The following is a 72,089-nucleotide window of genomic DNA, read 5'->3' as shown; positions in this document are numbered from 1 at the left end:
TGCAATAAATTCAATGTATATATACTTTGTGCATTGCTAAAGCTACATGAAGGTATGATTGTTACGAAGCTAAAACAATCTTCCAAAATGTCCCTCACTCTTATAAAATTATTACTTTCACCAAATTTAAATTTGTTACAGTTTTTTTGCAATAGACAGTGCATTTATTTGTTAATTAATCTTATTCCTTATTCTGCATTATTGTACACTTGCATCTTTTTGGTATTTTAGCGTTACAGTGTAGTCACCACGAGGTTCACTACGGCACAAACTATCAGTCAATAAATTGAAATTATTTCACTGCATTACCATTACATCAGTTGCAACATTTACCGTGCCATAATATCTACTGGGAATAAATTACAGGTTGAATAGTTTGATTTGACCTGCAGAATTACCTTAAAATAAACTTTTGCAGTGCTTATTCAAGCTTAAAAGTTTCCATGTCAACTTTAAGCTCACTTGGATAACTGAAATTTACTATAAAACTATATCATGAGCTCACAATACATTAACAAATACAGCATCTACAACAGTGCTCCTTATGGTTGAATATTATTCCATTGCTGTGTGACATACGCTATGATGCTTGGAGTTTCCCCGGACGCTTTCTTAACTCTTACACAAACTAATCAATACAACCAATGCTAAGCTCAAACACAATCGTGTCAGTTTTCTTTCAAGTTCACACTCAGCCTCCCGCTTCCTCTCTAGCTACAATGTTACGGTGAGCTGAAAAGCATGTGTCTTTCTATGCTTCATCAAATTTTCAAACTTTGAACAATATTAGTGAAATCACCAACTGCCAGTTGTCTACTAGCCTTAACATGCAAATATGAACCAGTACTGATGGCTTGGGGTAACATACGTTTGCACAAGCAAGTCGTAATGAGTAGGTATAATAGATCTTCACCAGTCTGTAATTTTTTTGTTTGCAAAATATGAAACAGAAAAGGCTTTGGGATGAATACCCCTGCACAACATAAGCATCATTAAATGCACAGTTTCCCTTTGATTCAACAGTGAGTATCCCATTGCCTCCTCTCTAAAGTGTTCAGATTAGCCATTTTAAGTCAAACTTTGTTGACACAGTTCTTCTCGCAAAGTCAGCATGTGATGCTCAAAGAAAACCAGTGTACTTGTTCAGTTATTTTTTGGAACTCTTGTTAACGGAGAGTTTCAGTAATTATTTCAATTTGTATATTAACATTTCAGTAAAGTGTCAGCATTGTAGATTACACTTTGAGTGTTCGCATCCAATCTCTTTATAGCTTGACCTCATATATTAAGTGTCTCCGTAATATACAGCACAAGAAAAATCTCACGAACAACTTGCAATCTTGATCAATTCAGTCACCTTACAAAGCTGCTTTCTTACAGACTCTTACTAACCATTAGCATGGAAGTGTTGACCGCTGTGTGTAACTACAAAGATGATAATTGGTTGAAGCGGCATTACTATTCCATGAGTACTTGTATAGCCTGTAAATAGCCTGTTTGGTATGCGATTGTTATCCAATAACGGCAGTTTATTTGCAACTTGAGGTTAAATTTGATTACCTACTTCAGACAAGCGCACAACAGCACAAATGGACTGTTAACTTTGGAAACATGCCAGTCACTGCTTAATCATTCCTTAGAATATGCAAATATCGCTAAACTACATGTATTAGCCAATCAGATTAGTCATATAACGCATTCCGCGGTAACACATGATTTTACTGGTTATAAATCAATGATGTATGATTGTTTGTATCATATCTATTCACAGCACTTTAGCACTTGTGCAAACACCACTCATAATTAGTGGTGTCAACTACTATACAAAAGGGAATGGGCGGTAAACTAAACACCCTTAAAATTACAGAACAAAAACTGCCTATATAGAAGTACTGCCTTATACATTTATCAGTGATGAATCACAGAAGAATTTAGAGGGTGAGGATAAGCAAACCTAACCATCGGCCATGCGGCCACTAAAACAGGCCAAAATTTTTACCATAGTACAAAGGTTTCAGGCTCACTGAATACTGAATATTTCCTATCGAGAAAGTGAATCTGGTCAAATCAAAGGCAGAAAACAATTAAACATTGGCATGCAACTCGATGGAACAAATGGTAACCTTAGCCTCTCCAACCATGGAAAGTCTCAGTCGCCTTGACTGACTGCAAAAGTATAAGGACTTGCAATGGAGGAATCACATGAAAATATGCAGGATAAAGTTACATTGATAGATTGTGATAAAGTTATACATATAAGCTGATATCTTAAGACAGCATTAATTTTAGTCTAAATTAGAATAATTTAGAAATAGTTGCTTAACATTTATAAAACCAAATTAGAAAAAGTATATGGCTAAGTTTTATCGCTTGCCTTCGACAGCGTATCTGCAAAAATAAAATGTTCTTCACAAAATTGTGGAAGCATCAATTTTTTTTAATATCAAAATTGAATGCAGAATGAAAAAATACAAACTATCATATATTGCTATAGACTTCTGGCATTTACATTGATTCGTATGTCAACTTATATTGATAGTCCTTAGATAACACTGACATAGTTAAATCGAATGTGTTTCAATCTTTTTGTAGTACGCTTGTCCTACTCATTACACTTATGGCATCACTTGACAATTTCACACTTGGCCAATTGGATGGTATCTGGAAATGCAGTGGCAAACAGTCAGAGTACACTTACCTTGATTGTCAGACAGACAAAAGTCTTACCGACGGCTGCTATTACCTGATTTACTTTTCACAGTACAGACCTGGTAATAAGGTCTGTATGGTCTGTGGTGGAGTAGAAGTTGGGTCAAGAGATGAGGAGAGATGTAATACTGACTGTCCAGGTATTTAGCTTGTACATTATTTGAACACCATCAACATGTTTCCTACGTCTCAGACAAGTTTAGGTAATGAGAATTGTTATACTTCTGCCACTACTTTTTAACTGACAGAATATATAAATTACCGAAATTGCATAAATTGAAGGAACACACTTTTTGTAGCAGTAATATTTTTGGCAGCCATGAACACTTTCTCTCAGGTAAATTGCAAACACGCTGATTCAAAGCCCTTTAATCATAGTGCAAAGCAACAATTGGTTTTTAGCACACTTTCAACTGCCACTCATAATAGATTGATGAGTAGAACTTGAAATAGCTGGTAGCAGATTTACTGAGTTTTCTGCACACATAACCCTTACAGAAACATGGATAATAAACCCATAAATAACAATAAAATGTCTTACGTGGCTTAAAGTGGTTTAGTGTCGCTTCACATGATTGGCTGACTTACTTAGTATTTGAACCACCATAGAATATCAAGGAGATACACATTTGTTCATGCATATCTTTTTGTAATATTCTTATGGTCACCTGCTTTGCTTTTGCCCTATGCTGTCATTCCCACAGGTAGAGTTCTGTACTGATAAAATTAATAGTCTCAACGTTATTGATGACAAGATCTGATTTTGTATTCCACATGAAGATTTAGTAGTACATTCTCTGTTTAATAATACTTTTCATTATACATTCATTTTTTAAAGAACTTTGTAGATTCTTCAGCTAATAACAAAAAAATGAAGAGGTTTTGGGCATTCTTGTTTAATAATGGAATATTGGCTACCTTTGTTGAGTGTTAACTTATTTGTGAAAAAGTTCTTAAGGATATTGATTATTGTCACTCAGGCGTTTCCCTTTTTTACTAATTTCTTCATTAATCAAATTTTATTGCCATTTGAATATGCTTTAGAAATGTGCCAAGAAACTGCTATTAAGTACAACAAGATTTACTAATACGAAGGTAGCCTAGTGTGCATGGAGAGATTGTAAGGTGTAATAACTATTTTCCCAATTGTTACACAATGCCAGAAAGCAGTTTATTGGTACAGGTATTAGAGTGTACCAATATAATATTTTCCGCAATCTCTAACTTTGGTTTAGGACAGACAGAAACTAATCTTACTATAGAAAAGACTAGCCAAATACCTGGCTTTCTGAGATCAAACCTGCAATGAGGACTCTTCATTTTAAGATCTTAGTAGATATAGCTGGACATTCAGGCATCCGAACATTTGAAAAACTTTGAGATTTGTATATAAAAACAACACATCTCTAAATACAGATTGGTGATAAGTTTGTTAACAATTGAGCAGGTCACATAGTCAGGATTTAATCATAAAATTTGTTTCAATGGCAAGTTACTAACATAACAACAACAAAAAAGCAAACAATCCAGACATAACGTTACTTATGATAGTTTTATCCCAGCTGCACTTGTTGCTGGCTTTTTTTGGACATATCGGATAATTTATGCAAAAGCAATTAAAAAGTTCTGGACAGAAAATTTTCGAATTGTTGGAAACTGAAACCCTAATCAGTGCAGAAGTTTTTTGCAGGTTTCAAGGTAGAAATGGTTATCTATGACCTATGAAGTTCAACTTGAATTATTATGTTTTAAAAAAGGAGCTAACATGACTTGGGAGATATTTTTATGGGAATATTAATACTTGATGATTCACTCATGGTGTACATATTATAAGACCTTGACCTTTTTTCTGTTGCACATGAAGCAATGATGAGCTATTGAGGTTAAATTTGTTTACCTACTTCTGAAAAGCACACAACAGCTCACATGCACTGTTAATTTTGGAAACATGCCAGTCACTGCTTAATCATTCACTTGGAATATGCAAACATCTCTAAATATTAGCCAATCAGATTCGTCATATAACAAGTTGTATCGTAACACATGATTTTACGGTTATAAAGCAATATTGTATGATTGTTTGCATCATATCTATTTACAGCACAATAACGCATGTGCAAATACCACTCATAATTAGTGAAAGATGAAAATTCTAAGTTGTCTTCCATTAAAACATGGTAAGACAAGTGCTTATTTAATTTACTACTCACGGCGAGTACATGTACCAAATGCTTTGACCTGAAAGTCATTTTCAATTATTTCATATTTATTTACGGTAAAATACATGTGAATATAATATAACCTATTAAAAGTTATGAAATTCATGTGTTTTGATTTACTGCGTTACTGTTTCTTTAATAAAAATAACTGAAATCTGAAACACGTGATGAATTATTGGGAAATGCAGTATCCTCTCATAGTAAAAAATATAACCACTTCTGATAGTGAATTGATCTTTTTGCTCCTTTTACAAAATAAAGTTGCTAAGCGTATGACTTGCTAAAAAATGCTATAAAAAACATAAGATATACGAACAAGGTCTGGAAGATAGAGTAATATAAACCATAAAAAATATGAAAGTTTTGCGTTTTGCAATACTACACCCTTATTAACAGAAATCATAGAAATCTAAAGCAGTTTGATGAAGAAATTAATGAATGTAGTCATGTCGGTAATAAGTTCGTCCTTTTGGTGATTTGACAAAAAACTATGGTGCGCTGCAAGCTAAAAAAAGTACTGTGAAAGTACAAAAATATATCAACTAGTCTGAAACTGGAAAGCAACTATGCAAGTTTTAAGTCGAGTTTTGGCTACTTCCTGTTTACACTTTATCACAGGGGTTCCCAACCAGGGAGGAATATCCCCCTAAGAGGAAATTTTGAATATACAAGGGGGAACAGAGAGATGTTTTATTTGATACATTTTTAATGAATGTCTCTCAGCATCGTGTGAGTTTGGATTTCATCATTCAACATTTGGGTTTTATCTATAAAACTAGTTGCTAACAATGATCTAGTAGTCAGAACCCAGATATATGTGAACACATCCATCTAGATTTTGCTTGGATATTAAGTTAACCTAATCGTAAACTAATCTAGCGCCATATGCCGAAGGTCAAGTATTGTTTTGCGTTGTATGTATACTGTAGAAAACATTATATAACGTTGTTATATATTAGGATAGGTGCAATAAAATAGGATTATAGTTTGTATTAGTAGTTTTTAGTTATGTGAGTTAATTAAGGGGAATCAAATTTATGAAAAGAAATAAGAGGGGAACTGGATGGAAAAAGTTGAGAACCCCTGTTTTATCAATTGTAAATTTATTGAGAACATATGTTTCAGGTTGTATAAGTGAGAACTGGAAAAAATATACTTTTGAAGGCTTCTTGTCAATCATATCTGTAATATTTTTTCTGGTGGGAATGCGCCTGCCCTTCAATGCAGTCCAGCAACCACGCTTGCCAAGTAAGTGAACATAAATAAATTTGCGTTGAGCTAAGTTAACACAAGTTGTCTCATCATTATTTATTTAAAGAGTCAAAAGCTGTGTGATGCTGACACAATAACCAACGTTTTATGTCAAGAATGATTATAACCAAAACAATAAACTCTCACATGTTTATATGTTAGAATTTCCTATACAAGAAGAAGGATACCAGGAGTCGAGATTTGATGACTCAGAAGAACACCTAGCAGGTACCGCTTAGACTAGATCAAATCTTGCTTACCCACATATCAGACTAATTATAGATTGCCATAAAGTAATAATCTATCAGGTTTACCAGTCAATCAAATCTTGAAACAAGCTCCAAAGTTAACATCATGGACTTGCGACTAGTTGGATAAAATATCTTCTTGGTAATTTCTGTTTCAATAAAAGGTAGCCAATTGCCAACTTAAAAAGAAAAATTTTCTTGAAATGAAGTTTATTTTTCAATAACCAAATGACTCCTATGCCTTATACGCATCTTACAAAGTACTAAGTAGCTTGAGTTTTGATGATTATGTAGTAGTTGAAAATTAATCGGTGATTGTGAAATAAATACTGTAGTTGAGATGCTTTTAGACTTTGATGAAATTAAAATTACTAAAAGATCCAATGTTCAATTGGCTTCTAGAACACTTTAAAATTTTTAATGCAGGCTTGTAGCTGACACAGCTTCACGTAAATACAGGCAGTGTTTGATATTATTTGCAGAGCCTTATGAATGTATTCAAAATTATCTGAAATAATATTTTGTGGAAAATCTTATTAATTAAACAGAAACATTTTAAGGGAAGCATTAGCTAAAGTATATATAAACAGTTTGCTAACAGCTGAATGTGTCAAGATAACTTTTTTGTGTCTAATAACATAAAGCTTTTAATTCCCACACATTTAATGTTCAGTATTTGATGTTATCAACTGAACGCTTTGGCATTTGAATATAATTTAATTTCTCTTGCGCTGCATTTTGTATAAAATATAAATAAATAGAAAAAATCCTCTGTGATAACAAAAATACAGTCACATGCAGTTGAATAAAATAACATTGTCAGCAACTGATCAATTTTAACAGTTATAATAATTGAGAATTTCTTTCATTTCATTGTAAAACAGAAAGGCAACACCTTGTATCATACAATATATTATTTTGTAATTGGCATAACTTAGCATTTGAAATCTAGAGTATGTTGAATTTCAATAAAGCTATTCATTTAGATCAGTTATGAACAATGTTTTACCATTTCCTCGAACAAGTTACAAATTATTATTAACCTACTGCAGTCTCTTATAGAGAATACAAAGGAATCTGCTATAAATGCCATATATTGATTTATTTTTATTAATTGCATTATTATGAGTCTATTGCTTGTTAGTGTTCAAGAATTATTTGTAACAGTTTCTGAGTAAAGAGTAAATTAATTGAGTTCTTAATACAAAATACAACAAATTTAAATAATTGAATTAAACACCCTTAATCTAAGGCTGCTAAGCTATCTAAATGGTTTTGGATTCAAAGTATTACAAAAGTTTTGAAATTAATGCAAGTGTTATCTAAACTAATAATTGCTGTATGTTTTAGAACTTCCAGTACAGGAAGTAGGAGAGAGGGAGTAGATCTTAGAGAATTTAGAGTTCGATACATTGAAGGATGACAATTTTTCAAGAAGAGAATGAAAGTATACTTTTTTGCCAATGTTACCTCTGAATGTTTGACAGTGACAGAAGGGGCAGTGCACTCATGATCACCTTCAAAACTCTTACCTTTAGCCACATTTTTGGTTATGGTCGAATAAACCTTTATTTTTTCTTATTCCTCTTTTTTATACCAGTTGCACTATAATCATAATTTTGTATTTCATCAAATTAAAGTTAATTTATAGCAGAGACCGACTATAATTATGTTGATTATTTTTATATGATTGTTTTCAACAGTTTCTTGCATTTATTGCATTTCTTTCTTCCGCATTTTAAAAGCTTAGATTGATATTTTGCGCAAAAAGTTAAACGCCCAGTTTTAAGCTCTCGGTTTGCATTTCCTTTTTGTATCTATCTATATTTATTTCTCAAAGTGAGCCTGTGTGTCTGTGTGCCTGCGTCTACGTCGCCATCTGGGTTTTCGTCTACCTCTGTTTCTGCCTTTGTCTCTGTCTCTGCCTTTGCCTCTGCGTCTGCTTTTGCATCCGCCTCTCCGTCCGCTTCTTAATTTTTGGCGTGATAAACTAGCATAAAAATAATAGTTTAATGTCTTGAGTGCTCAAAGCATGTGTAGTTTTGACTATGAAGTCACCTTGTCAGTAATAAAACTTGTTTCTTTAATTCTAGTTTTGAACTACATTGAAATGTGTTGCTATAACAAAGTTGCAAGCACCTAGTATGAGTAAAATAATTTATTTTGCGAATTAATTTAAAGATAAATATGAAAACTCACAAATAGCTTTTAAGGTATTAGATAAAAATAGGAATGAAAAGGATTATAACTTGGCTTTTTATCTTAATTTTTTACAGTTTCAAAACTTTAATTTTGTTGAGTCACTCATATAAAGTTTCTGAAGCTGATTTTAATTGAAAAAATTACTTTTTTCTTCTCGCTCTTTACCAAAAGTAGGAGAATGCATCAGCTTATTTCATAAGTGATGCACAATGAAGTTTGACTTGAAGTCTGTCAAGTTAGGAACTAAATTGATGCTTAATTTCACAAACTTATAACAAAAATTTGGCAATTTGAGAGAATTCACCTGCTTGAGCTTTTGCTACACACTAAAAACTATAAAGCAATGATGCATTGTCAGCAGATAAACTTTAGAGTATGAAGTTTTATTGAGACAAATTCAAGCAAGTTGGGTGCAAATTTTGGTTTAAACACATTTCAAGTCATGATTGTCGGGTATAAAACAAAACGTTCTCCAGTGAGTAGAGTTGCAAGGTATAAGAACAATAGTAGAAATAAAAATTAAGATCTAAACTTAAACATTGAAACAGAAAATTGCTAATTTTATGTTGTTTGTATGAGACCTTTATAAAATAACTAAAATAGAAAACTCAAACATTGATTAAGTTTAGCAAGTTATATAAAGTTAATGACTCTGCATGCTCACTAGCCCAAAAAAACAAAATGAAAACTTTAATAAGCATAAAAAAATTATCGCTCAACGTGCTAATAGATTGATAAAGAGCTACGTATCTCACCCAACCTTGAACAGTCGTTGGTGTGCCGTCAATCTATGGTAGTACCTAAAGAGACGGCGTGTTCTCGGCAGCTCCAATACCAGCACAGACCACCCAATTAAAAAATCGTCTGCTCCTAAATAACACTATTTTTTGCATGAAAGTAATATAAAACATCTGCTTTCAGGTCAAGGTCGTAATAACTCTTTTAACTTGATCAGAAATACAAATTAACCAAAATTGCGTAATTAAGCAGCTCAAACATGCAATGCATTTTTGGTGCGCCAGTCGCCTGTACACGATTCTCACTATCGGCGACATCCAGCAACCTATGACGGAAACTGTTGAAAAGTTCAACTTGCTGAGTTTAGCCATTTGCCACCACCGGTAAAAAATTGCTGATGACTCTCACCGGCCTGCTGGTTCCCAGCAGGCACTAGTTGCACTACTTTTCTTATTCAAACTTTTATGAAATAAGTAAACATTCAAAAAAATTAGTTTATACATTTTCACCAGTTGATAATGTTTTTTGACACAGAACTGAAATATGTGCCTTTACAGTTGCAACTGACCTGGACAATAAGCGTGACATCTCTCTTCATCTCTTGACCACATTTTTACACAATCACAGACTTTGTTGCATGGTCTGAAGTGGGCAAAGTGGACAAGATAATAGCATCCATCAGTTAAACTTCGATTTGTTTGACAATCAAGGAAGGTATATTCTGTCTGCCTATCAGTGCACTGCGATATTTTCGTTTATTCTGTACTTAAAACAACAGCGAGCAACATCAAACAAGTCATTATCTGGAAATATGACCTACAATGTAACGAGAGATACTCAACCTAGGAAAATTTTGAATAGTTTGCTGTGTCAAAGGATTTAAATTTTAGGTTTCATCAAATAAGCTATAGTATAGTACTATTGGCAGCTCTTTGTATGTAGAAGAAAACAGGTTCCTTGTTGTAGTTCTGCTTTAATGCTTATGCTTAACACATTTATTGTTTGAATATTTTTAACTTTCTCCATTTCTTTTCTTAGACAAAGCAATTAAAAAACTTTAAGCATGCACCTTTAGGAGGACAAACAAATCTGTTTTGATAGTTTGGTCAAAATGCAAACTGAAAGGGCGGAGAGGGTAAAATACATTAGCCTTTTTGACGCCATTAGTGGCTATATTTGAAATTAAACCCTGCCTTAATGTGCATAAATTATACTTGCTAGACCAACGTTGTTGGCCATAGACAGACAACCATCGCTGTTAAAAACCTTTGTATCCTCAGTAATTTGCAAAGATAGCAATAGCTTGAAAGTCACCGTTCAGATGTTTGAAAAATTCAAATTGTCAAAATAGGCCTTTTAACGAGTGAAGTAAATTTAATTTGTTGTACTTCATTTACTTTTGTTAATAATTATTAAAAATACATCTTTCTAGTTTTTTAATTTTTTTTTGTTGAAATTGCTTTCAAAGTTACCTATACTTTAGAGTTATTGCTACCATTTACTTTTGGTATGCCAAGCAACTAAGCTATTCCATTTCCTGACTTTGGAAATTTAGACCGTAATAGTTTTTTGACTTTGGAGTATGTAAACTGAGTACACTTTCAGACTATCCACGAACAATTAATTATTAGACTAACTTAAAAATATAACATAGCATTGTAAGCAGCATAAAAAACACCACATTGGATTAACTGATAATTGATTGGGTAGGTCAAATCATTAAGAAATTACTGAATTGGCGGCGCTGAAAACCAAAGAGCCCAAAGAATCAAATTTTGCAGATCACCATAAGAATTGACAGAAACTAAAAACTTTTTTTCAGTAGAAACACTTCCGAGTTAAATAACAAATTTAATAATACATAAGATCAGGTCAAGCAGCTATTCAAATGCAAAAGATTAATAGCAAAACTCCAATGATATGAGTTAAATGAAGAAAAAACTTTGGACATGGTAAGTTATAAGCAACATAAAGTTCTGTGGTATGATGAGTTACCAAGAATACTGTGATGGCTCTTATCTGAAAGAACCTTGCTCTGGAAGCAAAAAAGGCGGTATTAACTGAAAATATAAAGGCATGTTAATAGAGCATGCAATCAGAATTGAAAAGTTTAGTTCTATATCAACTTAGTAGATGCTCTTAAACAAACCAGTAGACAATAGAGAAGACTATGATGTGCTTTAATAAATACTGATGACTGGTTATGAATACCAATTTACCAACCAAATTTTTGAACAGGAAACGTAGACTTGTGCAGCTTAGTATAATGAAGAATGACAAGCGGCTCTGGAAAACATAAAAGCTATCACAGACTTAAAACTTTTATCTGTGGCTGAGGCTCATAAGATAGCAATTTAGTTGACAAGTCTTGACGTATTCATGAAACTTAGCAATAAATGTATGCCAATACACTGATGTGTCAATATCTGACTTACCTAAAGTGGTACAGGAGAAAGAGGGTATATTATACTGGGCAAAATGGATAACCCACAGATTGATGAAAAGTATTCATTGATTCCGAGTGCTTCTTTTTATATTGAGTAACAACGATGGGAAACCAGTCAATTTTTTGTCCAAGAAAATTTGGGTATAAGCCTGATAAACATTTAACCTTTGCAGAAACTTTATCTAGAACATAATCATGGACTACTGATTTGCAGGAGGTAGCAATACCATTTATTAGCCCTAAAAGGATGACGGGTTAGATGTGGTTATGCATGAAATCCTTAAAAAACCACTCAGTGTAAACCAAACAGCAGCTGTTGAGCATTTGCAACCCATAACATGAAACAAATTCTCCAGTTTTGAAAATTGTGTCAGATATATGAGGGTAAGCTAGTCATACCTGCCGGTTTGCGAGTGAAATTGCCAATTCTTTAAGTTCAGCTCACTAAGCTGCTACATGAACACGTTAATGAGCTAGTGTTTTAGGCTTACAAGAATCATTATATTGAGGACAAAGGTAAGCCATCCTAGTTTGGCCTAACTATTGATCAGGGACCAAAAGGTCTACAATGTATGATACAGTATGTGGATTCACAGACACCATTTTGAAAATTTGATATGTATTTGTTTCATTTGCCTAGAGCCCAGTGTGTGGTGCTCCTAAGTTAATTTATAAAGTGGTCGGCAGTGGTGAAATAACTAAAATAACTAGCGACGAAAATTTAATTGAAGTTCAAAAATCTCGAATCTGTGTTTTTAGATGAGATGTTTTAGTACTGTACAATAAACAAAATCATTTGGTCTTTAGTTGAGACATTACTGTCAATTGAGTGGTACTAAAAACAGCACTAACAACCTTCTGTGTTCTTTTGCAAATGACCAGTAAAAACGCACCGGGGCAAGAACTGAATCATGAATATGCGTATTTGTTGAAGTGGCTTGTAGCCAAGCGACTGAAAAGTTCCCATTCTAGCTGAAGAAGATAAGAATCACTGAAGTGTCAAGTACTCTTAGAAAACAACATTTATTACTATGGAAAAATGTTATAGCCTACATATCTTGACTATCGTCACAGTAATAAAGCTAGACTAACAAAGCTTTGTACTGTTTGTTTAGATCATTTTACTCAGGATTGAGCTGTTAGTTGAAATTGCATGGCATATCGTAAAATCTTTAATGCAAAACGAAGGACTCGGTAGAAAAATTTTCTGTAAGCAGCAATTTCTAAAACTTGACTAATGATCCAGTTTTAAGTTTTAGTTAGAACACAAGATATGAAGATACCACACTTCAGACATATATACTAGAGGTTTTGTATACAGGGTTAGATTGACAAGTAAAATAGTCTAACTTGTACTAATGGCAAATGATCTCTTTTCTTTGAGCCTAATTAAATTTGTGTTACTCCTCATGTTTCACTTGTTCTGACTTTTGCAATCTCAATCACATTGTGTGAATATTAATGCAAAGTCCCCTCTATCTATCAGATTTATCATTTAACTTCTCATTAATAAAACAAGTTAATTTCAACCAAAGTTTTCCATTTGGGGCAATTCAACCATTGTTAGCAATAACAATTATTTTTGATTAAGTAATATTCAATCCAGACATGATAGGCAAGGCTTACGTAATTGGAATAAACGCTTCCAGTATTTCTTAATTATAGATGAGAGTCTGCAACCATACTTACCTAAATATGCATTTTACATCTATTGACTGCCTATCTTGTTCACAATAGTTTGGTTGACAGGATAAAGCAGTAATCTCCTAACTGAGCTGTTGAGTGTCTTGTTTATACATCATACTATTCTCATGATCTTTCAATGCGTTCCATAAGCTTGATTCAGTTAGTTAATTATATGAGCCAGCATTTACCGGAATAGGTTACATAAAGACTTACCTCAGTAATGCGGCTCAACTAATACGGCTGACAGTAAATCTTAACATGCAGGCTCATGCATAAAAGTGTGTGTGCCCCTGCTGATGAATAGATTGGCATATTGCCAACCTATTGGCTGCAAGTAGTTGCAAAGCTGAGTATTTGGGAATCCCATAGTCATAAGTAGTTTCTAACTCAGCTTCATAACTCCAGGTCTAAGATCATCTGACTTTTTGATGTATTAATGTTGAAGTCTCCATGCATCAACCTTCCCTATTACTATGAGCTAGATAAACTCTACAAGTCCATCGATAGACATATCATAATACTCCCTTTACATAACATCTTTAAATCTTATAATATTTTTTCTAAAATTCATTAAATCAAAAAAAGAAAGCAATTTCACAGTCAACAAAACAAATTGTAATTATTTGATCTGAATCAGTCTGAATTGTCAAAAAATTATATCTTATCTGACCTTATAAGCTTTCAGATGTCAACCCAAAATGTTTCAAGTCTCACTAATAAAAAGATAACCTATAAATATCACTATGGTGGAACTATCATGCTTTGAGACACTCTGCAATGAAATCGGGTGTGGTTGGTGAAAATCACTATCTATGTATAACTGTAGGTGGGACTAGACTACATGTTTTGTTATAAACCAAAAAAAGATAAATTAAATCTCTACTTAGTTTCCAAAAGACATGTTTTATGAGTGAAGTTTAACGCTTAAAACAAGTTATTCAACTCTGTAATAAATAATATAAATAAAGATTTGAATATAAATAATATGTCTTTACAAGGCAATATATAATAATAGTTTTCCAAGAAACAATTATAAGTTTAATGTTCATAAATTCAGGCTAGTTGAAGATGGAGTTTTTCTTTACATTTCATAATTGACTCTTTTAGTTATAGCTAACACTATTAACAACAGCTAAATCTACTCCATTTATTATAAATATTTCAAGTTTGTTGATTATTGGTGTGGCAAGTATTTTTTGTGAGTTTCATCTGCCAAACATTCTTTTAAAATGAGACTTCTCAAAATGAAATTTTGTGTAGATATATGTGTGTTTAACATTTAATTATTACTTGTTTATATAGTTGGCTATATTTAGTTTTGATGAAATGTGTTCTCTCTATGCTTTGTTCTCTCACCCTCTTTATATATAATGAGTCATAGACTAACTATGTAAACTTGTGTGAGTTTAAGGATGTGCACATACAGTAAAGCAAAGTTACAAATACTGAATTACTAGGACTAGTATTGTGTAACCACATACCTACTATAAAGTGTCCAAATAATTCCACCAATTTTGCTTGTATTATGTGCTGTAACAGAAACTGCTATTTTATAGTTGACCAAGGACGTAGCATTGAAATGAGGTTACACTGTGCGGAGCCAATTTTAATTTTATTTACTTTATTTTTAATGCATGAAAAGCAAAATTATTTTGCAAAGTGCTATTCAAGTTTATATAAAACTCTAAAAAATAGCTACTGGTAATTGTAACATTTTTAACGATACACATCATTTGCCTTCAGTGTTTTAACTATTTCAACCAAAATATGTTGTACTTTGACTTAGATTTATACTCTCTTTTGCTACTGTATGGCGTATCTCCCATAATTATTTGATGATGTCGGACTGTATACGAACTGGGCTTACAATTATTTCATTATATTGGAATTGATTGCAACTGTAATAGTAGTCAAAAACTTCTATAGAAGCTATTCAGTTATTTTGGAATAAGAAATAATAGTAACGCTACAGGAACTGATAGGTTTTTAGCAAAACAATTTGTATAATCGTATGACTGTCAAAAATAAAAACTACAAATCCTAGTTTTCAGCCTGCTTCACTTAAATAGAAATGTGACATTACATGAACATTGTATAAGGACTTACAGAGAAAAACAAATTATCATATTTTTTCAAGCACTCAAACTCTTAAATATACTTGCTCAAAGCAGGAATTTATTTTTTGATGTGAAAGTAAACTGTGAAGTCTATTAATTTCAAGTAGTGTAAAATGAATAGATTCAAAACTTGTTTGTTGACTATTGACTCATGACCAACAAACAACTCATAGTTTTAAAATCAATTGTCAATGGCATGCCCAACAACCAAATCATATTTTTGTAATCAATCATCGACGGCATGTTATTTTAGCGAGAGCTATTTCAGCTGCATTAATAATGTGTTAGTAAAAGATACATAGTCTCATGAAAATCCTTAAACATGTTAACAGAGCCAAAAACTTCGTAATACTGAACATTTTTTTGCAAAAATTCAATATCAAAACTGAAAGCCCAGCAGTTAAAATAGTTGAAGTAAAAACATATTTTAGTATATTTAGCAGATGTTGCATAGTTGGCAAGTTTTGCTGCTTGTTAGCATTAAACTCTGAGCAGTCCAGAATTTGAAATAGTTGAGTAATAACCCATTTTACTGCATTTCGTAGATGATTACTTATTATTATTATGATTATTAATTTTTTGTGGATGATTACGTAGTCGGCAAGTTTGCTTGTTTGCAATCAGCTTTAAGCGGTCTATAATTGTTCTTTTACAAATGATGCACATCCAAAACCTAGCTTGTAGTCGATTACCTCTATGAACATAGTTGATAAAGAATACATGGTACACTTGAACATTTGATAAATAATAATTTGTAGGTAAGTAGAACAAATTTTAGAACAGTTAAAAATCATAACCTAGTGATAAAACGTAGTCTAAGGAACATGAATGACTTGTATGCATTGTATGACTTAATTGTCAATTGTACAATTACAAATGTCAAAACAAGCAGAGGTTAATCATAACTTGAACAAAACGTCATGTACAACACAATGCTCTACATGCAAAAACAACTCAACTAGACTTGTGTATCTATCATTAACTACTGTAGCAGTGAGCACAGCAACTAATGTGATATCTTTCATTATCAGTCAGATAATCTGTAAGTGGGTATTTAAGAGGTTGATTTTTTGTTAACCAAATAACGTTTTGAGCTTAATTAATTTTAGTGACCTGGCAAAAAATTGCTAAAAATGTGTGTGTTTGTGTATGCATGTGTGCGCATGTATGCATTTACATACCTGTGGATGCATGTAAACCCATGTAAATGAGTGAAAATTGATTTTCAGAGTATAAAAGGAGAGTTTTACATAGTCCTTAGCATTGGTTATTTTACATCGTAAGAAAACTCAAAAATAAGGTGAGGTTAGAAAATAAACCAGTTGATGTTTGTTCAACTGACATAAAAAAGCTGGTTACTTTGATTGGTCAAATGACAAATGGAGAACCATTGTCAATGTGTGCATTTGTGTTCGGTTTGCCGGTTGATATTGCGATGCGGCTTATATCTATTGCCGATGTTGATAAGCTTGTGTTAGCTGAGTTGATAAGTTAAGCATATACAATGCTTGCATTTAGATAAGGCAATCATACTCTGGTTTGTATATGTGCTAAGCATGGTGAAGTTTCTCTAGCGCTTTGCTTGCTCAATACGTAGTCATGCTGCTGGTGAATGTGGTAATAAAATACATATTGGGTTGTTCATATTTGCAGTCAGCAAGTCAAACATCCTTTTGGATGTAATTCTCCAAATTTGGGTAATAAGTGGCCAAACAAAGCGACAAATGACAACGTAATGGTATCTGTTTTGGATACTCGCTCCACAACACAACAGTGGAGGGGCAATTACCTGTGAGGATAGTTTATTTCACTGGCCTTCACTACTTGGTTGACACAAATTGTCAGCGCATAGTAGTCACATTGAAAGTTGTTGATGCCTTAACTGCGAAACATAACTCCGCATCATTTACTGTAATGCTGTCATTTGATAAAATAATTGTACAAACAGAGAATGGCTCTGTGAAATCGCGTTGCTTTGTGTCATAATCAAATGGCATAGGTTTGTGGGCTCTCGGCTATTATGGGTATCAATGTAGGGTCATGTTTGACGCTAAGCATTACATGAAGCAAGATGTAAAGTAGTTGCGTTTTTTATAAATATATTGAGTTGAGCTGGTTGTTCCGTGCTCTTTTTATTTTGCAATACCAACTGAGTTATTGCTCATTCTAATCATGCTTCATTCTACAAAAAACCTAACTTAGTTTAACTTAACTTTTATTTCCTTAGCCTGCTGTGACTTCTCATAAGACTGATAGAAAGCTAGCTAATAAAAATAAGACACACGCACACACACGTGCACGCACGCGCGCACACACACACGCGCACACATTGTATCCATTACTAAGAAATGAAGAGTATTATTTTATCAACAGATCTTGCTAAAATATATCTTACATCCTCTAAGAAGACAGTGATACCTTAAAACTAATCTTATCAGCCATGTATTCCATTATTTTTTTAGTTTGTATCAGCCTTTAACTTTACCACTGCTAGTTCCCAGTAACCAGCTTTCTAAAAGATTATTATGCTTTCTAACCACTGTAATTTTTAATGTGACCAATATTATGCAGTTTTTTCAAAATAATGATTTCTATCCCATCTTACTATTTAGGCACCTAAGAAAAATACTCAGTTGAGTACAAAGATAATTTTTTAAACCTGCAGCTCCTTAACTGTTTGACGTATTTTGCCGTCTTTAAAAAAACATATGGTTAAATTATACAGTTACCTTCTCTTCAGGTAGTACCTTCCGTTGTGTGAGTGTGCAAAATATTTATCGGTTCTTCAACTTGTGCAGTGTGAGTATGAGTAGAGTTCTTCAATTTCTGCACTGTATGAGTAGAGGTACTAAAGAAATGAATGAGAAATATAAACAAGAGTAATAATATTCCTGGCTGCGTGTTTAAAGTAACTTCATAAAATTATACTCTCTAAACCGGTTGTTTCTACCATTTTACAGGCTCATCCCAAACCGTAAATGTTGAGACACACTGTGAAATGTGTAAATGAAGAGAAGCTAACCTGTCATAAGATCAACTTAGACAATCATCACAGGCGAAAGACTAGTTTTGCCATTTGCCGATCACAGAATCGGTAAAGCACTACCTTTGTGGCTGTTTTTCTAGTATGTTCTTAGATTGAAAATGTGTTTGTGAAATGATGTTTCAGTAAATAGACTTTGGTTAAATTGAGCATCATTTAATATTATACTGCAGTGAATATGGAGCTGAAATGATAATTCTACAGATTTTAACTATAAAAACATTGCATTGGTACTTTTGGTAAAAAGTTAGACGGCTATTATATTTTTGTGTTGTATATTAAAAATTGACCAACGGTTTTTGTGTTATTTGCATCACAAAATATGGTTTGCATTTACTGAATAACATTATTTGGCTTTTACAACTAAATTGGTTTTGTTATAACTAAAGTTTAGCATTAGTATATATTTTTTAAACCTTTCATCGCACATACTACTTTTCTAGTGTCTTCGACATTTGCATATTGTGCCTGTCAGGCAATTGTTAGAGTCGTTAGAGTTTCACTGGTTTCTTTTTTAATGTAGTGAATAAAGAACCAAGAAAAAGTCAGGTTTTTGCTCATCATAACGGTTTGTTCATGTTGTACGTTTTGCCGCTGAAATCACCTTTAAAGAACATCTAAAAGTATTATTTGAAGCAATGCTGAACTTGAAGTAAAAATCTGAATAAAATACATTGAGAATTTATTGCAAACTTATACAATCCGAAATATAAACAATCTGGGAAATAAGGTTCAAATATACACCGCTGTCATTAAGCCCAGGAATGCCAGAAAAATCTTCCATTTTAGTCACGGTACCCTGCGGGTCAATCTTCACAAGGCTCTTTCACAAACTAAATAAAGGATTGTCACCTCTTGGTTGATGAACACTTAAGTATATGCGAAAAAATTTAGATGAAATAGATAAGTACAAGTGGAAATGCATGAATAATGTATATTTTTACTTAAACAAACAGATTGAGTAGAGCTCAGAGATAAAAGCTTTGGTGTTAATCTTGACCTACGATTTGTTTCTAGGCTTTTCCTTCGGCCAAAAAACTATTTTGTAAAATTAAAATTTTAATCAAAAGCGATTAGTAAGATGTGGTAGGTAATGATTATACTACTCATGTTTTTAAACTTAAAAATAAACTGACCTACATTACATAAAAGTGGTTTCGTATCAGTCGGTCATTAAATATTGTGAGGGTAAAATTGGCAAAGAGATTAACTTCATATATTAATTTTTTTGCAATGATCATTAATCTGCACACTTTTTCCTTGGTATTTATTGATGTTTGAAAACAAAGAACAGACATTTTTTATTATTAGGATAATTACTGGTGATATTTCACTAATCAGCTTGAAAATGAAATTGCACAAAACTCTAATAAATTGTATAGGAAATGATGGGTAATTTTCTGTCATTTTTGATTAATCAAAAAGTTTGAAGTGGTCTTATTGCCTGGAAAAATTTTAAAGCAAAATTTGGCAGTTACAATTAGATGACCGTCACCAAAATGAACTAACAATCGCTGTAAGTTCTTTATAAATTTTAGCTTCACCTAATAGAGTACTACTCAGCTACCTTGAACATATACAGGGTTTGACCAGGTTATTATATATCAGGATATCAGTAGAATTAGACAATGAATGCAGAAGCTTCAAATATTAAAATTCAGTTCTTTTTTGTTTATTTTTAAACTGAATTTTGATAGTGCTCTTACAGTTCAATCTTCAAGCAATCGCATGTCCTCATGTTAAAGAAACATCAGTGCACTATCATCAGCAAAAAAATATCTCTTAAAATTTTTTGTGCTTGATCTGGATTTGAACTGAGAGATGCCAAAAATATTGGCACCGTGTCTTGTTTAGTTGTAAATTTTTGCTGTGTTTTTTAAAAGCAAATGCAAGCATAGCGCTAATGTAACTACTGCTAAAACAGCCCCGCTTGACAGAGTTTTTTACAAAAAGATCTTTGTGAAGCCAAACTTAGTTGAACTTTTGAGCCAGCAGTTTATATTGGAAGAGTCTTCTCAGGTTTATCATCTGGTCACAGCGGAGTAATTTCTTCGGAACTATCCAAATACATTGTCTCAAAACTATATCGAAGGCCTTGGTGAAATCACTAAAAACATCCTACAAAGGCAGGTTTCGACCTGATATTGGCTATGTACTTGACAAAGGCTGAATACCATATCCGATGTAATACATCCCTTGCAAATCCACAGTGCGTCTCAAGCAGTTCATTTGGCGGCATCACTTTATTGATCCTGATGAGTATTACAGTAGTACGTTCCTACATTAATATCAATATATATATTTTTTAATAAAGTTGTGATGGTACTGTCTTTTCAATTCTGTGACATATCTTCCTTCTCCTATTTTACTCTAATCATTTTTAGTAGGGTCTTTTGTAGTTGTTGACCACCACTTGTCTGTACCTCCTTGAGGATCCAACATATTCTGAAAGCGCTTATTTCTCCTTTAATAGTGTTTAGTAAAATGGCTTTTGATTTTTCAAGTAGTTCTTTCAAGCATTATAAAGCATTTTGGTTAGGCAATCATACGGCGTTTAGAAACTTGTGAGGTGTTCAACAAAATAATTGAAAATCTGATTCTTATCCAATAGAACTGTCTCTCTATAAATTCTTTTTGAATAAACTATTCTTGTTTTGTCAGCTGTATATTTTTTTAAAGGATTAGTGGAATCTTTTTCTACTACCAAAATTGGCAGCAAACAGTAGTTGTCCTGCATTTTTCCCCTCTGATTAAAGTTCTCTGGTGTATTGCTGGACAATCTTCTTAACTGTTGAAAACTTGTGTTGTTCAGTTTTGTGCAAGGCGATCGCTACTGACCTTATGCAAAATTTGTTTTCTCAAACAGAAGAGTTAACTTGCATCGATTCTTCAAAACCGACTTTAGCGTTTTTTCATGGTTTGAATAGTACTTCATGTGCTGCGTTAAATCTCACAGTCTTTAAAATCTCCCATCATTCAGTAATCTCTCTGATTATTTTCTAATAACCTTCTAAAAATTTGTAATCAAGTTGAAGTCATGTATTTAGGTGACTTGCTATAAACGATTTATCTTTGCTAGAAATGGTTTTTATCACACATTTTAGCTGTTGTAAAATCTTCCTTGATTTTGCCAGATTTCATCGAAAGGGAACACAGGCGCTTATCATAGACTCGTATGCATTCCTACTGTATTGGAAAACACAAATACATGGTCTTGTCACTCAGTACAGTTAGGTTATGTTCCATTCTCTGACTGATAAATTCTGATCAAAATAACTAAAATTACCTTCAGCCACACTTCGTTTTTTGCTACTTTTCCTTGCCATTTAATAAACATGTAGTTGCTATCTACCAAACTACTTGAGAAGGCTATACAGATCTCGTGAAGTGTTGCAACATTAATATAATAGGCCGGTCTCTTAAGCTTCTAGCCACAAAATTCCAATTCTTTAAATTCCATTTTGCAATTTTCAACAATGAGTTGCCACTTTTCTGCTTGCTTCGCAGCTGATATTTTACTTGGTATCAAAATAGAAGCATTCCAGCATAAACCTTGTTTGGTCAGGTAACGTTTGAGCCAGCGTGATGAGTATTGACTTGAGCTATTTCCATAAAACTGCATGATAAAAATATGAAGACACACTATTTTTTACAATGTTAAAAAATTTCCCTCAGCAGTACAAAGATTTGATCTAGCTCGCAAAAACAAGTCTAGAAATCTTCCCATATTTGTTTTGTTGCTGTGGCTAGCCTAAGATCTATTCCTGTCTTTTAGCGTAGTTATGGCACACTTCTTGGAAAACCTAGTCTAAATCTTTGTTTGGTTTTTGATTTGCTTTCACATAAAACCTAGATTCACATTTAGCTTAGAGGTGTTGGTACCAGCCTTCTTGTCTGCAATCTGACCCATTAGAAAGATTCTATTGGTTTTCATGGCTATCCAATAGCAGGTACCGGTATATGTAATTTCCCTTTAACCAAAATGTAAGAACCAGACTCCAGAACCTTAAATACTGTGTGAGTAAATCTTTAAAAACCGGTAGCTTTTCTATAATATTTCAATTATCGTTTTTACAATAATTATTACTATTAATAGGCTGGCCGCTTCACGCGAAATCGAAAATTTTTCATCTGAAACATGATGGGCACAATTTCACAGTCACTTAGATGGTAGAGATGGGTGGTAGCAGATCACAGGTCATTGAGTTCAATTTCAATTCAACGCCTTTTTTCCTAGAGCTTTTAAAAAATCGATTAAAACAGACGATATGTCTCGGCACTCATTTTTGTATAGACTAGTAAACTGCAGGCCTGTATTCACTGTTTGCAAGTTGGGGCGGCTAATGTTAGGTGACTAGTTGAGGGGGGCGGTGTAAGCCCACTAACAGGTTTTTTTTATGTAGGGCCTCAGACGGGCCTCTCAAATGAAGTTTTAAAAATTTTTATCGGAAAGTATCAACATTTTTCTATTTTTTTGAGATTTGTTTTGTTTTAGGTGATGTGACTGACGAGACGTTTTTAAATTAAAATAGGCAAAACTTGACCGCAGTTAAAACGCTCAGAAAAAGACATCTTTTTATTTTGAGCGTTTTACCAAAAATCAATTTTGCGGATTTTATTTTAAGTTCATACGGAGGTTTCCACGATTTCGATGGGACATGGCCAAGCGGATGTTTGGTAAAACTTGATATTTTGCAAACCTTTATAAAGGTTGTTAACAAGAATATTTTGCCACTGTTGATGATAATAATGACACCTAAGAACTACTAAAAGTTGATGTTTGTCTCTATGGCTTCGAATAAAGTGATATTCTACAGCGATAAAAACCGTCTCCATAACCGTTGGGCAAATAACTTTTCGAATAAATGATGTTGAGGTCGAGTTATCTGAAGCAATTTATCATAGTGTGAGAATGGACCAAACAAATCCATTCAAGTTAACCTTGTGTTTGAGATGAAATGTTCCATTTTATCCAAGGGCGAGTTATCCGAGTTTGACTGTACTTAGCCGCGGAAAGTTCCTAAAAGTTGGGACGGCTCAGCCGGCCAGCCGCCCCAGGGAGTACGGGCCTGCACTGGCAATAACTTCAACCAGGAATAATTGTTATGTATAATCATTGTGTGGCAACTTCTCTCAAATGTGCAAAAGTAGTCAAGTGGCGCAATGAAAGCATGGCTGGCTTCAAAATGTTTGATTCTTTCCAATTTTCAGTAATAGGAATTTCTGCCTAACACTTTTAGCTTGGCTTCTGAAAAATACAATGATTGACAAATGGCTTTTACTGTAGTAAAAATTACATTTTTAGCATTGGATGAGTTTGAAATCAGCTTTTGACAACAAGAATGCTTTTTATGACTATTGTTTTAGGCACCACCACTTTATTTATAATATCAAACAGTTTCAGGTGAGAATCATCAGCATGGTCTGTCATAGAATGCATGTCCATAACAAAAGGAAGATAATATCAATAATTATTAATAATTGTGTTTTGTTTAGGTCTGCTTATTTGATTAGGGCTTTTATGCTATGTTCGTTAATTATCACTTTATGATGATTATGACATCATAGTTTTAGCTAGTGCTCTAGTTATTATTTTTTAATTTTGATACATTAGCAAAAAACTTACGGTCTATCCTTGTCATTAAGGCAATACCAATTATTTAGGTAATAATGTCTAGAAATTTTATCCAAGAATCACTTTTTAGGCTGTAATCAAGTGCAATTTAGTGAGAAAAGTGACAAGACGTAAGGTACGGCCACACTTAATGAGTTTTTCGTTAATTCTGACCAAACAAACAAAATGAACAAAAAACGCGAAATTATTTGGCCAAAGTTCCCAGAATTGTGAAAGCTGTGCTTGCGCACCAAAATTGTTGATGAATCGCCTTTAACTGGTTAAACAAATTATTAGCAATCGTGGTTTTAACAGCTTTTGCAATTAGTGTAGTCCAGGACATTAATTACGATACACAATAAAAGTACCAACGCAATTCAACACAGTACAAACAATGCATCTACTTAAATTGTGCTATTGTTGGTTTTTTATTGTTTTCACAGCATGGCTACAAATCGTTTCTTTTTTAATAATAATAATCGTTTTTTGGAAAAGTTCTGTTGTAACAAAAGTTGCCATCTTTAGCGAAATCAAGTCAGTTGCATTGTATTTACTATGGCAAATCGCGTTAGTATTTTTCTGGCTTTCACATTATGTGTCTTAAACTACGTATATAAATTACCCAAACTGCTAGAATCGTGCTCGCTAATAATTTGTTTAGCCAATTGAAAGCGTTTCATTGATGAATTTGGTGTGCATGCACAACTTTGACAATTCTGTGAATTTTGGCTAAATAATTATGTGTTTTTCGTTCATTTCGTGATTTTGGTCAGAACCAACGATAAAATCGCCACGTGTGGCCTTACCTTAATTCATGACATGCGCTTTTTTTAAGTTAATTCCGTTAGCTAAAGTAATTCTCTGGGTTCAACTTGTTGCTATTAGATGTACAGTAAATAATGACGCGGGCCACGAAGTGAGCTTTTGGAATAGCTACATTGCTTGTTAGACAACAGATTTCAATACTAAGGTATTACCAATTCCAATACCAATTCAATGAAAAAGGTGGCAAGATTAATTTATAAGCCGAGTTTTGTTTAGAACTCATTGGTTGATTTGGATAATTTTTTGGACTTTGTTTGTTGCAATAAAACTTCAGTAATTGTTCATGTTTGTAGAGACCTATAGGAATGATGAGGTTTTCAAGGAAGGTTCTCGAATGATATTGAACAACAAATAATCAAAATAATTTGTAAAGCCAAGGTGAATGAAATTAAAATATCAGTTTTGATTTCGAACCACTGTTATGGCTGCTACCAGTCAAAACATTCTGTCTGTGGGATACACACTGCAGTAATAATGAGCTTTTAGATAGGTAGATAATTTCTAGTCAATTGTTGTCAATCTGTGTTACTTCTAGTTACCATTTTACAAAGTTATAAAAATGTTTATGTGCAATGCCAAAAGTGCAATATGTGCATATATGTGTCAATTTGTGCAAAGTGCAATGCCATGTTCGGCAATCAGGCATAAGTCTTGGCTGCATTAGCTTAGCCAATCTTGAATAATAAACAAAGTCCATGGATGAAAAGAGTCCTAATCATTGTCATCATAGGTTTAATTCCTAAGTCTGCTAATGAATCTGCAGATTGTGAGTGCCCTTTTTCAAGAATAATTTTAGAGCCTAATCCCATGAACATTTTTAGGCTGTCAAAGATACATGTACTGTATTAACTGCCTAGAATGACAGCATGATAATATGGTCTACACGATAGCAATATGTAGCCCAGCATAAGACATGACATAAGACTGCACAGCACAGAATATAATAGCTAATTTAATAATCTCTTGCTTGAAAATTCTTCAGATTTTAGATGAGAATCTCTTTACACAAAGGACAGCAAGGTAAATAGCTATAATGCTAAAACAATTCCAACAAAGATCACAGAATAACATAATATGGTACTGTAACAGTGGACAACAGCATTGCTCGAGATGATATAGCAGAGCATGGCACAGCACAGTTTAGCATAGCAGAGCATAGCAAAGAGCATAGCAAAGATCATAGCAAAAAGCATGGCAGAGATCATAGCAAAAAGCATAGGAAAAAGAATAACAGAGCATAGCAAAGAGAACAGCATAGATTTTAGCAAAAGTCTCGGCATTGTGCAGTTTAGCATGTATGAACATAAAAGTTCTTTGTATCTTCTTATTCTGATAAAGTTTTCATTGCCATGTAGCAATAATTTTAGTACCAGTGAGCTTTGAGAATTGTCAGCTCTTGTTTCATGCTTTGTATTAACCCTTGAATAATGGGAAACCAATACTGGCAATGAGTATATCCTACCTATCAAGACAGTAGCAATGTTAGAGTCAAATAGTTTTTATAGACATTTCTAAAACCTTCTATTGGTTATAATTACAGCTATAATAGGCTTGTCTCAGCAAGTACATGCAAAAACTTGAAAACCGCATAATGAAAGGAAGCTGACAGCTACAGAAAAATTTAAGACTTGCTGATTGTCAATAAAATTAGCAAATAGAAAAAAACTGGTTGAGAAAACTTTCACTATAATCTCTCATTGGTGAACACTGAATGCTGTATTTCACTAATCAGTGCTCAACAAGTCTCAAACTCAGTACCACTATTGTTTGTAAATGACTCATAGATTTATAACGTTTCTGTTCATAAAAACATGCATTTTTTCATGTGATATCTCATTTACAAACATCTCACTTTGATTGGAAAAATATTAAATGTTTACTTGACACTCAGCTTTGATGTATCTTATGAAAAGTCTGTGGAGAAAACTTTTTTTGAGTTTTTACCAATTTTTTGTGCTCAACCAATCTTTTGGCTCAGTTTGCAGAAACAAAAGCAGCCCGTTTAAAGCTTTGATAGCTTATTAAGGCTGAGTTCTGAAGCTGCAAGTCTAAATTTATATTAGTTAACATTCTACCTCTGAAAAATAAAAAAACATACACTGTGATCCATAACCAACACATTGCATATCTTGTAAACATTTATTAAAGATAAAGCAACATAAGAAATTTACTTAGTTATTTTCAGAATAAAGGCAGAGGAAAGAGAAAAACAAAGTTTACATGTAATAAAATTTAAGATAATCACACAAAGAGAATAAAACAAAACTTTCGATATATTTTTACAAAGGCTTCCAAAAGAATGAAAACAACTAGCATAAAGTATTGAAGACCCACCAAATTTTCGGATCATGATATAACTCATCGGATACTACTATATTGGTGAGATCATCTTTAACAGTTTTTGTGATTGTGTGATAGAATTATTACACCATCAGCGCAAAACACTCAGGGTTCTCCATCTTTTCCTTTTTCAGATTCAGATCATTGTCACCCACTGCTTGAACTGGGTAGTCTACAAAAGAAGTGTGCACTCCCTTTTACCAACTGGTTCCTTGTTACCTAACAATAGCGCCTGTTGGCCTATAGATAAAAGAGGCTACTCATTCCTGACAAGCAAATGGCTTGTCAAGAATAAAAGTTTATGCAGGCAGAAAAGAGAGTATATTGTAATTTGACAACTGTCAGTTTTTCATTATGACTTAGGAATAAATGGAATTTACGATGGCAATTTTCATTAGCAAAATCACTTGTAACTCATTCATACAGCAATTATATTTTCACTGCTTGATTTTTACCAAACAGATCTTAGTATAAAACATATATCAGCTTAGTAAATAAAATAGTCCCCTTTTAGCACTGCCTTTAAGTTTTTTTAGTAATCAAACTGGGCAGAACACTTTTTGTATTTAAACAGCTGACAGACTGTTTTGAAAATGACAGGCACACAACCTCTGACCAAGTTAACAGTTTAAAAGATTTTTCTCATCTTAGCTTAATATTAAAGATTAAACAAACTGTGTGAAAGCAGTATAAATTATCATTTCGTAAATGTTAGACTCTGTTATTTGATGTAATTCCTATTTTCTATGGCAAAACTATAGCTTGTTTTTATTATCATTGCTTTTATATTCAATTACAAATACAAATGAAAAATGACCTTCAAGCATCACAAAGTTTTGTTTGCGATCCAAATTTACATGAACAAAGGAGGCAAGATACTGATCAGTTTTTTAGCTAGTACTTATCAATAGACCACGAGCACAACTTCAATTTTCAACAAAGCCTCTTTGTAACGCTCTACAGCTCATGTGTGCAACTTGAATGGCCATGCATATTTAATGTGATTCAGTGATTAAACACTTCACTAGCACTTGTATTGCAGCTGTACTTGAATCAAACCAGCTGTACTGTAACAACCAATTGAGTCAAGAACAATATTGATGATTCATAAGTTTTACTTCATAGATCAGTTTTACTTCCTGATAGATAGTTTTACTTCCTGAACTACTTCTTGGTTCAGTTTTACTGAACCAAGAGATAGTTCAGTAAAATAACTCCATGATTTCAAAGTATCTTTACAAAAAACAGTGAAAAAAACTATAATTTGTTTAAAATGGTCATAACAATTCTTTTTCAGCAATTATTTTATAACCAAACTGTTACAGCGAAGAGATTCAATAGGTTATTTTAGCAAGTCTATATGACATGATAACAAGAGATCGGTTCATGATATTTGTTAAAAGTCCAACAACAATGCTTAATTAAACGCTGATAGATAGATCTTTAGTGTGGATAGTGTGCTTATCTACGTTGGATTAATGCCAAACATAGACCTATTAACTATACTAGACTGGGCAATCCAATGCATCACGGCTCAGCATTGTGTCCCACTTAAATAGCCATATTCCTCGCGACGTAACGTCAACGCTTTGTTCACTTGCAGCTGGTCAGGCAAGCGAGTCATCATTGTTTACATTGAAAGAATGGCTGAGACAGCTTTTTTGCTACATGTAATTTGACATAACTACTAAAGTACACGAGATATTGGTTTAAAATTTTAGATGCAAAGCTTATACACTATGCTTTTCCTATCTTGCAAATTTGTAAACATAAAGTTGAATATTTCATATGTAAAGTGCCAGTAAAAATGTATATTGATCTATTCAAAAATATTGCAAAATTATCAATGTTGCCCTATGCTATGGGCTAACATGTCAGATAGCTAGGTGCACAAACTGATTTCAAATGCATACCCACTGGTAAATGGTACACTGATCGCAGTCTGCCATGAATATAAATGTTGGGTCTTAGGTGTTATGCAAACAGCATCAGAAAATAGGTCTATGTTAACTTTGTTGCTTTGTTCACTTTGCCTAGTCCAGGCCAGATTTTTATGTAGGAAGCCATGGAGAGTGGAGCAACTACCAGCACTGGAAATGATTCAAAGGTAAATTTTACTTAAATTGTTTTCAAGTGTGGTTGTGAGAGGTACCTAGATATGAAGAGCAAGATATCTTGCGGATTTTTTTCGAGATATGCATACAAATAATAGTTATTCCAAAATGTTTTCCTAAAGTTCATTGCTGGCACTAATATTTGAAAAGTTGCTTCGCACAAAGAGGTGCCAACCGCGAAGTAGACAAAGTGTTGCCCATTTCATGAAGTTTTTCATGACCATGGCAGGTGGACATGGGCTAGTAAATGAGTATGGTGATGGCTGCCATACTAGAACCTACTGCTGTACTACGGGTATTTGACTCTCCGCCAAAATATTTACAACCGACTCAACCAAAGCATAGACGACTGTTATGCCGACCAACACTATCTAAATCATCTCCACCAGACCGCAATGAGCCAGTCCTGGAACCTTCACTTTGCTATGAAGAGCCAACAGCCGCCAAGCAATCTGACGAGATCATTCCCGACCCTCTACATAAGCGTACCTCGTACCTTGGAATAGGGAATTAAATTTTTCAAACATTTCGCGAGGCCAAGTATTTATTTCTGTACAAGCTTAGACAGGATCATATAGAAACACTGTCCTCAAAGATTCGGGCCAAGGGAGGTTTCAACAATAATCAAGATATCCGTAGCTTCAAATCTGTACTGAGAGCTCGACTAGTGAAAACAGACATCACACCTAGCACCAGTGCTAACTGTCTTGATTGTGATAGCTCAGATGGCTCCTGCTCCCTACTTCTCTCATCTAAACGAAGAAAAATTCTTGTAGAAAGTGACGATGACTTCCATGATTATTTGGAATCAAGCGAACGGCTGGAAATCGATCTATCAAAATCTGTCTCGGGCATAGTGGAGTACATCGGTAGGTAAATACAACCAATTCCTCCAAATTTTCTACAAAACAAGAGGTCTGGCACACATGTCAGCCTTGCTGCATGTGCTAAACTGCATGACTGTCCATATTGTGGTACATGATTTAGGTATGTACATGTATTTTGGTATTAGCTACTTTCACTTATTGTTAGTGTATAGGGCCTAGAACAAATATACAGGTAGCAGAGTGGCTTGAAATAATACTGCAGCGGATCAGTGAGATGTAGGTAAATTTATTTTACGGTTGATACATATAATTTTTATAATAATATTAACATATAATATTTATTTAGCAGGTTATGTGGTACGGAGCTTAAAACTCAACTGCAATGACTGCACCAGCTTTATAGCCTCCTGTCCAGGTTTACGCACCAGGGATGATGCGACACTAATTAGTGTAAAAGATAGAGGTGGTCTGTTTACACCTCATCCTGTCATCACAAAGATATGTCTAGGCTCAGAACAGATTATACAGCGGTGTGGTGACTTACAAGGAATCACTGCAGACATACACAAGCTGGTGGTCACTAAGACTCTTTTATTGGTTTTACAAAGCAATTTGCATCAGGAATTTCCATGCTCAAGTCACAGCGCAGCCAGCGTTAGTTAAAACTATCACATCCAGATATGTCAGCATTAGAATTCACCACGAGGCTACAAAGGTAGCAGCTAACAAAAGTAATCTTAGATCAAAGCTCAGCCGACTGGTCGTCTTTAGTCATACGTAGCCTGTCACAATAATTATGTCTAGAAAAGTGTACCATTTGTTGTTTGTTTTCTACGATTTTTCTGATGCTGTTTGCATAACACCTAAGACTCAACATTTATGTTCATGGCAGACTGCTATCAGTGTACCGTTTACCAGTGTGTATGCATTTGAAATCAGTTTGTACACCTAACTATCTGACATGTTAGCCCATAGCATAGGGCAACATTGATAATTTTGCAATATTTTTTGAATAGATATAGGCCCTATACATTTTTACTGGCACTTTACATATGAAATATTCAACTTTATGTTTACAAATTTGCAGGGTAGAAAGAGCATAGTGTATAAGCTTTGCATCTAAAATTTTAAACCAATATCTCGTGTACTTTAGTAGTTATGTCAAATTACATGTAGCAACAAAGCTGTCTCAGCCATTCTTTCAATGTAAACAATGACGACTCCCTTGCCTGACCAGCTGCAAGTGAACAAAGCATTGACGTTACGTTGCGAGGAATGTGGCTATTTATGTAGGACACCGTAGCTTGGCATTGCCCAGTCTAGTATAGTTAATAGGTCTATGATGCCAAATAATAAAAAAGGAAGCCCAAAACAATCTCTACAATCTTGGTTGTTTCTTTCCCTTTAAAATACATTAGTTTTTTGTTTGTGTCAACTTTAGAAGAAATGCAATTTTTATATATTCCATCATAATTTTAGTGCAAACAACTCGAAGCCATGTGATCTTCAGGTGGCTAGAAAATAATAGGCTAATAGAAAAATTTATGACTATTAAAGTTTTTTTTAGCTAATAACTGGTGAACAAATATGGATTGGCACTAAAGAGAAATTAAACTAAAAACAAATAAATTTCCAAAAAATGCAAGCTAAATCAATGCAGCTTAAACATAGTGCCCATATAGCTTTAGAATTGATTTTAAGTTTCATCCTTTTTGCTAAAAGTTGTGAAAAGAGTATCTCGCTATCGGACAAATAGTTTGACTAAAAATTACAACTTTTTAATGCTGTAGCCAAAGAGATAAAACTTTTTAATGATTACTGAGGCATCGACAGTAAGTTTGTAGGCAGCTGAACAGTTGAATTGAGTTCTATCCACTAGCTAACAAATTTATGTCCATTGATATATGCATCAATAGGAAAAACTGAGCGGAAAATAAAACTGAGAATTGAGCAAGTAAAGTGAGCTGTAATATAATCAGTAATGAAATACGCCACCTCTAACTTTCTCATAATAGCTTTCGACCAAAAGAAGAGAAAACAATTTTATTGAGTAAGGTAAAACCAATCTGCCAACAATAAATAAAACATGCAAAAATGTGTTTTTACGGATAATGATTTATAACTCTAGCAACATGCAAACAAAAATATTAACTATCATATAACCAGGGTGTTGAACCTGTTGCGTTAACAAATCGGCTTTGTGTCGTATAATATTCCGAGAAAGTATTCTAAGCTAATATATTTTGCACAGAAATTGCATTGTTAACAAAGAGAAGCTCATGAAAATAAAAAAACAGCTTAGAGATAATGCTAGGATAGGTTTTATTGGTAAACAGCAATTGAATTACTTTTTAAAACAACTATTCAGCTAAATTGAATAGTAGAAACTTAGGTACAAATTTAGTTTTGGAGACACATCAGCATGCTTACACAAAGAGTATCAATTAGTTAGCAAGAACTTCAACTCTCAACTGTGTAATCGTCATTCTAAGGAAAAAAGCCGTTTGTTCAGTGTTTGATTCCTATGATTATTCTATAAAATCCAGGACTGTCTTTTAGAGTGCACGTATTATTGAATAGTCATTATCAGAAACTGACAGAAAGATAAAGCATAAATTTTATTAGTAAGTCCAAAAGCTGAGTGATAGTTTTTCTCTAACATTATATATATGTATATATGTATATAAATATATATATATTTTAAAAAAAAATTGTTTCCTCACCCCGGTTAAACCGTAAGAGTGGTAATTTCTGCTCTAACTCGGGTCCCACGAAAAAAATGTTTTTCAAATTGCGCCATACAACAAAGACCTATAAAAAATATATGCTGAAAAACTATAAATAATTGAAATATATATACATGTTTGTATATTTTAAATATTTATATATATATAAAATTCTTCATTTGAAAAATTACAATGTTTTTTCAAATTGTACCATACAACAAAGACCTATAAAAACTATATGCCGAAAAACTATAAATGTTTGAAATATATGTATATAATTTTTTACATGTACATGTATATATATTATACATGTATATATATTTTAAATGTTTATATATTAATATATATAAAGGATTTCATTTCAAAAATAAAAATGTTTTCCAAATTGTACCATACAACAAAGACCTATAAAAATTATATGCTGTCAGGCATTACAGTTTTTTTAGCAAAATGTTTTCAGTTCAATGAGTTGGTTCACTTTGAAAACGACAATTATATTTGACCAATGAAACAGTAGAAACAATTAAAAATATGCTTAAAACAACCCAATCTCATTATTGAATAGGTGATTGTTATGTTCCTCACATTTGATTAGATTAAACCTAAAACAACAAGTAGTTGATATGAGTAAAGATGTAAGTGGATCTTTTTTAGATAAAAATTGAAACTCGCATAATAAAATTGCACGCGCACTCTATGTAAAATGTTTACCTGGTACGGAAATTGAATGCTGAAAGAACTTTTCCTCCATCATAGGTTGACCAACTGAAACAACCAAAGAATTCTATTTAGGAATGTGTGAGTGTGTTTTCCATTTACATGAATATTACTGAGTAGTGTTTGATCGTTTATGGGTTGTTTACAGTTTAACTAAATTGAGTTGCTTTACCTTAAACAAATTGTCCTTTGGGTATTGCATTTTGTGACTAATAGTGATTCTGATGTTTTGGAGATTTAAACAAAATGCTTACCTGCCCAATCACCAATGTTTTGACAGTTTTGTGCATTCTTTTTGACTTTTGACCATAGTTTGTTCAACATCAACAAATTTTTAAGGTTTCTGCTGGCATCTAGCTATGAAAAACTAAAAGTACAATTATTGATGACTATTGGGTGAGTGGCTGTCAATTTTTTAAGGTCATCATGCTGACTTGCGATTGTTTTCTATATATATTGCATCAAATGAATATGAACACATAATATGTGTTAATATTCATTTGATATAGGAAGGATATTTGAATATAAACATTATAGGAAGACTGAGTTAAAATTTGTTTGTATAACATTTAACATTTGTGTTTTTTTGGGAAGAAATATTTTCCGAACGCTCGAACGAATTATTCAGTGTGAATAGAGCGCATAGTGCGGCTACTAACAACAGTGTCTACTGATCCTGTTAATCAACGCATTACCCATATTCATCTGACCAGCTCCTGCACACTATATATTATATATATTATATATATAATATATATAATATATATTATATATTTTATATATTATATAATGTGCAGGAGCTGGTCAGATGAATATGAGTAATACATTGATTAACAGGATCAGTAGACACGATTGTTAGTAGCCGCACTATGCGCTCTATTCACACTGAATAATTTGTTCGAGCGTTCGGAAAATATTTCTTTCCAAAAAGACACAAATGTTAAATTTTATACAAACAAATTTTAACTCAGTCTTCCTATAATGGTTTTAAGCTAAGACTTAATATTAAAAAGACATGGTATGACACCATTGAGAAGAAACACAATAAAACACATGCTGTAGTGTTTATTATAGTAGCAGGTTAGCTGTCAACCTTTGTTACACGATGACGCTTGGGTAGCATGCATGCTGCGTAGGGTGAAAGGAAACCCCCTTACAATAATTTCCCGATTAAAAAATTGTCAGAGCATTCAAATTACTCCTTAGTCTGTGAATTCACAAACAAATCACAGGCTCACCTTTTGGCTGTAGACTTTCACCATATTGGCGTAAGACTCTGGCTCTTCTATGAAAATAGTAGCCGAGTAACACCAAAAATAAGGTCACTGCTATTACAAGAAAGCCACCGAAAATCAGCAGGAAGTAACGTTGGGGAGAATCAGAGCTAGCTCGTTGAGTAGCCTGGACAACTGTAAGGCTTACATTACCATCCGTTACTTGATTTTTTGCAACGCCTGCATGAGTAATCTGGGAAACATTGATTTTGCAGTACATCCGGAGAAAATCTAAAAGTAAAACATCATTTTCTATGTACAAAGATAATGTCGTAAATATATTTGCAGCTATATGTTATCTGCACATTGAACAAAAAAGGCTTTTCATTGTTAGGAAAAAACCAAACATTCAAGCATTAGGAAAATTTTAGAGCAACAAATTCAAAAAAATGATTTCTGAAAAAGAAGGGAGTTTTCTGAATAATTAAACAAGAATGTAAAATGTAGTCCGTTTTTGCCCTTCATTCCAAATTACCTTAAAACGGCACTGCTCTTTAATATTAGTTGAAGGAAAGTTTTTTTCTGGTGTTGATTGTTTTACTTGGACAGTCAGCTTTAAACGTACATCTGCTATAAAACGGATACATAATTGATTGGTAGTTTGCACCTTGAAATAGTTTGAGTACAACCTTTAATATCTAGGAATAAATTAAAAACATTGGTCAAGCTGCAATAAAACATTGACTAAATGCTATGATTATTGTTACTAGACATACAATCAAGTAGTAGTTTTGTTGTTTTCTAATCTTACTAGGACAGTCAGAATTACATCTCTCCTCATCTCTAGACCCAACTCCTACTCCATCACAGACCTCATTACAAGGTCTGTATTGTGCAAAGTGGATCAGGTAGTAGCATCCATCAGTAAGACTTCTGTCTGTCTGACAATCAAGGTAAGTGTACTCTGACTGTTTACCACTGCACTGCCAGGAACCATCTATTTGGGCATGTGTGAAGTTGTTATGTGATACCACAAGACTGACGAGTAGAACAAGCAGGCTAAAAAAGATTGCAATAAATTCAATTTCACAATGTCAAAGGTATCCAAGGACTAATAATGTAACATAATTTGAGATAACAGGAAGTCTAAAGCAACATATGATTGTTTGTAATGTTTGAATATGTTTTCACAAGATTAAATGCTTTCACAATTTTATAAAGAACAGATGAGTTTCTTTTTTTATAAAAGCGCTATCAAAGGCAAGCGATAAAACTTGGTCATAGCTTTTTACCAATTTGTTTCTATAATTGTTACAGTGACCATTCATGCGCTATTTTAATTTACACTAAAAACTGATACTGTCTTAGAACATTAGTTTGTATATAACTTTATCACAATTTTAAAATATAACTTTATTTTGTATGTTTTTAAGTGTTTTCTCTCTTGAAAGTCTTCCCTTTTTGCAGTCAGTCAGAGCTACATACTAAGACTTTTTATGGTTGGGGCTGCTACCTGTGCTTTTTGTCCCATATAACTGCATGCGTATGTTGTAATCATTTTTTGTCTTTCACTTGACCAGATTCACTCTCTCGACAAGAAGAATATGTTATCCAGTAGACAAGAAACCTTTGCACCATGATAATATTTCTACCCTGATGCGATTGCTTGCTGGTAGACAGGTATGTTTATGCACCATGTCTAGATGCAAACATGGTGCATCACTAATATAGTGCAATGCTTCTACATGTGTCAGTTTGTTTCTTTAAAAGTGTTTAGTTTACCATCTCCTTCTTTACGGTGGTTGACAGTCTAGCCACAAGTTACCTGTCTTATTTGAATATTGATTGCATATCAAACAAGCTATTAATAGACTATCAAAGCACTCATGCTTGGAGTAATTAATGCTGCTTCAACCAATTATCATCATCGTAATTACAGGCAATGATTAACACTTTCATCCCGTAGTTAGCAAGTGTGTGTAAGAAAGCGGCTCTGTAATGTGACTGCATTGTTCAAAATTGCAAATTGTTCATGAGATTTTTTTCTCTGTATATTACAGAGACATTTTATATGTGAGTTCAAACTATAATAAGATTGGATGCAATCACTCAAAGCTTTGAGGGATTGCTCACTCTAAAATACTGAAATTTTGCTAAAAATAAAATGTCAATACATACTAAAATTATGCTCTAGCAAAGTTTCAGCCAGATAACTCAACAAGTACATCTCCTCTCTCTGAACATGACATGCTGACTGCATGGGGAGAGCCGTGCTAACATAGTGTAAAGGTTTTGTGCGACCCTCACTTTCCTCCACTAGTACAAGACTCAGTGCATGAATTTATACATATATTTTCTGCTTAGTTCATAAGTTGTACAAAAATGCTCAAGTAACAGGCAACAAACAGGCCCCAAGCAGCTCTGCTCTCCAGCGCAAATGTTCAGGCTTATATAGCGGGTAGGCTCCCCTCTCGTTCTGGTTGGCTGGGCTTGACCCAGCCGGGCTTTGGCTTGGCTCTACTCAGCTCACCTTGGCTCTACTTGGTTTGGCTCTGACTGGTTTAACTCTCACCTCGTTATTCTGCCTGACTGAGCACATCCCAGCTTGGCTCAGATCAGCCCTAGGCTCAGCTCTCAAATGATCACATTCCACAACAATAGTTTGACTGGAGATAGCTAAGCCACCCACTATACAGTGGAGGCAATGAGATTATCAGTGTTGAATCAAGAGGAAATTGCGCATATACCGATGCTCATGATACAAAAGGGTATTCATCGCAGGGTCCTTTCCATTTCCTTGTTGGCAAACAAAGAAAGAAGAAGAACTGGGGAAGGTCTATTAAACCCCTTCCTTTTGCCTAGTTAGTGCAAACACCTGTTACCACAAGCCATCAGTGCTGGTTCATGTTTGTATATTAAGGCTAATAGATGACTGACACTCTGGGATTTATCTCATTTGGTCCAAAGCTTGAAGACATGATAAAACATAAGAATTCACCTACCTTTCGTTAGAGTTTTTCAGCTGCTGCAAAAAAAAATTGTCATGCAAAGTAATGATAAAATCTAGGCTAAACCATCATAACAGCAAAAAATGCTATTACCACTTTGTCATATACATGTAAGTTTGGCCATATAATTTCTGCCAAGCAATATGAAAGTAAGCGAAGTATAAATAATGGAGACTATTTTCCTGTTTCCTACAATTATAGTAGAAAGTTTGGGCAGCTATCTAACTTGCTAACGTAAAATAAAACCAACTAGTGGTCGACAATAACACTTGAGACGACATAATATTTTCTTAGCCACAAGTATTTTATCAATAAATGTGTTTGAATGTGTACATTTGCATGAAAACCTCATTGTGCTACAATTTTACTCCGTAAGTTATCATATTTACTATATTTCAAAACCCAAATAAACAGGTAACCTAGGAAGAACTTGGTTTTGAGTCATTCATAACTTCGTAACAGCAGCACTGCTATAGAAGCTGCTCTTGTTATGCTGAAGTTTTGTGCCAATGATTAATACAAAATAGCTGACAGCAAAAATAAAACTCCACATTGTAAAGTACGTCAAATTATCTTATAATAGGTTTGACAATCACATGTCTCTTACATCAACAGAGTTGATCTGATGGGGTTTCATGCGTCTAATTTATTGCTGCGAGTATTTTATTGTTCTTTTACCAATAAATTGATAGACTCATACCCAATAAAGCTGCAATTGCACCATTTGGAAAATACTGCTCAGTTAACCTACATGATTAGTACTCTTACTTTGGACTATCAAATATTTGTACAATTCACAATTTAATTATCTTTAGTTTCTCAGTATGTTTCATGCTGTGACATTGTGATTAACAGCTAAGGCAAATGCTTTCTACAAACCGGCTGGTGGAGTTAAAGATAAAGTTTTAGGACATGATTTTGATAGAACCTAATTTTGTATCCACATGTTTCATTCTCTAGAGAGACAATTGGTTCAAGAAATTAGTTACAAAGATTGAACTTGAACTTCTGAAAAGTCTTTCTGAGTTGCCACACATAAATATGTATTGCTTTTACAACTGCCCTTTCTGACTACCTGTGCATATTTTGCTCCTACAACTGCTACTTCTGACAGCCTGTACAGATATTAGTCTTTCAACATCCACTACTAACTGCCTTTACTGACGTTGCTCCTACAACAGGCTTTCAGTTCCATGTCTTATTCAAGTCATAAACATTAACTGTTAGACCCTGAGAAAAAGGTATGCTGAGAAATACTAGATTAATCAATAGCCTACCGTAACATTATAGCTAGAGAAGAAGCGTGATGCTGGACAAGGAACTGGCAGTGTTATGATTTAGCCTAGTACTGAATGTATTGATTAACTACTGCGTGTGTAATTCATGGAAGCGTCCAGGGGAATCCCTAGCCTACCGGTAAATTAAACATTAGCATGCAGCGGAGAAAATAATTTGATAATAGGAACAATGTTGCAGTTGTTGTATTTGTTAATGTGCCAAAGTATATAAATAATGCTCATTTTATATTAACAGTCAGTTATCCAAGTAAGCTCAAAACTTCCACAAAAAGTTATTTAAGCATGGGTTTAGTCTAAGGTAATCATACAAGTCAAATCAAACCATTCAAACAGTAATGTCTCAGCCGTAGATCATATGACACAGTGAAACTTTCAACTGATGTAATGATAACGCTTAAAAATTAATTTTTCACTCATTGACTGACAGTTTGTGCTGTAGCGAACATTGTAGTAACTACACTATAAAACTATATTATCAAAAAGACACAAGCGTATATTAACGCATAATCAGAAATACGATTTATTAAAATATAAATACAGTGTTTCATGGCAACGGAACAGTAACAAATAAAATAGAGTCTGCCTGGAAATAGTTTTTAAAACCGCATTGAAAAACTTTCTTTGGCAACAAAGGGCTATAAAGATCAGTGATAAACTCAAATAGTGATTCAGGTGTGTGATTCCAATCTCTACATTTACACTAGGTCAAAATATGCCACCGCTGTTGCTATTTCAAACTAAGAATTTCAACTCAATAATAAAAAAATAAATTGAATTTGATACCAATCAATATGAAGATCGCAAACAATTATACCTTGATTTCTTTGTGACCAGACAATCAAACGTTATTAAAAAATATCAAAGGCAATTCCATCAATGGTGCACTAAATCATACTCTCTTTGATTCACATACATTATGGTGTTCTTTTTATCTCTAAAACACAAGTGCACTTGGACAAAGATTAGGGCTAGGCTAACCAGAACATAAGTTTTAAAAACAGTGTCATAAAATCTACTTACGAAATAAATTGTCAAGATAGATTTTTTTAGCAAAGTCGAAAAAGAAACTTGGAATCTGACAGCGTTAATGAATGACTCACCTCCCCGAAACATCACATATTTGAAAGTGCAAAATAATGCACAGTTGCCCAACTTATTTCCTTATTTTTCTGAGAGCTCAGAGCTTTAAATACTTCTAGTTAAAATAACTGTGTTGTTGTAAATGTTTTCACAGTCGATAAAGATTTTAATTAACTAAAGATCAGAAGTTTTGCTTGTACATCCAAAATTAGGCTTTTACTGCTATATGCCCTGTTATATGTTAAACTGTTATATGCCCTGTAATATGTTAAACCGTTATATTATAAACTGTTATATGTTAAACTGTTATATGCCCTGTTATATGTTAAACTCCTATATGCAATGTTATATGTTAAACCGTTATATGCACTGTTATATGTTAAACTGTTATATGCACTGTTATATGTTCAACTGTTATATGCCCTGTAATATGTTAAACCGTTATATTATAAACTGTTATATGTTAAACTGTTATATGCCCTGTTATATGTTAAACTCCTATATGCAATGTTATATGTTAAACCGTTATATGCACTGTTATATGTTAAACTGTTATATGCACTGTTATATGTTCAACTGTTATATGCACTGCCATATGTTGTTAAGCTGTTATATGCACTGTTATATGCTAAACTGTTATATGCCCTGTTATATGTTGAGCCGTTGCATGCACCGCTATATGTTAAACTGTTATATGACATGTTATATGTTAAACTGTTACATGCACTGCTATATGTTAAACTGTTATATGCACTGTTATTTGTTAAACTGTTATATGCAATGTTATTTGTTCAACTGTTATAAGAGAAATTAATCAGCATACTCAGAGTGTGAAGTTGCACGGTATATTTCACTTTTAAAACCAGGTTCGAACAACTAAACTTTCCTTGTATCAGTTGATAACTAAAGTTGTAAGGAAATTAGCTAACTAAAAGCTAGTGAGCTGAAAAGTAAAACGAATTAGTATTAACTTCTATCGTAACGACGATACCATAGAAAAACCGTCATTTTTTCAACCGACCAGGCTTGTTCTTCACTTGAAATGCTGCCATAAACAAAAGATAACATTTTTAGGCATACGTTGCAATTACGATGACACTATGGGCTAAATATCAATACCTACATGTAGGATATATCTACGCATAATGTCTCATAGCTATAGTTCAAACTGGGTGAGTACAAACTACTAAGGCTTTCTGTGGAAATATAATAGTTGGCAAGTTTTTCGTAGTCTAATCACACGGCTCCCAAAATACTGTCAATACAAGCAGAGTTATGTTTACCAAAATAATATGTTTGCATTTACATCTTTGTAGATTATGACAGCCCAACTTTTTGTTGTATGTTTTGAGCAGTAGTACAACCGATAGCTTTAATTCTGTTTCAATCTATTGCAAGACAAATATTCTTTTGTGATGGACTTTAGCAGCACTAGTGATAAGGTTAAGAAAAGCTGATTGCCAGACGACAATTCGATTTTGCAAAAACAATTTCAATGCAGCAGACCTATGAGCTAATGACTGCTAGTTGCTTGTTTAATTAGCTAATGACTGCCTGCTCAAATTCCTGGATCATTTATCGTGCACAACTGGACCTTATGAACTCGTGAGCTTTGGCTTACTCATGATATAGTTTTAGACTCAATTTGCACTTGTACAAAACATCAAGATAACTCTTGATGAATTTATTTTTTTCAAAGCAAACTTAGCTAATTGGCGTATTTGGTATTGAAAACAGCGTTGTGATGAAAATTGGAATACATAAGCACATTTCAACGTTGTTATTGGAACAACCTGCTGAAAAAAAAGTAATGAAATGCTTGGGTTAACCAAAGTTTTATCAGCTAGCTAATAATGTACATATATAGTTATTCATACCAGAAACTGAACATTATTTACATGTATTTCTTACCACACTCATAATTCTCTTTCTCATCTTAATAAAATACCAAAAACAGTAAAACTGGTACTGCTTTAATTAAAGATAGAACAGCGCCATTCAGCAACTATTTTTAATTATTAATGCTTTATTTTTGATATCTGAAAAGGGTTTGAAACTGAACAATTTAAATAATTATTTTTTTCTCAAGCAGTTTAGCATGCTATTGAATTGTGGAGTAATGATGTCATCAAATGTTGTGAAACACAGTTTACTAAACGAAAGTAATAAGAAGGTGTTGGATACTGGGTAATAACTCAAATTTTATAGATTCATACTCGCTAAAGTAAGGTAAAAGAATGTGGCTAACTTTACGATACCATACCAATATCACAGACAAAGGGAAAGTAACTGGTAAGTTTCTAGAATACAGTATATCAATAGAACATAATTATGCTAACAGGTGGGAGCTGCCATGAAACAGTTGTAACTAGTTTTTATGGGGTTAAGCTTAAAGCTTTGGAGAGGAGAACTCAAGCTTAATAAACTTTTGATATTTCTGCTATAACAATATATTTACTTGCTCTGTCTTCAGTTGGTTTTTAGCTGATGACCCTCGGAGGGAGTAACCGTTTTAGGGGTGTCTGTCCGGGTGGCAATTTTGAGGGTAGTAGTCTGTCAAAAAACTACTAGTGAGAACAACCCTGAAGAATACACATTGAGTTTATATCATTATGGAAAGTTCGAACAACGCATTTTCATATATATACTATCTTGCATTTCTAATCTTAATTGCAAACTACTTGATCTTGCTAATAATGACGTAGAGCTTAGGATCTAACAACACTTTTTGAAAATAATAACATATAACCTACAGTATGTTAGGTGAGTAAAAGACAAATAGATAGTGCTATAAATTACGCATCAAGTCATGCAAAACACAATGACTCTAGATTAGAATAATAGAAAACACAGTAAAACTGCTCTAACAAAAAAATTATACATTTGCACATCATGTCAGTTGTTTTCAAAAAATAATTTATCATCGATCTACATGTATATTAAATTTTTGATACAATTTACATCTACTGCGTTCAATCCGTTAAAAAGTAAAAAGTAACTTGTCTGTCACTTAATCTAAAAAATTTGCACCAGGAAAGTTCTAGTCTTTACTACAATAGGAGCTATTTGTCGAAAGCAACGCTGGAAGCATTTAGAGAAAAAATGTCCCACACTGAGGGAAAATCTCTCACGGTATCAACTCCATAGGCATACACGTTAGCACTAAACTACTAAGCCGCCTGGCCATTTCATGAGTTAATTATGCATGCTTGTATACTGATTACTCATTACAAACTCTCATGGTACTCTGCAGTAGCAAGCAAACTAGGTTATCGTAAAACCTAGTCACATTCACATAGCTTACATACATTGGAACTGATTTAAGACAAGATGGTGCTTTATAACCGAATCTCAAATTTCTAAAAAGTAATTATCACGTTTAAAACTTGATATGTTTTGTTTAATTGCCAAGCAAATGAAATCAATTTTTGTGATTGAAAAATGAGATAAATGTTTTTTAGAGTGAACATTCTGAATGTTACAACACGAATCACTTACGGTGTACATCAACTGGTGCAATATAAACACTTCACTATTTAAAAATGTTAATAGAACCCATGATTAAACCAAGCTTTTTCTATAACACCGCTGAAAATAAGCTAAGAGACATGTGAGATCCTAGTAGTAGTGTTTAATTGTGACCTTTTTAAATGCTGTGTTGGAAAAGAACTAGTTTTAGGCATCTCTTCTTTCCCTCTTAAAGTTCATTAAAAACTTATTCTATTGCTTTGTTTATATGGCATCCATTTATGATGTTAGCGTGCACCGCATCTTTATGTGCCATTTTGCTTTCATAAAAAACATATTGTGGCTGTAAAGACAATAACTAACATTTTTAACAAGAATTGGTCTCAAAAGGCTTATTTTATACACCTTTTGCTTAGTAGTAATTAAACCTACATCCTTTTTACTAACAATCTTTTAAACAGCCATTTGCAACGTACCTCTGGGATTCTATACAATGAGTCATAAAGAGCAAGAAAAAACCTAGCAAGTGCCATTTAAATACATATTAATGATATTACACAATATACACTAAAAGGTCATAATGTTGTCATAGTAACAAACCCAACTAAGCATGACTGCGCACTGTATTTGTCATTATTTCTGTCAGCCAAAGGCTAGTGTATTGTAATAGTATGACTGACCCAAAGAAGGCGCTTATGTTCAGAGTTTTAAATGCCTTCATTTCAAAAAATCAATATAGAACACAAGGTTATCATTTCTATAAGTCGTATCAATTTTAATGGATATTAATGAGTACACTGACAGCCTTGCATGTCACAAGAGATCCACAAGTTTTCCATTATAGCACTTGGATTAGCTGTTTGCGCAATTAGAGCAAAACCCCTATTTATACTTCTATCTATACCCTTTCCTTATATTGACACTGTAGTAGAGTGGTGTTAAAAAGAGCTTAAACATAAAAACTGTTTTGTTGAGCATTTTTTAAGCAACTTTTTATATACAGCTACTCGGATGTATCAGACCGAGTTAAACAAAGAACTACTTTGAGTAAAAGATCAGATAAATACCATAATTAATTATTTTGACAATGCCACTAATGAAGCTCTAAAGGAAAAAGACTTATAAACCTTTGAAGTTAAAAACAAACTTTGATAGGCTATACCAATGCCTGCAAAAGGTTCATATGGTAATCGGGGACAGTATTCTCACTGTTCTTTAAAACTGTTTAACTCATATTTAGTGTTAAGACACGTTAGAGACAATTTTGCAACAATAGAATAAATTTAAATCTTGTCTTCAAAATGTGCAGACCTCTGGTGATTGTGATGATAGACGATCTTCAATACATTGTCACAAGAACTATGGCAACATTACAGCCACACTAATAGAATTAATTGTACTTGAAGTAGTTGAGTAATTACACGTATTAGTAGTGAATTTTAGTTTGTGGACAGTTTTGCACTCACCACTTTCTAGTGTGGGCTTGTAAAGACCAAGCAAAATTAATGGTTATTGGACAGTTTAATAGGGTTGGCTTTCAGGAAAAAGGTGGCGCTGTATTTTATTCGCCTTTTTGTTACAGTTACGCGTTAATAATTGTGGTGTTTTATTGGATGTGCAGTTCTAATAGAGGTTTTATGGTATATATTATATATATTATAAATATTATGTACATAATATATGTACATATACTATATAATTATATTATATTTTATTCACATATACTTTTATTAATTTTTCAAAATATGTAACATATGTATATACTTTATACGTAATTATGCATAAATATATATTTTTAAATGACATTTACAACATATAAACTCTATTTCCTATTATATAATAAAAACAAATATCAAGAATTTGCCAGAAGCTACAAAAAATGTAAATTACAGATATGTTGTAGTAGCTTCTAGCTAATTGTTTTTATTTATTACTTTAAGTAGTAAGGAATAAAGTGTGCATATTTTGTGTGTGTAATTTAAAAAAACATATGTTTGTATACAAATTGATGTGTACATGAATAAGTATATACATAAATAACAATAAATACACCGGACATATATATAATTATTATATCTAAATAAAAAAGTATGTAGTTATATATGTATAATTATATCGTTTATTTTATATGTACGTATAAAATATAGTTATATATATATATATAAAATTGAGTAAAAATGAAAGTTAAAGTTAAGTTTTAAAACAACTTTATTACTAATAGTTTCATATTGCCATGCAATAATCATCAGATATGTATATATATATATATATACATATATATATATATATATATATATATATATATATATACATATATATATATATATATATATATATATATATATATATATATATATATATATATATATATATATATATATATATATATATATATGTTCTCCAATCCAATTTTTTTAGCACTATTTCTAAGCTTCAAATGTGTAAAAAGAAATTCAGCTCAATGCGACTTGCGAAAATTAATACTTGGGCTCATTATTGGTACAGTGCTACTGTCAAATTAAATTTTAAGGAAAACTGTTATAGTAGTGCCTATCTCCATTGATTGATTTGTTATTTCAATTTTTCTTTATAGCAGCAGTCTGAATTTTTGTGGGCAGAAGTGCCACTATGCCTGCAATCAAAAATGTCTTGAGAGAAGTTGAACTCAAGGTCCAGAGGCTAACCATTGCACATAAAACCATAGACCCATCGTAATATAACACGCAAAGGAAACAAACAAAAACAATTCATTTCTTATTATTATTACTGCCTCAGAAATCATTTAATTATAAATTATTAAATCAAAAAATTAGTATTATAACAAAACAGTTCTCCCTTGACAGTCCCCTAAACCTATATGTCACTTCGTCTAATGAAAACTTTGAAACAAACTTGGATTTTTTTAGCTTACTAAGCACACATTCAAAACTAAGTTTTATTGTTTTAGTAAATTTATATTAGTTTTTTCGCCACGTTTTTCATTAGCTCTTTCCGGTTAAGGCCCTTTGCCTCCCAATCACTATAGTTTTTAGTGAGCCCGTTAAAAACGTTTCCTAACTGAATCGACAAGAATTACCGACTGAGATTTTGCCCAAACGCAGCCTCTCACATACTTGTCCATATGGTGTAGTGACCACCAAGAACCCGCTTGTACATTCGTATTTAAAATATAACTCGTATTTCAATAAAGAAACTTGCTATAATTTCAGCTCAAATTTATAGTTTCTTGCATGTTGAAGCATGCATATGTAAAGGTACATGTATGAGAATACTATTAATTTACACCAAATTTTTATTTTTCTGCATTGGCCTTTTAGTTAGCTCGGTTATTATACTGACACTATTTGATCAAGCTTGCAGGATAAAAGTAATTCCATCTATTTCCGAGTGTCCGACTTTATCTTATAAAATCAACTTACTAACTACTTTTGAACTAACACTTTTAGAGCAATCAATAATTAATGCAAGGGTAAAATTTCAATATACGCTGTTGCAGTGTACAAAAAAATTATATTCATGATGTACGATATAAAACTGACAGCTCCACGCTGTATATTGATTTTTAAAACAAGTGCATATAGAACTCTTATCATTGGCCTTTTCCTCAAATAAGTCCTAATTATTAGCTAAGTTTTTCTGTAATACATAACTAGTCATATAAACTGAAGTAAAACAATGTTTAGACCAATTGGTAGCATATAAACTAATTCAATCAATTTGTATGTGTCTCATCTTATCCAGTAACTAGCAAATTAGTTAAATTTCTAGGAGTAACCACAAGGGTTAGGTAAAATTAATATAGCAATACATTACTAGGCGTACTATAAGGACAATAAAACCCGACTTAAAAATAGATGCGACCTTCCTTGTCTGTTTATAGTACATGACCACTTAATTTTAATTTAGTTTACTTAAATGTCTACTGAACATAACTTATGATCTGATGAATCATTACCTTAAATATACCATTGCACCAACCCCTTTTTATTAGTCAATTAAAAGCTTATGACTAATAACTAAAAAAACATTTATTGTTAATGGCAATAGTAAGCCATTCAAAATGGGTTTTTAAACACTTCCTAAAGCTCAGGCCAATTTGAGCATTACTATTTTAAGTATTTGCTAAAACTTATGCGTTGGTTATTCTATATGTGAAATCATGTAAATTTTCCAAAGCCAGCTAGTAGATGTCTATATAAAGCTATAATGCATGTTTGCTACTCAAGTTTACTAGTAACTTTACTTGTAATGCTGTTGAATAAGGTCAAATAATTGCCCTGGAAGTTGTTGAACAGCTACCAGGGGACTCTCCAGTTATGATTTATATTAAAGATTTCCAATAAACACGCTTGTAGATTTGCTACCTTGAAACACTGAATGATCAAGAACATGTTTATTGGGGAATACGCAAAAAAATGGCCTTTTACCTCCCATCCATTTTTGCCATAATAAGAGCTATCTGTTTTTTACCTCATTTGAGATTTAGAAAAACATTGCATTGTACGAGATTAAAAAATATTTTTTATTATACTAAGAGCTGTGTCCATCCTCCAATGCTACCATTAAAAGTTAAAGAAGACCACAAAGCGCAAATTAAAGCTTCATGTTTTCATCTTTAGCCACATACTGTTACAACTCTCTTAAGCTTACGCAATTCAGTGTATCAAAATAGTTGTGCCTATTCTGATTCCTTGTGCAGTGTTGGCACACCTGATGGTCTCCCACAGCACATGACACTGCCAAGACATTAGAATTCAAAAGGGGAAATTTATCACCTACACCTGCCACAACTGCCAACACATTATCATATACTATGTTAAATTTATTATCTAAACCAGAACTGTTCAATGATATTAAACCAGCATAGCATTTGCTTCACCGATAACCATCCCACTAATACAATCAAATACTGTAACCATAAACCAAATGGCTTTGAGAAAGGATAGGTAGAGTGCAATTTCTTATCTTTAAACGTTTCCTGATTGTACTACAATTCTTACAAATTTTATTTGAATGGTAAGGGCACTTATTTTATGCAAACATAGGTTTGTGAGCAGAATAAGTTAGTGCTCAATTTCAGCATCTGTGCAGAAGGTTCTCAAAATATGCAATGGTCAATTAATAACTACATTTTCAGTAAAGCGGTTTTATACTAGCAAACAGCCTTAAAATAGGCCTGTAAATATCTCATAGTTTCTAATTAACTTTAATAAAACCAACCAATGCCTACAAACCTCCTTTAGAATTAACTGCCAGAAAACTTTGATTGGCTAAATATCACAAAAAGGAACACCGTGAAATGAAAAAACTGGTCAAGTGTTTACTTAATACAGATTCCATGCAAAACCGAAAGCTTTTTTACTTTTAGCGTATAAAATGAGATAATATAGGTTAGTACTTCAGAGCTTAGCAACAAAAAAATTTTCTATCATATTTTTAAAATAAACTCAACATTAAATGAAAAAATGATTTTTTATGTGTATTGAGTTTGGTTAAAACTCAAATGTTCATATCCGCTTCTTTCCATAAACTTTCTGTCTAGAATAACTAGTACTGTTTTCCAGATTTCTTGTTTTAGGATAAGATTTAAAGAATTTACAAGCAGTCACATTAGTGACTGCTTGTAAATGTTGTCTGTAGTAAAGTCGCAAATTTGTGACATTTGTGAGGCACTCACACAAAACTTTGTTCTTTTTTAACTCACGATATTCAATTGTACAAACTGTCATGCCTATTTTTGAATCAACGCAGAAGGACCAAATTGATAAACTAAAAGCGCAAAATTTAAAAAACGCTGTAGCAATTAAATGTGTACCCTACAAAAACTAGCACAAGTTATTGTTTTACTGAATATAACAGTAGGAAAGCGCTAAATCACTCATGAATTACAAGCAAAATCTACTTGCAGAACAGTAGTAGATGCACAGTAGTCTGTGGCTGTTGCTTATTAAAGGTAGAATTGTCAAATTTTGCATTGCCACTATAATATGCTAAGAAATCTAACACAAAATTTAGCTGATGCAACAAATCAGAAGGTAATGGGAAGCTAGCACAAAGTTTTTTAATTTGAGTCAATCTTTATCCTTCAACATCGCTATTATTACAAAGCTACTTGAATAGCATTGACACATGACTTCACCAATGTCAAACAACATGCAATAATATAAGACGAGTAGTTCAAAACTTGTGTTTTTTTAATTTTAATATAGCTCAGCTACATATGATTCCATTATTGAAAGCATAGAACTGTGCTTTTTGATGACTTGGAAAGCATAAAGCAGTCTTCATTTTTGCTAGCTAGGCACTTTGTAAAGGACATAAAAATCCTGAGATAAACTCTCTAGTTACTCCTGATGTAATTACTAAATTCACAAACTACATGACTATTCTAGTTCATATCGAGAGGTGGCAATCACGAGGCTACTTATTTTTGTGTAACTGAACATAATAGATGAACTATGAAATCAGACCAACTACCGCAAATTCTAGCAAAAAATCTGAAATTTTACTCCAATTATTAAACATAGAATCTATTTTCTACCTAAACAATGGTTTTGTTTTACATGACACAAATCAGGGTTAGACAAAACCATGGTTTTTATGAAAAAAAATGAAAAAACAGGGTTTTTTGTTTAAACTGGATTTGATGGTTTAAACCGGTTTTTATGGTTTCTATAATTTTACTAAGGTTTTTGCAGTTTTAAATCTAATTACCATCATTTACCTTAGCCGCATGATTGAGTATTGAACATACATATGTGAAATCATTTGTTAAAGATGGTCTTGTTAGAGTTATTATGGGAAAAACATGGAAGTTTGGGAATAAATCTTTAACCAAACATGATTGATGAAATACAGAGCAGAAATCTTTTGCCATAAAGTGAATATTTTACATACAGCTCTATGTATAAGCAGGAACTTTAATCCAAGTGATTAGTGTAGAGCAGAGCATAATGCAGAAGCATTGCTAGTGTTTGGAGCAGTGGCAGATGACTCAGCTTCTATTACTTGAATACTAGCTTCACTGTCTAAGTTGGTGCTTTCAGCTGGAATTTTTGGTACGAGAGTTTTAAGCCTATATGCGTGACCTCGCATTACGACAGCACGCTTATTGCATTTTGCCTTGAAACGTTTGCCTTTTGTAGTTTGAGTGCAAAACTGCCAAACGGGAAGCCGTTTTCGAGGCGTGTTGAAAATTTGAGACACAACTTTAACTTTTCAAAAAACAAAAAACTTGATAAACTGAAATCTAACGATCCAACTACTTTGCTTTGTGCCCAATAAATGAAATATTAGTTTGCAAACTTGAAGGTTTTTGGCCAAATGGATTTTATTGTTTTAATTTCTAATTATAAGTAATCCTTTCTCACTAGCCAGACTTGAGAAAGTATTCATTTATTATTGGAGACGACGATTGGATTAGTATATTTCACATGGTTTTTATATTTCATCATTAAAGAGATCATTATATCACTTGATAAAACCAAATGAAAATGAAATTCACTACTTCATTCTTGCACTAGGATTTCATGTAGTTTCAACTTGATCTTTGCCATCAATTTACTACTGTGTCCTAAATAAAGTTCCACAGCTGATAATTACATGTAATTGCATTTCGATCGCACATGAACCACTAGGAGCTTAAAATATTATGTTTTTTCACAAAAAATAATTAAAAAACCAAAAAAACCATAAAACTGGTTTTTTTTCGGGCTGGTTTAAACCATTGGTTTAAACCGAGCCAACCCTGGTAAATAGACATACATGTACTTATAAAGCTCAATTTAAAATGCAGCCAATGGTGTGGAAGTGAGGGTACTAGGTGAAGGTGGCTTGTGGATGCATGGAGTAAGGTAAAACCAGTCTCTGTTGTTAATGCTTCCCAGAAAGAGGAACCGAAACCAGCGGGTGTGTCTCACTCATATGATTATGATGAGGAGGAACTCGCAATGTTGGACACTGAAGTAGCGCAGCTGTTTAATTTGGATAGTGAAGAGGAAAATTGAGCGTTTTTGGGGAAGAGTGAATATTTTATTCAATAAAGTTGACTATGGCACCAAGCTCACTGTTTTGCCTTTTTGCTTTTTACGTATGTTTTAAAATGCGTTTTACAATATGGTACATCTTATATATCAGTTAAGTACAGAAATATACCACGGAGTTGAGACTGCCCTATAATATGGTGTTGTAAAATGGTCACTTCTTGAAAATTTGGATATTAGTCTGCAAGTAATGCGTTTGTTTCACAGCTTGTATGATCACACATTCTTCACCACTTGAGGAACACCAAAATAGGATTAAGTTGATGAATGAGTGAGCCATTGGGTTATTGGTAGACAAAAACAAGTGGCTAGGTCATCAGCCAATCATTGAACATTAAACATGAAGCTCGGAGCTTAAAATATTATGGAGCTTATAGTATTATGTCTTTTATGAAAAATCATGGAAAACCGAAAAAACTATAAACACCGGTCTTTCCGGCTGGTTTAAACCGCTCTATTTAAACCATTGGTTTAAACCAAGCCAACCCTGACACAAATTCTAGAAAATTTCAATTTTTTAAACTACTGCAAAATAAAATTACATAATATGACATTTAGGAATTCATTAATAAAATAGTAAAATACTAGTAATCCTACTCCATGTGAAATTGAACAGACCCAAAGATCAATTCTCTACCAACGGACTTGTCATCACACCAACTATTTTCAAAGATTAATTTTATTTTGTAATTCAAAGTTTTTCTCAGTGTCTGCCCGAAAATCTGCATTTCAGTAACCTGTTTGGTATTTCTCTTTGTTGTTCATCATTTTTATTGCACATGAAGTTTTTTTTCGAAAACTTACATATTATTAAAGGTTGCTGTTTCGTTTTATTGATAAGGTGGGCCAATACAATGGTGAAGTGATGTTTATTCCAGATTTTTATTTTTCATAAGAGCTGTTGTATCATTTTTTATGCTGGTTGATTTGCATATATTCAACGACACAATTGATATATGGGTGTCTTGGCAAATGTCATTTTTGAATGCCCTCTCTTTAGCTATGCAGCGGCTGCCTTTGAAACTGACTGAGCTAATAGCGGTCAAACAATTTGAAATCATAAAAATAATATCATCGTGAATAGCAGGGTCATCTCAAAACTAAGACTTTTAAATCAAAATTTAAACCTCAACTTAGATGTCTAATCAAGTTTTATGCCAGAGTTTACGATACTTTAGTTTTTAAAAAATCGGAAAAAGTTGTAGGCATTTATGAAGAATGAATGACAATATGAAGAAAAGCTACAAAACACCTTCAGATTGAAATGGAACTATTAATATCTAAACTATATGCAGACTTGAAAACTAACAGAACCCATAATGACATTAAGTAGCACATAGTTTACGAATGTTAAACACTTTGCTGCATTTTTTCCAAATGCAAACCATTGTTTATAACAGTTTTGGCAAGTTTTGTGGTGTTTTGGGTCATAACATGAGATGAAACCCATCAGTCAATTGTATGTGAGCTTTAAAAGCATGTGGCTAGACATTGAGATCATTGTGTAAACAAGCAAAACTAGAGCAGCCACACGAATATTGAAGATATCCTATCAAATAAAAATCACAGATTTGAAAATAAATTTTAAATTTAAGGCTTGGAATGCAGTTGTTTGGTCAAATTTTTAATGTGGATTTAGGAAATAGATGTGAAAAACCCCTGTACTAAAATTCTTATATACTAATAATGCTGCAAAGCGCCATATATTAGATGAACATAAACTACAGTAAAACCTCGGTTCTTGAACGTTTCGTTTCTTAACCAACTTGGCTTTCGACCAAAGATTTTGAAACTGGTTAGTGTCGGATTTCGAACAAAAATTTGGTTCTCGACCATACTGGAGCATGCGTATTAGAATTAAACGTTCAAAACAGCTTCGGAAACAACATGGACACATTTGCTAACACAGGGAGAAACACGTTACGCTTCATAAATTCTTTACACAAAAATGAGAAGCCTTCTGGGACGACGTCTCTTTACCTTAGAGATTTGCTAGAGAGATAACACCTCCTCTCGAGTCACCCTAAACTGTTTTGGAGAAGGGTTCTCCTTCCATGATGTAAAGTAATCGTTCCATTGCTGTTTATATTTTCTTTTTTTCTACGATTTTTGATAAAATTGAAATGTTGTATTTTTTGCTGTTCCATTATTAATTTCTGCAATTTTTGCTATTATATCTCAACATTCAATGTTTTTAATGTTTTAAGAGCTGTTGACATGAAATTAATGAAACGACCAGCATTATTAGACAGATACCATAATCCAACAAATCCGTCATTCGGGGTTGAAAACAAGTCTAAATGGAATTTTGCGTCAAATGTGTCTTTTTGACCGCAAGGGTATTCTTAGATTTTAATCACAAGTTGTATTTCATATATACTGTTACGTCTTAAATAGATTTTCCAAATGAGTATAGCTGATGCTTGGAATGAGTGTGTATATGTTTATTCCGTTGACCGTGAAACTGCAAAGAAAATCTCCATAATGAGTGCGGCTATATACATAGTAGGTACATAAAAAAAACAAAGTGATGGTATGAACAACCAAATCAAGCCTCTTTACCTCTAACTATCTTTCCAAACAGACGAGCAAATACGTGTATATCGTCACTAAAAGCATAGTGTGAGTTAGGAGGAGTGTTTCTGTGCTGAAGTTCTCACTTTGTCCTTTTCACAACTTTGGCAAGGCGTGCTTTTATACATGGCAGACAAAAGTTAATCCTTAGCTTGTCTTGTAAACTATGAGTAGTCTAACAGACAGCAATATACTTACGCCCAGAAAACTTATTAGCGGATTACGGAAAACCTGTGTGTAGCAAAAAATAATTCCTGGTGACCTTCATTACAAATACCAATGTTACCTTTTTGCAAATGAGCTATTCAAAGCTGAATAAATCAGTGTCCTATAATATCACTGTAAAATAAAGGTTCATCTGAACGGACAAACTAGCTAAAAATTTTTAAAGTGTTTCAATTGTTAAGAAGCATTGCAGCTCTTTCTAATAATTGGTATTCCAAGTTTTTAATATATGCAAAACAAAATATAACGAAAATTGATCTTTTTAACATTTTCATCAAATTTCCAAACTTTTCAGTTTAAAAATTGTGCTACAAAATTTGATGGGCATTGCATTTTTGCTGTTTTAAACATAACTTTTTAACATCGCGTACAAAGTTGAGCCAAAATAATTCTGTTATAGACAAAAACACAGGAGGCAGTTAAATTAACTTTAGAATCAAGTGTAATTTTTTTTCAATATTTTTTAGTCTGTACCGCTTGCAATGGAATAAGTTGTGGAACTCAAAATATCACTATGCGGTTGCAAGTTGCGCAAAAAATTATGAATCAGATGACAAGACTAGATCAATAACCTCATTTACATTTTTGTAAAAAAGCTGAGAGTCGATTTGATAGAAAAATTATGTTTTAATTCAGTTCAGTGTGATGAGTCATAAGACCGTGTCCCCTAAGCAGATTTCTAACTGCATTGTTTTATATCTAATCTTTGAGCGTACTAAACCTAAAAACTATCAAATGTTTTGTCATTTTATCTTTACTTTTGTTATCTGTCAGTTTAGTTGTCTATTAATAGTACAACTATTAGATACCTCGAGAGAAAAGTTTTAGTCAACACGAATGTGTTCTGTATTCTAATATGTCTTGGTATTGCTTAGTATTTTTAAGTCAGATATGTCGTAGAACTTAGTACGTTCAGATATGTTTTTTTTGTAAAACTGCTTTTCATTCACTTAAGACAACATATAAACTGATCAGTAATTTTTTTTTGCATAGGAAGAACCCATCAGATAATTATCTCTTACCCAAACAGTATGAGTCTTTAATCACTACATAATAACAACTGGTACATCAGATTATTATATCTTCTAACAGTCTATAAGTTTTACAATGAAATAGATCTTGTAATGTATTTCTGTTATTAAAGATTGTCTGCTGCACCTTTGAGTTATAGACATGTTTCCTTTAGCATGGGATTGTTGTAAGAACCTCTTGTTGAGATAAAGGTGCTCACTTATCAGCTGACACTTGCTAGGTCACTCTGGCAGTTCCTATATAGTTTTATTTTATATTCAAATATTCATGACTGCATATTTGTTATAGTTTTCTCTTATATTTATTACTAGAAATTCCACTGTCATACAGCCCACGACCAAAGTGATATTGGAAAAAAGAAAGGGTTCTGGTGGTTGAGAAATGCAATATTAGCAGTCAAATGGCACTGCAGTGCAATAAGATAACTGCAATGGTAGCTGTAATGTGCTGGGTGTGGGTGTTATTATATACAACAAACAACAATAATGAAAGGAAAAGATTTTATGTTTATATCTCTCCCCTGCAATAGGAGAAATACAATAGTGGCCAATATTAGAAGTAAAATGCACTGATATTATTAGAATAGCCAATATTAATAATATAGTAATAATCTAAAACCAATGCAAAATTTTGTTTACATTTCAAAGCGTCATAGATAACAATATATAGAGAAGTGATATTTATATAGATTTTTAGAAAATCTATTTAAAAAAATGTTTGGTCATGACAAACAGCAATAATAAAAGGAAAAGATTATATGTTTATATCTCTCCCCCTGCAATAAGAGAAATGCAATGTTAGAACTAAAATGCCCTGATATTATTAGAATAACCAATATTAATAATATACTAATACAGTAATAATAGAAAACCAATGAACAATTTTGTTTACATTTCAAAACGTCATAGCTAACAATATCAAGAAGTATCAAGAAAAATATCCAAACTTATAATTAAATATCGTAATCTCGTAAGAATCGTTAGAAAAAAAACTATCATCGTCATTTCCTTTACTTACACTGCATTGGACATTAGTTAGAATACCAAAGTACTCAAATGTGTCTGAATTGTCAGATACTTTGAAATCGGCAAAAATTAATGTAGGAGTACTGAAACGATTTCAGTACTCCTACGTTAATTACAGAAACCTTCAGCAATTTGACAATGCTATAGACTGGTGAAATGTGGACATTTTTTTGTGACATGCGCATGACTTAATTGCTCTATTCCCTGTTGCTCGGTGTTTCAATTTTGGGTCTTAACTTAGATAAAAGTGAGGCTTAGCAAGTTTTAATAACGATTTTCATCCAAATAAATCTGCCTATTTGTTTATAATCCGATCAGATAGGTAAGTTTTAAGATAATGCCAACGGTTTACAAAGACTTGGTAACATATTTAAATAGGTTGGTATGTGTTTTGCATCGTTATTATACTTTAACGACTCTCAAAACGATGGTTAAATTTGTTGATGAAATTTTGATACAAGGGTTTGTCTCATTGTTGATGAATCATTTTCGTAAGTTATGTGCACATGCATTTATCATAAAAACTCTCAAACATTCGCTCCGCTCGTTTGGTCGTAGGAATATTCCCACTCATGTATGTTCTACACGAAAAATTTGCTTACACCATTTTCTCATAAAATTCACATCAACCAGCCCAATCTCATCAAAAACTATATCAGGTTTTTTCAGTGATCATCCGTCTATTTTTAGGAAATTAATTGCTCAGAGCTGACAAATAAACTAAGTGATGAAAGTCACACGCCTTCCAACATAACTTACTAGAACTAATCCAAACTTTATTCATCAGTTTCACAATTAAATTGGAAAGATATTTGCAATTTCAATAACCCGGAAAAAAGTTAAAAAGTTTTTGTAAACAAACTAAAAGAATGCTTGGATTGTAGTTTGAGTAAGAAATCTTCAACAATTTTTTTTTTAAAAAGATTTCTAAACTTTGGCTGACAGCAAAGCTTTTAAAGCAGACTAAGAAAAATATTTATTATACGGACAGAGCCTCGCTTTGCCCTTAAACACAACACTGAGAGCTAAATTTAATAACTTTAGAAACCAATTCACCAATAATTTGAAAATAACTAAATTTAACTACTTTAAGCAGACAACTGGTAGTTGTTCAAATGCATCTTACTTATGGCAACTCATAAACAATGAATTAGGAGAAACTAAAAAAAAACTCTAGAATTTTAGCTGAGGAGTTAGGAATAGCTAATGAGACAAATAATTACTTTACATCGGTAGAAGCAAACCTTGCTTTTAAATTTCAACCCCTACTGAACCTGAATTAGATTTTTTGACCAAAAATCAAAGCCTGTTTGAATTTGCTGAAGTTACTCCAAATAATCTATTAAAAGTAATAAGAACCATAAACTATAAGAAGTCAGCTGGTTTAGATAGGGTTTCTCCTAAGCTGCTTAAAAACTGTGATTGACATAAAACAGATACACTATGAAATTTTATTACCGAATCTCTCAGGACAAACACGGTTGCAAGTTTAATTAAAAAAGCCAAAGTTTTACCTCTTTTCAAAAATGGTTCTCACGACAAATATGAAAATTTTAGACTAATTTCAATTCTTCCACTCTATAGTAAAGTTTTAGAAAAACTGATAAATTAACAGATTTTAAATTACTTAGACATATAAATTGCTTACAATCTATCAAAACCGGTTTCGAAAAAAATTAAGTACTACAGATGCAGACGTAAATTTCTGTATACTGTTCTCAGAACGTTTATTGATTCTAGTTAAGTTGTTGATACTATTGATCAAAGCATTTTACTGACCAAGATGAAGTTGTTGGGTTTTAGCAATAATTGCCTTACTTGGATAAGGAGTTATTTGACAGATCGCTCCCAAACTACATTGATAAATACTACTTAATCAAATTTTAGCAATATAGATATGGAGATAGAGATGGAGTACCACCGGGTTCAATTTTTGGTCCAACAGTATTTTTAATATGTATTAACAACTTAGGCTCTACCCTAAAATTTTTAAGGCCTATATTGTATGCTGATGATAATAGTTTATTTTACAAATCAAAAAGCCTAAAGGATGACATTAACCTTATAAACACTGATTTGATAGAACTTACAAAAATGGGTCAACAAAACAAATTAACTATTAACATTAAAAAGAAAAATTACATTATCTCAAAGAACTATCAAAACAATTTTAATTTAAATAAAAATTATCTTTTTTCAAATAATGATACAATTAAGAAAACAAACAGTGTTAAATTTTTCGGAATAACTATCGACAACAGTTTAAACTGGAAATTACATATAGAAAGCTTATTCAAAGAATTACATCCACTTAGTGGCCTATTGCACCAATCATTTTTTCATTTACCCAAAAATATTTTAATTTGACGTTATAACTGATTGATCAGTTAAAAAATTTCATATTGTATTGAAACATGGGGAATGCTCCCTTAATTCATCTTGAAAAATTATTTATTCATCAAGAAAAAGTAGTTCGTATTATTAATAAAAATACTTTTTTGTCTCAACTGGGAATCTATTTTAAAAATGCAACATTTTGAATGTTAGTTGTTTGAATTTTGGACTTTGCTTAGAGCTCATATATCTTTCTACTCATATTCTCATCCCTCACAACACTATTTGACTCGAAATTCTAAATTCAACTTACCTTTACCTAAATCATCTTCCACTGCTTCTCACAAAAGAACAATTTATCAAAAAGCTGTTTTATGGAATAGGTTTTAAGGGGAGCTTAAGGGCTATTGAGATAATTTTTTTAACTATAATGTTTAATTAATTGCCTGTAGTCTGCCACTTAGGTCCGCACTAAATATTAGCTTTTGCTATCGTGCACATGGCCTCATCATCACCTTCTCTAGATGTTCGTTGTCTACTTTTAGTTTCTTTGGTATACATTCGTATATTAATGATGAAATAAAGCAAAGAAACAAACATCTGGCTATAACAGAGGCAGAAATATGACCGAGATTGTTTGTTAATAACAAACACTACCATACCAATAATGAATACATGGCTTTCATTGGACATTATCTCAAGAATCAACTCTGTTGCGGATACCAGTTTAAAATTGCGTGTACTGTAGACACCATTTCTGTCACCACCCAAATCCATTTTGGTAATTTAATTGTTCTTTACAAGCCAGACTTTTGAAGCCACTGTCTTTAAACTAAATATTACTCCTGCATCAAAATACCTTATAATAGTTATATTTACTATTAATAACATTATTCTCCCTCTATGTTACAAAACAGCTACAGAACTTATTATTGCTATGAATTTATTACTTCAAGGATCGCATGAATGACAATCATTTCTAGTGAAAAGATGAATTTTTTTAATGCTAGAAAAGTTAAACCTAAATAGACATTAACAATCTGTATACTAAGTAGGTTCAGGTATCTAATGAAGAAAGTGATAAAATAAATCCAAAGGCAATTATTCTATCATTGTTGTATGGACAACATATTTTTGGCAATGGTGGTTTCAACATACCCGCATATTAGTGTGGTGAAGTGCGCCAAATTGTTTTTTACTTTTCACAAGGGAGTGCTCAACTGGGCATTAGTGATTTGAGTTTATCTGCGGTGAACATTTCTGTGACAATGAATACTAGTCTTACTACAAAAACCTTCGCACAAATTTTGCGAGGGAGCATGGCGTCAATTTTGTTCAGATTTGGCCAGTTTTCAGAACCACATTGGAAGATGCTTTGAATAAATTATAATGATGACGATCCGGTAATTAAATCATTCACAAACTCTTTCCTTTTTTAATAACAAACAATTAGTAATAAATTAAAACAGTCATGTGTGCCTGCTAAGACGAAAAAGCATAAATTCACTACTCACTCAGTTTCAAGGTGCAATAGTATTGCCGAAAACATTATCATCACAAGGTTGATAAGATTAATTACGCTGAATCATCACTAGAGTAAGGCTATATTTATTTGTGTACAATGTCTCAGCAAAACATTAAGTAGCCTGAATAACTTTTCAAAAAGTATTTGTTCTTACTGAAGCTCTGGCAGCTCTTCAAGCAGCTATATACACAGAAAGAAATTTTAGAAATTTCATAAATGGACACGATATTATCCAGGAACAGTGCAATCATTAAAAATGCGTGATGAATCATGCAGTGGCCTTGTACAAAGTCTATTCAGATAAATCCTGCATAACTTGCAGCAAACCATAGTATATGTTTACAAGGAACACAAAATGCTAGTCTCACATAATAGTATGGTTGCCTCTAGAAAAGCGCAACTTTAGGAAAAGGGTTAAAAATAACGTGTGTGCAAAGCAAAGGTTAGTAATAGTGAAACTATATGTACGTACATCGTACATACATATAGTTGTACTTCTTCACCAGTTGTGTACAGTTTTTACTATATGTTCATCGTATATCGTATGTATACAAGTAAGCCAAAAAATTGCGACAGTTATCACTATTTCTCATTTGGATTACCAGAATGCAACTCAGAGCAAATGCAAACATATATTTCTTCTGAACAAAATATTTTTTATAGTCTGTTAGTAATCTTATCAACGTGCTGTAATAACATTGGTTCTTTAGTTTCTGTAGCAAAATTTCATATTTTATCAAATTATTTGAAACGCAACCACTGCGATAATTACTATTTTAGTTTAAAAATATAAGGCTGTGTTATGACATGAGTTGCATTTTTACTGGAGTTAAAAACATTTGATAGATGACAGTTCAACCAAAACAATACTAAAGTGACAGAAAACAATTTAGGAGTAGCTGAAGCAGGCAATTTAATGAGCAAAAATAATGCTTACTTTTTGTGCAAAACATGTTGTCACCCAGATCCAAACAAAAAAGGATGATGTGAAACTTTGGGCTTCCTTTATAGTGAACCAGCTCTTTTTCCAAGGCTATTGTTTGCCTTTGTATTATTTTTGAAAATCTGTTGAGTGTGTAAATTAGAAATGGTAGTTTCAAAAGTTCTAGCTCACCAAGTTGCTCAACCACTTCTTTTTGGTTTAGACAGCTGAGAGTTGATTTGTTTGACTTTACTTTTAATACTGTCATAATTTTTACCAATTTTTGTAGAATGTCTTTGCAACTGCATTATAATTTAAAAAACCACTAAAAAGTTGAGAATAGGGTGCGAGCTTTATAAAAATCGTTTAGACAGGGAAACTTCCAAAATAAACTCAAAACTATTAACTTTTAAAATTATTAGTTCATTCTATCAATAGTTTTGCTATACAAAACGATGCTTTGCATTTGAAGACCATTCTTTAGAAGTATTAATAGCGAACTCAACCTGATATAATAAATGGTTGTGAAGTTAAACAGTTAAAGTATGACAACCGCATTTTGTGTTGATAGTACATTAGCTAGTACTATCAGGATATCTTCCATGGATGAGAGTCAAATATATTTTAGAATTTTTGTGTTCTTGACCGATCTTGGAATTTGTTATGCTGTGTACTTGTCTCAGTATGACAGCATGCAATCTTTTCGTTTTCATCTTATACATCATCCATGTCTCAGTCCTATACAACGAAGCTGTTAGATATATGACGTATGACTTAAATTTACCTCAAATATCTATATGCTTACTTCTTCGCAGAAGAATCTAGAGTGGCCAACTTAAACACTGACAGTTCAAGTTCTGTGGCTAGGCACTTAATAAATTATATAATTTCTGGATGCAGTAGTTTCCAGGTATCAAAAATCAGTGCAACCAGTGAGTCACTTGGGAATTGTTAGGATATTTACATGGTCCGGTGACGAATGCAGATGTTTTACATACTTAGATTGACATTCTGTTTTCTTTATGTATATCTTTAAGCTGACTTTTGATGCTGCTTTGACTAGTTGATCTAAAACATTTATAGGTCACAATCATTGGCTCCAACTGAATCAAAATGCCCTACATATCAGCTCTTACTACGGGTACAATCAATGAAATTCTTAACATACATCCCAGTACGCTAGGCAATCTTCCTCCAGACTGCCCAATCCAGTTGTTCACAAATTCTGTAGTGTAAAGAGATACACAATGGAGGAATGCATTAACGAAGATGAGCGTGGCTAATGAAAATATATGGCTTTAATGAACATAAAAAATACTATACTGTAAATCTATACGTAACAATTAGATAATGATCTACATCAAAGGTTACCTTTTCAAAAACTATTGATGCCCATACCACTGTACTATTATAACTTAAAAAACGAAGAAGGTCAACGGTTATCTTACCTTGTTGATTAGATTATTCATAAGCAATCATTTATACTGATTTTTTGGCAAAGTTGGGTGAGGTCAATTAAAACCTTCAGACAATGGGAGTCAATAAAGAATTGCAGCTCATAGGCAATTGATTCATGCTCATTGTCAAAAACATATCCTAATTCTGGTTCAGATAAAATGCAGAATTCTATTTATTTTTTAGGAAACAGTTAAAGCAAAGGTCAAAGGTTAATTGTTATTTAAAAATAACAATTAGATATTGCTCTAGACCTGAAGTAACCTTTTAACAAACCAATGATGTTTTAGCAAATGCCTTTTGTACCACTGTACCATTATAGCTTAGAAACAAAGAATTTCAATAATTATCTTACCTTGTTGATTAGATTATTTATAAGCCATATTTTGAACTGACCTTTTAGCAAAGCTGGGTAAGGTCAACTAAGACTTTCAGAAAATGGGAGTCAGTAAATAGCTCATAGGCATTTAAATTATGCTCATTGTCAAAATGAACCCTAATTCTGGTTCAACTGAAAAGCTAAAATGTAGAATTATTTTTATTTCTGAGGAAACTGTTAAAAAATAGTCAACGGTCAAAAATAAAGCCGAAAACAGGAAAAACTGATTACGTCTTGTGTTTCAAGCAATAACTAGAGGGCAAAAAGTTGCAACTGACAGCTGCACCAACTTCTCTTTTGCTGAAGAACTTTCTCGTCTCACAACAAAATGGGGATACCATTAAGGAAAGCCTGGTTTCCATATACGCTGCATGCACCGACGAAAGCATTGTATGCGTGGCAAAAGTGAGCGTATGCATGGCGTACCGTGAGTAGTTGCCGACAGTCAACGCCAGAGTCCAGCGCTGTTTAACTTCCCAAACCCTCAGGCAAAAATCTCCCAAAATGCACTGTACATGTGAAGGTCAGCACTTTTACGACATCATGGCTAGCAGCCATTTTTACGCAACCAATAGCATCACAGCTTTATGTGAATATTAGCCGCCGAGCCTCATGCTGCAAAGGGGTCTCGCATTTGATACTGGAACCAGGCTTTAGAATTGCAATGTGTTTTATGAGTAATTGAGCACTATAAGGCACTCCTCATGAGTGCATAAATCATTGCAAGAAAGTGATCTGTCACCATGGCTAGTGAGACCAGAGGCCAACTAGCAGACTACTCATTTAGAATAAACAGCAACTCTAGAAAAAAACGCTAACAGATGCAGTAATTATAGATAAGAAGTTGTTGAGTGTCTGTCGAATGGTGAGATTAAAAAAAATGATAGGCATGCCTCAACCGCCTAATCAATAAAACTGTTTCTTCAACAATAACCCTAAACAAAACAATGGGAAAATTCTCAGATCATGCAGAAAACCAGGATCTCACCATCAAATAGGCGAAAAGTGTAAATATTTGCCTTTGAAAAAATGGACTTTACCATGTCAACAATGAGAAACTTTTTTTACAATGTCATCTTCCTACCGACAAGATTATCCACCTGCAGCAAATGAAGCAATGATATCTATGGGCCCCGTACTCGTAGATACAGCGCTTATGTTGATACCAAACATCAGTTAGTTTTGCTTCATTGAGTTAGCCTCATTCGAATAATGTTTTTCAATTTTCACCTAAAGGTATGGCTTTGATAATTAAGGAAAACAAGCAATAGATGAATCCTGATAGTGATCTATTAAGCACGGTATTCAATGTACACACAATAAAAACTCCATTAGCATGCTTGGTGCAAACATACATGTATTTACGTATTGATCAAACGAATCTATAAACAATTCAAATAAAAAATGTTGATGATTGTAATTAATGTGTGAAAATTATAATAACTGTGCAGTCACAATAGTGAAACATACAATGATGTCGTAGATCAATTGGTAGAGGGGTCCTGCAAGGAGAGACCATAAATGATTATTTTGAGCTCAGTGATAGGCTTTACCACAATCCGATGCTTAAGAAAACATGTTTCTAACTTGAAGATGTAACATACAGCTTGTGTTAAAAGTACCATTTTGTAAGGCCTCTACTTTACACTGAAGCTCATGCACAGTGGTTGTTAGAAAATATGAAAATCCTAGATACCAGGCATGTAATGCGTGATAACTATTACTGTCTATTCATGAGATAATTTTGTGCCACTTCTAAGCTGCATAAGGTTAAAAAATGCTGAAGAATTATTTATATCACCATGGATGAATACAAAAACAGTTTCACAAACAATCTTTAAGCAAAATATTTTATACCATGACGTTGAAAATCTCCAACTTCATTTAAAACTTGCTGGAACACAGGAAACATTGATGCCAACTCTTTTTTTTTAAAGTTTCAGATATTTTCACTGTAGACAACAAAATTGACAAAAAATAAAGGTGAAGATAGAATAACAAGATATGTGCAATTTTGTATGTTTGGCTCTCGCGAGCAAGAGACGTAGAACAGAAATCTGGTGAATTAAAACAGCTCTATGGGCCACCGCATTGAACAGGGTTAGAATCACATTGTTTTACCAAATCTACCCTCAACTCTTCTACAAATATGTGAAAAGAGGCTCCTGATCCAGTCTTGGCATCTGCTAAGAAATATCCAGTGCAAGCTTTGATGCCATAGGTGATGCTAAGAGTTCCAGAACTTATTCCGTTGCAGGCACCACTGACTAGAAAAACAACAAAGCACAGGTAAAAAGTCCTTGTTCATTTAATGCATATAATGATTCCAACTGATTCCAGATAATTTTTAAAATAGATCTACTGGTTCAAATTTGTATGTGACAGAGTTTCATGCATTAATTGTTATGCTTGAGACAGCAAAAATACATTTCCTGTAAAATGTTAGAGCACAAGTTTTGCAATAATAAATATGCACGAAACAGAAATTTTAAGAGAACAATCTTGCTTTATATTTTGTTGGGCGTGTACTAAAAATGTAAAAGATTATTTGAATACAGACTGGTATGATGACTATGGAAAAACTCAAACAAAATTTTAGTCAGTTTTTCCGTAGAAGAAACTTGATCTTTGATGTCTCTGTAAATTACCACTTGTGAAGGGCTGGCTCACTTGCAATAAAATGATTAGTTATGTTTTATAAAAAAATGTTATAAAACAAAGCCAAGAAAAATAAGAAGAACAAGCAGTGTTTCTAAAAGAGAGGTTTGATGCAAAAGCCTATTTAAACAGCTTTTTAACCTCAAATAATACCTCTATGTTGCATTAAACATTAGGTCTGACGATGCTGACTGTTTCCCTACTAATTTTGAGACGCGGAAAAGTGTACTTGTTGTGCCAAAGTTTGTACATGCTTTTATAGCTCTAAAATGGTAAAAAAGTTTTAAACCGAATTTCACCCTGTAGATGGTTCAGGCAACATGATTACGGCTATAATAGAGCAACTAATTATTATAGTAGTTCTCAATTTTCATCCCTCCTACAACAACTAACCACAGTATCTGATGTACTGAGTCTCTTCTACAACAATATTTTTTAAAGAAAGGCTAAATTGATTTGTAAATTGTTACAGGTAATGTTTCAGTTCGATATTTACAAACAAACTATATTTTCATTGTTGTTTTTTATCTTTTCCAAATTGATGTTTTGATAATAAAATTTTACCACTAATTTCTTCTGGACCCTCATAGTAGGCCTATATATTTAAATGAAAACGATTTATGTGTATACTATGTTTACAAACATTTGTTGAATAAAAACATTTTTGCTGAACCAAGCTATTGATTCTAGCAAATATGTACAATATAGACACATTTAATGAAAATAAATATATCTTCTGGATAATATTAAGTGCTGACAAACTTTAATGTTAACTTTTTCTAAATTGTACTGTCAAAATGGTTTGCTAGCAAAAAACCGGAATTAGTTTAGTTTTTCTCTACCAAATCCCTGTTGAGATAATGTCACACAAGCCTTGGCAGTCCATTTGTAATTTAGGTAACATATTTCTACAGACAAACTATTACATCCATAATTGAACTTGTTAATACTGCTAGAGGGCTTTACAGCTGTTCACAAGCAAGCCTTTAGCAAGTCTTTAAACTCTTAAAAATAATTAAAGTAAGAGTGCATTGAAACGTTAAAGAAGATGTCATATTACCTGGCAAAAATATTGGTAGTTTAGTTAGATAAAAACTATCCAGCGTGTTTTAGTATTTATCCGAAATATTACTAAAAAAAAGCTTTACAAGCAGTATTTAAACCATTACAATTTGCAAAATAGTTTTTTTCAGAGAGATGACAGAAAATAAATTGCTAAATGAAAGACACACCAACAGTAAATTGCAGATTTTCCCAATAAAAGTTGTTCGCCAGAGTTATCACTATGAAATAGATCTTGTGTTACTAAAATATGTAAAAATAACTTGAAATATAACAAAAATTGTGAGTTGGGCATAAGAACTGAAAGAAGCATAATTTTTTACATTCTCAAAGCTGTTTTAAGGGTGATGAAAATTAGTATGGTCTAGCATACATCCAATATAAATAAAAAAAGTGATAGTTTTTACACTTTTTAAAAATGCAGCATAAAACAGTTAACCACAAGATATTAATACATAAGTTATGATGTACTACATATTATTCTATTATAAGAAAATATTAACTTGTCATGTGTGTAAGCAAGGGACACATATTTGGACACACATGTAGAAAAGTAGAGCCAAATTTAAAGCCAAAGCCTTCCATGTTTGATGAGCTCTGTACAAGTCATTTGTACGTGAACAAATTTATGTAACTTAAAGAAAGTTTGATTTATTCATGGTTCATGCATCAAAGTGAAACCTCTATTATTTATCTCAAAGAATCACAACAAGATGTTTTATTGGTTAACAAAAAGGCTTCTATAGTCATTAGGTGTTCCAGCACTAAATTAAGATAAAAATTATATAAATGGCTTGTGAATCAATAAAAATGCGATTGAAATAGCCAAAATTTTTAAAGAGTTTTGTACAGTTTTTATTGTTTTTTTTTAATTTTACAATAAATAGCCAAATGAGGCAATTTACTCTTAAAACTAAACACTATCAATTTATACCCACTCAAAAAGTTGCCCAGAAACCTCGTATCACCATCTTTAATCATGAATGGATAAGTGAAATACCTTGCATCGGTTGATACGAACGAGAGGATTTCTTCCAATAGCTGATACCTTCTATAGCACCAGGATCTTTGCATTCTGATTGCTCAATCAAGAAGTGCCTGCAAATATTATTGACTCCCATCCATAATGGTGGCAGAAAGACTAGGTCTTCAGAGTTGCCATGTTTATGGATGACTCTAAAGCCCTTCAGTTGTGTTGAAAAAGTCCTGTGATACTTACCATAACTTATGCATAGATGAGTTGATCTATTACTGACTAAATTGAAAGTATGTAAATACAAGATTTGATCAAGAGACTATGAAAATGACTGTTAAGCAACTTACATAACCAACTATTAACATTTGAAAAACTCAAATTTTAAAAATAGTTAATGAACAGAGAATAAACCAATTAAATTAATTAGTTGTATGTTTCTTGTTGTAAAATTCTGGGGTAAAATGTTTTCTGGGATTTCTATCTCAACAAAAATTTAACTTTTGAATTGTACTCAATGAACACGAAATAATTTAAGCAAATTTAGGCAGGGTGTCTTAAAGATAACAGCATAGTTTTGGTTTACTAAAAAGAATTACGTTTTTAAAAATACCATTTAGAAATAACTTTGTGAAATATATTACCTAGAAATATAGTTTCTTTCAAAAGAAGCGCCCGTTTAATTTACTCTGACGTCAAATGCGATCAATGAAAAGTTCACCAAAAGTTGTTTGTTTTTATGCAACCAAATACTGTTAGTGCTCTGCGCCACATCGGTATACATGTTTAACATAAAATTTTCAGATGATTATCAAAATTCATCAGATATTTCCTCCTTTTAAGTACATCAAGGGTTAAGTTAAAAATTGAAATTTTAACGGGATTTATTTTTATCAATTTTGCTAGACATTAGTGATTGAAGACTTTGTTAATAATCATGCGAGCTTTGTTTACCATTATTTATAAACAATTTGACTTTTTAAATTTAGCAGTTTGGTTATTGCAGCTTTTAAAACAAAAACTTTACATCTGGAAAACAACCTTCATGAAATGTAAGATTAACATTGTGGGTTGTGGATTAAAGTGCAAAAAGGTTGGCTATATAGATTGCTTTTAAATTTTTTCATGAACACACATTTAATTTTTCAACTTAAATTTGCCCAATGAAAGCATGTTTAGCAAAGATTAAGCAGTTTTTCATTTGCATCACAGCTAAACCTTTTCCTGCATTTCATTGAATTCTTTTATGACAAAATGTAATCAATGATAGCCTGTGATCTTACCATTTGGAGCAAGGGCTGCTCAGAGCAACTGCGTTTGCTGAATGAGTCCCACTCGCTGTTAGCCTTAGAGCTGTCTCATCAAACTGTTTGTGATACGACACAATGAGCAGGGGTCCATTATTACTGTCATCATCAAGATTGTAGTAGTGGTATCTGGCAAGGTAGCCTGTGAGACTTCTATAGACGGAATGTTTATGGCTGTATACTGGATCAAGAGAGAATAAAATACATTTGATAGAAATCAAGATAAATATAAAGTCATTAATTGTAAAATATTTGAGAATAAGAATGCCTAGAGTGCTATTGCAAAACATAATTCAATTTCATATTATGGTTTTTAGTGGATTAAAATTTACTCAAAACATCAATTTTCCAACACTAAAATTTATTTGTCTCATTCTGTTACACACAATACGGAACTTAAAAAAAAAACATTTGAGTATTAAACAAATTTCTTTTAACCAGTTATTAGGTGTAAAACGTTTCAAAGATTCACACTACTTACCTCCATCAACCTTCTTCTCCTTTCTTACTTCCTCTATGTGAAGTCTTGAAGAAGAATTATGAGAGTTGACTATGAAGTTAGTTGGTTCAGTTTGGTTCCAGTAGCACTTTCCCATGGAGATCTCAACATTGTGTACACCTGGCTCCAGCTCATTGTCACAAATACCCTCAACTAAAAATAAGGTTAAGATTGTAATGCCATCTAGAAGATTATTTCTCATTAGCTGTTGCTAGTGAGTGTAGTAAATTGTCACCGAATTGTCACACAATTGATGAACACAATCGATGAACTGCTTGCAAGTATAAAGCACTTTGTAAAGTCAATCATGACCTGATATTTTAATTAATTCAGTGATTATTTGGTTTATCAAATACTGTAAAGGCTTTTGTCAACCTTTACTCAAGTAAAATTTAAAGTGCATGAATTTCTGCATGATATGCAAAAAAAGTGTAAATGGTTTGGTTAAGTTTATTTGAAGGAATTCCTATTAGTTGTGTAGCCACAAATAATTGACTCTCTTAGGGAGAACGCTCCCTATATATACCCATATGATTTCTCCCTATTTTTTCCGTTTGATGAAACAAGTCAGAAGACATATAAGAAACATAATTAATATAATCACTAACGCGTTGGCTTAGTTTCGGACAAACTATAACTGTTAAAACGTAATAGCGATAAAAACCTTTAATAAAAACAGAAAAAATATACAAAAATAATGGAAAACATATACAAGTGATTTTATGCGGTTGCATAAGAATATAATGTCAGAAATAAGGTCATGACCTGGCATTCGTCACAATATTTTCAGATTTTGTGCATTTTCTATTTATCACAACAATTCAACATTTATGAGCTGGTTAATGCATCATTAAAAATAGCACTCAAAAAGGTAGTGCCCCAAAAAAGAATAACCATACAAAAAGTATGTCAGAACCAATTTTAATAAAAATTATGCATTCAACAGAAAGTATGATAAGGCTGAGTTATTTAATAATGTTGTGTTAATTGAAAATTTGACTTTTTCTGTGAACTTTTATAGAAAACTCTTCTATGTTTACCCACTCTCATCAATAGCAAAACAGCTATTTGATATGAAATACTCACGGGTGTAGACTCTAACATGATGGGACCAGTAGTCATATGAGCTTGAATCATCATGGCTGATTATAACATCAGCTTTGGGTGTACACTCCGTTCCATTTATTGTTATGTACCTTTATGAAGAATGCAAGAGAATCAGTCAGTATTCAGGCAATAACGTTTACAGCCATAAATAAAACTCATGAAAAATGTGTTAGCAACAGTATGATTATATATTAGTGTTATGGTTGAAGCACCATTGCGGCAAGCTGTGACAATATCTGCTACTCCAAACTTTACTTATACAACAGAACAAGTTTAAAATGTTGTAATTTGGTTTTGTTGACTACAGAGTGGTAAATATTTACACATGTTCTGTTACTAAAACTACTAGGATATATGCAATTGCTTACTTAGTCGCAGTCACCAAAAATGGCTCTTGAATTACCTGTTTACAAGTGTATGTAAACAGCGTAAGTGTAAGTGTAAGTGTATGTGTAAGTGTATGTCAGCACTTTCAATAAGCAGAAATAGCAGGGGGCAGAGTCAAAATAAAAACATTTATGAACTTGTACCGAGTCAATTAAAAGTAAAAGTAACCTTACACCCTATAAACAGTGACTAGGTGACAAAATTGTGAGAAACCTAAATTGAAAAATGCCAAATACTTCAAATAATTGCAGAGTAATTAGTTACACCAAAAATTGAAAAATCTGCTCACAAAACTAAATACTTGATAATCAAGCAAAGGATACACACAGCAAGTGTTTGTTTAAACTTGATAGAAAGCACTGTCACCAAAAAACACAGAATTGTTTTTAGCAGGTTTGATTCTTTTCTTTTATGGCTCTACTTTTGAACAATAAAATAATAAAATGCAGTAGAATTGCAATTTTACACACGAGGTTTTCAATCAATCATTTGCTCAATTTATTTCAATCCAATCTAAAAGGAATGACTGCTACTTGTATTTGTGTCATGCTTTCAAATTTCATTTCTTGTGATAGTTACCACAACTCCAATTGGCTTTGTTATTCGCAACTTGTGACCATTTTACTGTTGGTGCTGAAATGGTCAGCATCAACACACTTTAAAAGTACTGCTTTTTCCAAACTCAGGAGTAAC

Source organism: Watersipora subatra, chromosome 5, assembly GCF_963576615.1.
Source record: "Watersipora subatra chromosome 5, tzWatSuba1.1, whole genome shotgun sequence".
Lineage (NCBI taxonomy): Eukaryota > Metazoa > Bryozoa > Gymnolaemata > Cheilostomatida > Watersiporidae > Watersipora > Watersipora subatra.
Note: the sequence above shows the minus strand (reverse complement) of the source record.